At 39.8% G+C, this 72089-nt stretch overlaps 1 protein-coding gene across 1 annotated transcript; it reads left to right on the top strand.

Moving 5' to 3' along the window:
* The first annotated feature begins 35243 nt into the window (after positions 1-35243).
* Positions 35244-37185, top strand: LOC143655848 (uncharacterized). The gene is given in 2 exon segments (XM_077127340.1): positions 35244-37062; positions 37064-37185. Coding segments are annotated over 2 exon segments (1407 nt in total). The 5' UTR covers positions 35244-35713; the 3' UTR covers positions 37122-37185.
* The last annotated feature ends 34904 nt before the right edge of the window (positions 37186-72089 follow it).

The following is a 72089-nucleotide window of genomic DNA, read 5'->3' as shown; positions in this document are numbered from 1 at the left end:
CACTTGGTCATAATATATTAAGACTTTCATGTGCTGCTGGGTTTGATTTCCAAATATTTTGTTGAACATTTTTGCATCTATATTCATATAAGGGATTTGTATGTAGTTCTCTTTTCTTATAGTATCTTTACGTGGCTTTGGTATTAGGATGATAGTGGCTTCATAGAATGAGTTGGGCAGCTTTCCCTCCTCTTCATTTTTTTTGAAGAGTTTTACCATGATTTGTACTAATTTTCTTTTTTTTTAATATTTGGTAGAATTCACACATGAAGCCATCTGGTCCTGAACTTTTCTTTTTTGGGATGTTTCTGATAACTGATTCAATCTCTTGTGATAGGTTTGTTGGGGTCTTCTACTTCTTGATTCAGTGCTGATTGTTTATGCTTTTCTAGGAAATGCCCATTTCGTCTACATTGTCTAGTTTATTAGCTTATGGTTGTTCATAGTATCCTCTCATTATCTTATTTATTTCTTCAGGGCCTGTAGTTAAGTTCTCCCCACTCCCATTTCTGATTTTATTATTTGCACTCTCTTTCTTTTTTCTTTGTTATCCTAGCTAGGTGTCATGTCCATTGATTTTATTAATTTTCTCAAAGAACCAACTTCTTTTAATTTATTCTCTCCATTGTTTTTGTATTCTCAATTTCATTTGTTTCTGCTCTAATTTTTGTTATTTCTTTCCATGATTGTGATTGTGATTGTTCATGTGTCAGCTTGGCCATTTAATGTTCCCAGTTATCTGGTCAAGCAAGCACTGCCCTCTCTGTTACTGTGAGGACATTTCATGGACTTAAATCATAAGAACATTGGTTGTATCCATGGCTGATTACATCTGTAATCAGCTAAGGGGTGTGTCTTCTGCAATGAGTGATGTTTAATCTAATCACCCAAAGGCTTCTAGGAGAGTTGAGAAGAGAGTATCTTCTCTTTCCACTTCAGCCACCAAACTTCTCCTGGGGAGCTCACTGATGACCTTCATTGGTGCTGCCAGCTTGCAGCCTGCCTCACAGATTTTGGACTCTTGTGTCCCCATGGTTGGATGAGAGATTATATAAATCTCATATTTATAGATATCTCTAATTGTTTCTGTTTTTCTAGAGAACCCAACTAATACATTTTCCTTCTGTTTTCTTTGGGGTTAGTTTTCTGTTCTTTCTTTAGTTCCTCTAGGTGAAGTTAATTCCTCGATTTTTATGCTTTCATTCTTTTTTAATGTAGGTGTATTGAGCAATAAATTTCCCTCTCAACACTGCCTTTGCTGCATCCCATAAGTTTTGATATGTTGTCTTCACATTTTCATCTCCCTTGAGATTTTTACTGATTTCTCTTACAATTCTTCCTTAATCTTATAATTTATTTTAATGAAAACAGGACTTTTGAAATGCACTTTATGTGAAGAACTTAATTTGAAATAGATAAGAAGAAATGGAGTTTTGAATAAATAAGTGGGTAAGAACACTAGAACCTCGGTTTCCATTTTTGCTATTACTACTATCACTACTATTGCTAACACTGAGTGTTCAGTTTATGCCAGAAATCATTCCACGTGCCTCAGACTTGTGTTCATTCTATATATGGGTAAAGTATTTAGAAATGTGCTTGAACCATACTAAATGCTTATATCAACTACTATTAGTATGTACAATAAGATCGATGCTGTTTCAATTGTACAGAGGAGTAAATTGAGGCTTTGAAAGTTTAAGTAAACTTTCTCAAGGACATGCAAGTAATAAATGGCCTTTCCAAGATTTGTGTAATGTGGTCTTACTCCTGAGTCCATATTCTCGACATTAATTCTATACATTTTTTTCAGTAAAAGAAATCCAACTTCTAGTACTAGTGTCATCCAAATGGCTCCTATTAAATGGAACTTAAATTGAAAAAGGGAAGCAAAAACAGAGAAAAATCAGTTTAATTGCTCTATTGTGTCATGAAATTTCAAAGAAGTCACACAACTATCCACTCTAAACCTCAGAAGAAATTATTATTAATTTTTTTCACTCAGCATTTTCATTTATTTATTTTTTAAACTTTTTTATTGTATAGTATAATATATATACAAAGCAAATAATAAAAAAGCAATCGTTTTCAAACCGCTCTTCCAAAAGTGGTTACAGGTTAGATCCCAGGGTTTGTCATGGGCTACCATACGATCCTCTCATATTTTCCTTCTAGCTGTTTCAGAATATAGGAGGTTAGAGGGCTTAAATACTTTTTTTATTACCATAATCAACTTTTTTTCCTTTTTTTGTGAACAAGAACATATATACAAAAAAAAGCTATAAATTTCCAAGAACAGCACCACAATTAGTTGCAGAACATATTTCAGACTTTGACATGGGTTACAATTTCACAATTTTAGGTTTTTAACTTCTAACTGCTCTAAAATATTGGAGACTAAAAGAGATACCAATTTAATGATCCAGCATTCATATTCATTTGTTAAGTCCTATATTCCGTGTATAATTCCACCATCACCTTTGATTTTTCCAAACCACTCATTGGGGTTGTTTGGGCTATGACATTTCTAAATTTTTGATATTGGGTCTGTCACTGATATGGGGTAGGGAGATGGAACTCTCTGATATTCTGGAGAGGCTGGGCTAGGTGTCAGGACTTACCTGGATCAAGGACCCATCTGGAGGTTGTAGGTTTCTGGAAAGTTACTCTAGTGCATGGAACCCTTGTGGAATCTTATAAATTGCCCTAGATGTTCAGGAATGGTTCTGGTTGGGGGGTTGCAGGTTATGATAGGTAGCAAGGTCTACCTGAAGCTTGCATAAGAGCAACAACCAGAGTAGCCTCTCAACTCCATTAGAACTCTCTCTGCCTCTGATACTTTATTAATTACACTTCTTTCCCCTTTTTTGGTCAGGATGGAATCATTGATTCCACGGTGCCAGGTCTTGATTCATCCCTGGGAGTCCTCTCCCATGTTGCCAGGGAGATTTTCACCTCTGCATGTCATGTCCCATGTAGGGGGGAGGGCAATGATTTCACTTGCAGAGTCAGGCTTAGAGAGACTGAGGCTATATCTGAGCAACAACAGAGGTCCTCCAGAAGTAACTCTTAGGCATGCCTATAGGTAGTCTAAGCTTCTATTCTACCTACATAAACTTCACAAGAATAAGCCTCATGATCGAGGGCATGGCCTATTGATTTGGGTGTCCCTTAAGTTTGACAGAGTATCAGGGGATTCCCTGCTCATAAGGTTTAATAGTTCCATAGTCTTTTTCCCCTCCCTCAGGGGACATTGCTAATGCTTTTTGATTATCTGGTTAATATACTCCAAGATGTTTCTAGGCATTACAATAATCTATACAGGATTAAAGGACCTCTTCCCCATTCTGTGCTCTCTGTGTTTTAGTTGTTCAATTGAGTTAAATAAACAGGTTGAACTAGTTCATGTGCTACAAAAAATTTCAGTTCCACATCAAATAAACTTTTCTCCATTGATCTCAAAGAGTATGTGCAATTCTGAAAGATAGACAGTCTTCCTTACCTCTATGTTCTGAATTACTTGCATAATTCAGCTGTTCAGCTTCATTCTTATCTCTAAATATCAGGTTATATATGTAAAACAGCCTCTCAGAATCCAGAAATAATAATGACCACTCCAGACTTAATGTGTCTGCTCTAAAGCTTACAATCTAGGCCCCTGTTTTCTTATAAGCATTTTCCAAAGAGGACCATACCTTTGTTTTTTTATTTCTGGCTTTTTTTTCTTTCCAAATGTTCCACATGTTCATTCACATCATTGTATGCCTCATGACATTGTTTTTATTTTGTAGCTGCACAGCTTTCATTCATAATGTTCACCATTCTACTTCTCTGTGAGTGCATCCTTCAGCCACCTGCATTCATTGGGCATCATGTAGAGAGCCCAAAGTCCACAGTCCATCAACATTCTCAATTTTAGATAATTTCATTGTTCCCAAGACACAGAAAACCAATAAACACACCCTCACCAAATAGGAAATCTAAACCTCCTCTTAACTCTTGTCCCTCACCCCATTATTTACCTCTGCTTGTTACTGTGGTAGTGCTGATGGCTTCCTTTTGAACAAAGTTCATAGCATGCAAAAGCAGTTTTCCCCTTGTACCCTGGACTTAGACACTCTTTATACAAGAATCAAAAAATATGGAACACTTCATGCATTTACTGCATAAATATATTTAGCTATGTAATATATTATATCTCCACTCCATTTCCACTTCCCAATATGTGTAGAAATGTGTATATGCCCTGGCATGATCTATAGTAAACAGCAGAGGCTTGAGTTGACTTTGAATGAGTCCTTTGCAGGTGGGCTACACTGGAGCGAAGTCCTTTACCTCTTGGAGTCTCACTTTCCCTATCAAGGTGATTGTAAGAGCCAAAGAAAGTGAAAGTGAGAAGAACACTGTGGAAAATAAAACATTGTATAATTATTATATGCTGTATGACAAATATAACTTCCAAGAACATTTTAGGAAGTGACATAAAATAAAGGACTACTAATCTCAGATGGTTTGACAAGTTGTCAAATAGATGTTTTTTTTCATCGATATACCATGTGACTATAAAATTGTTCTTCCTTCAGGACTTTTAAGATTGTAACAGTATTTGCTTGGTTACTTTCTCCATCTATGGATGTGACATTTATTGATGAACAAGTATTAATAATTACAATAAAGAATAATGTATCAATACTTTCCATCTCCAAATATTTTTACTACACAATGGTTATTTTAGTCTTTTCAAAGCTAAGAATTTTCAAGTGTTCCTACTAACATGAACTATTTAACCATGTGAACAAAGATAGTAAATGAGAACCTTTTTTTTAACCTCCATTTTTAACTTAAAGCATATGTTGAGTATATTTTTCCATTGGTTCTTGGAACATGAACTCCAAGGTTTCTTTTTTTTAATTTAATTTATTTTGTATTATCAAACCAAACCAACATACAAACATGAACATTCTTAACATACAAACATTCTGTGCATGGCGTACAGTCAGTGGCTCACAGCATCACCACAAAGTAGTATACCCATCACCGTGATCATCTCTAAAACACTTGCATCACTCCAGAAAAAGAAATAAAAAGAAAAAATGCATGCAAACCATACCCCACACCCCTCCCTCTCACTGACCACCAGTATTTCCATCTACTCAATAGATTTTAACCCCTGTTCTCCCTATTTTTTTCTATACCCCTTATCAGTCCCTTTCATTGTTCATTGGTATTTCAATCTACTCAATTTATTCTGACATTTGTTTCCCCTTTTATTTATCCAGCTTTGATCCATATCTTTTACTCATCTGTCAATATCATAGATAAAAGGAGCATCAGACACAAGGCTTTCACTCTCTAGAAAGAGAATCAAATATATTAAGGATACAAGGAATGATAAACTCAAAACAATGTTATCAAGAGAGAAATTAATATTTAAGTTAAGTATTAGTAGGACATAGAGCAATGATATCAGTCAGGAAAATGGACTTATATTCACTCTCTCTGCCTCTGATACTTTATTAATTACACTTCTTTCCCCCTTTTTGGTCAGGATGGAATCATTGATCCCACGGTGCCAGGTCTGGATTCATCCCTGGGAGTCCTCTCCCATGTTTCCAGGGAGATTTTCACCTCTGCATGTCATGTCCCATGTAGGGGGGAGGGCAATGATTTCACTTGCAGAGTGGAGCTTAAAGAGACTGAGGCCACATCTGAGCAACAACAGAGGTCCTCCAGAAGTAACTCTTAGGCATGCCTATAGGTAGTTTAAGTTTCTATTCTACCTACATAAGCTTCACAAGAATAAGCCTTATGATCGAGGGCATGGCCTATTGATTTGGGTGTCCCTTAAGTTTGACAGAGTATCAGGAGATTCCCTGCTCATAAGGTTTAATAGTTCCATAGTCTTTTTCCCCTCCCTCAGGGGACTTTGCTAATGCTTTTTGATTATCTGGTTAATATACTTCAGGATGTTTCTAGGCATTACAATAATCTATACAGGATTAAAGGATCTCTTTCCCATTCTGTCCTCTCTGTGTTTCAGTTGTTCAATTGAGCTATACAAATAGGTTGAATTAGTTCCAGATCAAATAAGCTTTTCTTCCATTGATCTCAAAGAGTATGTGTGGTTCTAAAATATAGGTACTGTCTTCCTTATCTCTATGCTTTTCCTCTTGAGAGTTTCTTTCTGATCTGTAGAATGAAAAAATAAAAATGAAAAATATAATTTTCAGGGTGGCTTTCAAAATCAATAATGGTGGAATGTGTTAAACTTTAAATATTAGGCTAATTACATTTATTTTTTCTTTAGTGTACAAATAGTTCATCAAATATTCTCACACTTAATATTCAAAACATAGAATTTGCTGAAATATGTGGAGCTCATTCAAGCATCAGAAAAAATAATATTTCTCTATTTCTTTATCCTTTTATCCAAAACAGTTTAATTTCAATTTCACCTAAATGTTTTTGTTTTGATAAAAATATTTAGTGTTACTTCGTGAGATTTTCTGGTTGCCTTCCAGCACTAACTCATCGAAAATCCACATAGGTGCATCCCACCCTTATTTTCTATAGGACCTGAATTGTGTCTGTTTTGTTTAATTGTGGTGGATGTTCCTTTACTCTCCCCTGCCATGATCACCACAATGAGCCATTCCAAGTCACCTCAGTGCCTGCTTGAAGATGCAATAAGCTATATCCCATATCAGAACATTTTTTAGGTTCCAATCTAGTCTGACACTGGAAAACCTATCATGGCCCCAAATCCTTGCTTCTGTTTGAGCTGAAGACACTCCTTAAAATCCAGATGAACCTCAAGCCATCCCCAGTGAGCTCAAAAAAGCAGTCAGTCTTTATTTTGCAGCTTAGTCTACTGAGGTTTGTGTGCTGAAGGATTTACTTTAGGTTAACAGACTGCTACAATGCTAATGAAAACACATGCAAAATTGCACACACAGTCTCTTTTTCTCTTAAATAAGTGCCCATTAAAAATAGCTATGTGATAATTAATGAGGAAGGAAGGTAGTGCAGTGTAGATGGTTTGTCAATATTGTAGTTAGGTCATTCATCTGTGGAGCAGTGATATTCACCTACTTTCTCCTTTGTTTCAAAGCAGTATAGTTAATATTTCACTTCTCATTTTAAACACTCTCTCAAGCATTATTTTAAACAGGCAACACAGGGATCACTTCCAAGATGAAAAAAAGTCACCATTCTTTGATGATTAATTCATAATAAAGGGAATCCTCATTTCAAATGAACTTCTGTAAGGCATCATTCCCCTGAAACTAATGTTCCTAAGTATGTGGGGAGAACCAGTTAATGAATGTTAAATTAAGTTGTAACATACTTAGAGACATGGGTGATGTTTATATGACACTAGTTTACTTTAAAACACTTCCTATTGACCTTTACAAAAATAATATGATATCAATTTGAGGTGAATATTTACAGTAGGTGGAAATAGTTCTGAAGTGCTAATTCTCAAACCACTGTTTGCAAAATATCTCTGCTTCTTTGATCTACACTTTCATAGATATCTTCAGGCAGACGTGGGCAAGATTGCAAGTTCAACAAAATAATTTTTTATTTGAGAGCAATTTCTTATTTGTGCAGTCCTTAAATGGCACAAACCAAGGAGAACAGGTTGGTGAAGAATTCACTTTATTTGTGAACATCTTCATCCCCAAATTAGCTACATTTGCAGAAAGCCTGAAAATATATAAACTCAAAGGGACTATAACTTTCTAAGTGAAAAATCTCTAAATAATAACATTTGGCACTTTTAAATTTAAAAGTGCTATTTAAAAAATTAGTTATATTTCTTGATCAATATCACCAAAAATCATGTTTTTAGCTGCTATCACTCTATACAGGCCTTATATAGTTGCAAGTTGTGGCAAAAATATTTTAAATCCAAGCCATGAAGTAAGCATAGTTAGAGAGCTAACATGAGGATTTTTACTTCATTTACATTCATTACATATTATGAGTTTAATTATCTTCCTCAAATAACACTGGTATGATGGAAAGCTGCTGAAGAAGGCATACTTCTATGATGATTTTATTGATTGTGACTGATGGATAGCATCAACATTTCATAGGGGAGAATCATGGTTTTGTTACATTAGGAAAATTAAATTCAGAGAGTTATTTTTTTTTCCCAGTGATAGTGGCAGTTAGAATATTTCACCTGTAATGAGATGTGTGTGTTATGTGTCATCGTGAACCATGGCTCAGCCATTAAATATATGTAAATGAAGAGAAACACAAGAGAGCCCAGGCATTATAACATGCAGAACAGAGAAATGGATCCTGGAAAGTGATTAATTTATTTGATGATGCCTCAAGGGAGGAATTTTAGGTCACAAATGAAGTAACAGAATGACAAATTACCATTTCAAAGAATTTACTGGGCATCATTTCTGAACAATTGTCAGGTAGTTTATGGTGGCTGAGAAGATGGTATAAATATAGGTCTTTTCCTTATCTGAGATGAATTATTAATCACCTTTTTAAAAATATTTGTGAGTGATGGTTGGCTGTCTGATTGGAAATAATGTGTTCTACAATTTTAATGAAATTCTAATATGCTATGCAACAAAAGTCTTTACAATTAAGGTCTCAGCGGAGAGTGGTAGGGGAGGTTTACAGTCAATTGCAGTTTTTTTTTTTTTTTTTTTTGAGTGTGTTAGTTTTTAGTTTTATTCAACAAAAGGAAATAGAATTTCCCCCCAAAGTTTTTATTCTTAATACTATAACAAATATGTCATGCTGGATTAATAGTATTAAGACAATTACTGCTAAAAGCATGAGTAGAGATTATGAATTTATTTTATATTGAGTGCTATTTGAGGATATTCTTAGAATAGGAACATTTATCAGTTATTTGCTTATACAGTAAAATTTATTTTCATAATATAGCTCCCTTTCCTAAGATTAAAATATATTCTAAAACTGGGACATTGGAGCCCTGCTATAATGCTGGCTCTGGAATCAGTTTCTCCATGCCCCAACATAACTGCAGTAAAGTTATTTTTCTCATCCATTATATAAATCTAGCAGATTTCACTCCCTTTGCTGTAAAATGTTTCTTCAGTGCCAGTTAGTTGGATGCCTTTATGTGTCTTTTTTATAGTATTATGTCTTTCAAAGGTCATTATATTTTTGAAATCACAGTATCAGAACAATTTGTAATGACAGCTCTTTTGTTTTTATGTTTGGTTTTGCTTTGCTATGTTGTGTCCTTTAAGCACCATATGTAATCAGTAGTCAGCTATCCCTGCCATGAAGTTATGGCAAGATTTCGGCATCCTTTAATGTTTTTATGGTAGAAAATCTTGTATTTTTCATATTTCTAATAGCAACCTACATCTAGGTGTTTTTTTTTTTTTGTTTTTTTTTTTTATTAACGGAAAGAAAAAAAAGAAATTAACACAACATTTAGAAATCATACCATTCTACATATGCACTCAGTAATTCTTAACATCATCACATAGATGAATGATCATTGTTTCTTAGTACATTTGCATCAGTTTAGAGGAACTAGCAACACAACAGAAAAAGATATAAAATGTTAATATAAAGAAAAGAAATAAAAGTAGTAGTAATAGTAAAAAACAACAACAACAAACAAACCAACAAGCAAACAAAAACAAAAAAAAAACCCTATAGCTCAGATGCAGCTTCATTCAGTATTTTAACATGATTACTTTACAATTAGGTATTATTGTGCTGTCCATTTTTGAGTTTTTGTATCTAGTCCTGTTGCACAATCTGTATCCCTTCAGCTTCAATTACCCATTGTCTTACCCTGTTTCTAACTCCTGCTGAACTCTGTTACCAATGACATATTTCAAGTTTATTCTCGAATGTCCGTTCACAACAGTGGGACCATACAGTATTTGTCCTTTAGTTTTTGGCTGGATTCACTCAGCATAATATTCTCTAGGTCCATCCATGTTATTACATGGTTCACAAGTTTATCTTGTCTTAAAGCTGCATAATATTCCATCGTATGTATATACCACAGTTTGTTTAGCCACTCTTCTGTTGATGGAGATTTTGGCTGTTTCCATCTCTTTGCAATTGTAAATAACGCTGCTATAAACATTGGTGTGCAAATGTCCGTTTGTGTCTTTGCCCTTAAGTCCTTTGAGTAGATACCTAGCAATGGTATTGCTGGGTCGTATGGCAATTCTATATTCAGCTTTTTGAGGAACTGCCAAACTGCCTTCCACAGTGGTTGCACCCTTTGACATTCCCACCAACAGTGAATAAGTGTGCCTCTTTCTCCGCATCCTCTCCAGCACTTGTCATTTTCTGTTTTGTTGATAATGGCCATTCTGGTGGGTGTGAGATGATATCTCATTGTGGTTTTGATTTGCATTTCTCTAATGGCCAGGGACATTGAGCATCTCTTAATGTGCCTCTTGGCCATCCGTATTTCTTCTTCTGGTAGGTGTCTGTTTAAGTCTTTTTCCCATTTTGTAATTGGGTTGGCTGTCTTTTTGTTGTTGAGTTGAATAATCTCTTTATAAATTCTGGATACTAGACCCTTATCTGATATGTCATTTCCAAATATTGTCTCCCATTGTGTAGGCTGTCTTTCTACTTTCTTGATGAAGTTCTCTGATGCACAAAAGTGTTTAATTTTGAGAAGCTCCCATTTATTTATTTCCTTCTTCAGTGTTCTTGCTTTAGGTTTAAGGTCCATAAAACCACCTCCAGTTGTAAGATCCATAAGATATCTCCCAACATTTTCCTCTAACTGTTTTATGGTCTTAGACCTAATGTTTAGATCTTTGATCCATTTTGAGTTAACTTTTGTATAGGGTGTGAGAGATAGGTCTTCTTTCATTCTTTTGCATATGGATATCCAGTTCTCTAGGCACCATTTATTGAAGAGACTGTTCTGTCCCAGGTGAGTTGGCTTGACTGCCTTATCAAAGATCAAATGTCCATAGATGAGAGGGTCTATATCTGAGCACTCTATTCGATTCCATTGGTCGATATATCTATCTTTATGCCAATACCATGCTGTTTTGACCACTGTGGCTTCATAATATGCCTTAAAGTCAGGCAGCGCGAGACCTCCAGCTTCGTTTTTTTTCCTCAAGATGTTTTTAGCAATTCGGGGTACCCTGCCCTTCCAGATAAATTTGCTTATTGGTTTTTCTATTTCTGAAAAATATGTTGTTGGGATTTTGATTGGTATTGCATTGAATCTGTAAATCAATTTAGGTAGGATTGACATCTTAACTATATTTAGTCTTCCAATCCATGAACACGGTACGCCCTTCCATCTATTTAGGTCTTCTGTGATTTTTTTAACAGTTTTTTGTAGTTTTCTTTATATAGGTTTTTTGTCTCTTTGGTTAAATTTATTCCTAGGTATTTTATTCTTTTAGTTGCGATTGTAAATGGGATTCGTTTCTTGATTTCTACCTCAGCTTGTTCATTACTAGTGTATAGAAAAGCTACAGATTTTTGAATGTTGATCTTGTAGCCTGCTACTTTGCTGTACTCATTTATTAGCTCTAGTATTTTTGTTGTGGATTTTTCTGGGTTTTCTACATATAGTATCATATCGTCTGCAAACAGTGATAGTTTTACTTCTTCCTTTCCAATTTTGATGCCTTGTATTTCTTTTTCTTGCCTAATTGCTCTGGCTAGAACTTCCAACACAATGTTGAATAATAGTGGTGATAGTGGACATCCTTGTCTTGTTCCTGATCTTAGGGGGAAAGTTTTCAATTTTTCCCCATTGAGGATGATATTAGCTGTGGGTTTTTCATATATTCCCTCTATCATTTTAAGGAAGTTCCCTTGTATTCCTATCTTTTGAAGTGTTTTCAGCAGGAAAGGATGTTGAATCTTGTCAAATGCCTTCTCTGCATCAATTGAGATGATCATGTGATTTTTCTGCTTTGATTTGTTGATATGGTGTATTACATTAATTGATTTTCTTATGTTGAACCATCCTTGCATACCTGGGATGAATCTTACTTGGTCATGATGTATAATTCTTTTAATGTGTTGTTGGATACGATTTGCTAGAATTTTATTGAGGATTTTTGCATCTGTATTCATTAGAGAGATTGGTCTGTAGTTTTCTTTTTTTGTAATATCTTTGCCTGGTTTTGCAATGAGGGTGATGTTGGCTTCATAGAATGAATTAGGTAGTTTTCCCTCCACTTCGATTTTTTCGAAGAGTTTGAGGAGAGTTGGTACTAATTCTTTCTGGAATGTTTGATAGAATTCACATGTGAAGCCGTCTGGTCCTGGACTTTTCTTTTTAGGGAGGTTTTGAATAACTAATTCAATCTCTTTACTTGTGATTGGTTTGTTGAGGTCGTCTATTTCTTCTTGAGTCAAAGTTGGTTGTTCCTGTCTTTCCAGGAACCTGTCCATTTCTTCTAAATTGTTGTATTTATTAGCGTAAAGTTGTTCATAGTATCCTGTTATTACCTCCTTTATTTCTGTGAGGTCAGTAGCTATGTCTCCTCTTTCATTTCTAATCTTATTTATTTGCATCCTCTCTCTTCTTCTTTTTGTCAATCTTGCTAAGGGCCCATCAATCTTGTTGATTTTCTCATAGAACCAAATTCTGGTCTTATTGATTTTCTCTATTGTTTTCATGTTTTCAATTTCATTTATTTCTGCTCTAATCTTTGTTATTTCTTTCCTTTTGCTTGCTTTGGGATTAGTTTGCTGTTCTTTCTCCAGTTCTTCCAAGTGGACAGTTAATTCCTGCATTTTTGCCTTTTCTTCTTTTCTGATAAAGGCATTTAGGGCAATAAATTTCCCTCTTAGCACTGCCTTTGCTGCGTCCCATAAGTTTTGATATGTTGTGTCTTCATTTTCATTTGCCTCTAGGTATTTACTAATTTCTCTTGCAATTTCTTCTTTGACCCACTTGTTGTTTAAGAGTGTGTTGTTGAGCCTCCATGTATTTATGAATTTTCTGGCACTCCGCCTATTATTAATTTCCAACTTCATTCCTTTATGATCCGAGAAAGTGTTGTGTATGATTTCAATCTTTTTAAATTTGTTAAGACTTGCTTTGTGACCCAGCATATGGTCTATCTTTGAGAATGATCCATGAGCACTTGAAAAAAAGGTGTATCCTGCTGTTGTGGGATGTAATGTCCTATAAATGTCTGTTAAGTCAAGTTCATTTATAGTAATATTCAGGTTCTCTATTTCTTTATTGATCCTCTGTGTAGATGTTCTGTCCATTGATGAGAGTGGTGAATTGAAGTCTCCAACTATTATGGTATATGTGTCTATTTCCCTTTTCAGTGTTTGCAGTGTATTCCTCACGTATTTTGGGGCATTCTGGTTCGGTGCGTAAATATTTATGATTGTTATGTCTTCTTGTTTAATTGTTCCTTTTATTAGTATATAGTGTCCTTCTTTGTCTCTTTTAACTGTTTTACATTTGAAGTCTAATTTGTTGGATATTAGTATAGCCACTCCTGCTCTTTTCTGGTTGTTGTTTGCATGAAATATCTTTTCCCAACCTTTCACTTTCAACCTATATTTATCTTTGGGTCTAAGATGTGTTTCCTGTAGACAGCATATAGAGGGATCCTGTTTTTTAATCCATTCTGCCAGTCTATGTCTTTTAATTGGGGAATTCAGTCCATTGACATTTAGAGTTATTACTGTTTGGATAATATTTTCCTCTACCATTTTGCCTTTTGTATTATATATATCATATCTGTCTTTCCTTCTTTCTACACTTTTCTCCATGTCTCTCTCTTCTGTCTTTTTGTATCTGACTCTAGTGCTTCCTTTAGTATTTCTTGCAAAGCTGGTCTCTTGGTCACAAATTCTCTTAGTGACTTTTTGTCTGAGAATGTTTTAAATTCTCCCTCATTTTTGAAGGACAATTTTGCTGGATATAGGAGTCTTGGCTGGCAGTTTTTCTCTTTTAGTAACTTAAATATATCATCCCACTGTCTTCTAGCTTCCATGGTTTCTGCTGAGAAATCTACACATAGTCTTATTGGGTTTCCCTTGTATGTGACGGATTGTTTTTCTCTCGCTGCCTTCAAGATCCTCTCTTTCTCTTTGACCTCTGACATTCTAACTAGTAAGTGTCTTGGGGAACGCCTATTTGTGTCTAATCTCTTTGGGGTGCGCTGCACTTCTTGGATCTGTAATTTTAGGTCTTTCATAAGAGTTGGGAAATTTTCAGTGATAATTTCTTCCATTAGTTTTTCTCCTCCTTTTCCCTTCTCTTCTCCTTCTGGGATACCCACTACACGTATATTTGTACGGTTCACATTGTCCTTGAGTTCCCTGATACCTTGTTCAAATTTTTCCATTCTTTTCCGGATAGTTTCTGTTTCTTTTTGGAGTTCAGATGTTTCATCCTCCAAATCACTAATTCTATCTTCTGTTTCTTTAAATCTGTCATTGTAGGTATCCATTGTTTTTTCCATCTTTTCTACTTTATCTTTCACTTCCATAAGTTCTGTGATTTGTTTTTTCAGTTTTTCTATTTCTTCTTTATGTTCAGCCCATGTCTTCTTCATGTCCTCCCTCAATTTATCGATTTCGTTTTTGAAGAGGTTTTCCATTTCTGTTCGTATATTCAGCATTAGTTGTTTCAGCTCCTGTATCTCATTTGAACTATTGGTTTCTTCGTTTGACTGGGCCATATGTTCAATTTTCTGAGCGTGATCCGTTATCTTCTGCTGGCGTCTGGGCATTTAGTCAGATTTCCCCGGGTGTTCGACCCCACAGGTTGAAAGATTTTTCTGCGCAGTCTCTGGGTTCTGTTCTTCCTATCCTGCCCAGTAGGTGGCGCACGTGGCACACGCCTGTCTGTGGGTTCCACCAGCGAAAGTTGCTGTGGGTCCCTCAACTCTGGAAAACTCTCGCCGTAGGGGAGGTTCGGCAACCGAAGCGTCTTGGAAGAATGCCAGCCGGCCCGGGGTTCCAAACGCGGGGAGGGTCGCCGACTGTCGCAGCACAAGAGAGCGTCCGGCCAAATTAGCTAGTCGGCCCGGGGCACCAAGCGTGGCGGGAGGGCGCCAGCTGTCGCAGCCCGGGAGAGTGCCCTGCTCCCAGCCGACGGGGGAGTCACGTGTTTGGAAGGGATCCCCCGGTCACTGTTCTCCGCAGACTGGGGATTTCCGACCCAACTATCTCAGTTGTTCCGGGGGGCCTCGTGTGGTGGGGGCACCAGCCGCCGTGGCCTAAGGGGACCGCCTGTCCAATTCTACCAGCTGGCCTGGGAAGGTGGAAGGGAGGGACTCCGGTCGCTTGCTGTCCCTCCCAGGAAAGCCCGTGCCCCTTGGTGATCTCACCGGAGCTGGTTCTCCCAGATAGTCAGCCGTTCCAGGATGGGGTACGCTGTCCCTTTGATCTCCCTCGTGGCTCCGGGAGCTGCTCTGTATTATCTCCACTCCCCCAGTAGTTGTTCTGGAGGAGGAAAGGTGAGGGCGGCAAGGCTGTTGAGGCTGGTGGCGGAGGAGCACGGTGAAGGCGGGGGAAGAGGGCACCGTGTTGGTTGGAGAGCAGCCGGAGCAGGAGGGGGAGGAGGGGGGGTAGGGAGGTCGGTCGGCTCGGCTGCTGCGGGGCGCGTGCGCCGCGCGGCGGTCCGGCGGAGAAAGAGAGGGGGTAGGGAGGTCGGGCGGCTCGGCTGCTGCGGGGCGCGTGCGCCGCGCGGCGGTCCGGCGGAGAAAGAGAGGGGGTAGGGAGGTCGGGCGGCTCGGCTGCTGCGGGGCGCGTGCGCCGCGCGGCGGTCCGGCGGAGAAAGAGAGGGGGTAGGGAGGTCGGGCGGCTCGGCTGCTGCGGGGCGCGTGCGCCGCGCGGCGGTCCGGCGGAGAAAGAGAGGGGGTAGGGAGGTCGGGCGGCTCGGCTGCTGCGGGGCGCGTGCGCCGCGCGGCGGTCCGGCGGAGAAAGAGAGGGGGTAGGGAGGTCGGGCGGCTCGGCTGCTGCGGGGCGCGTGCGCCGCGCGGCGGTCCGGCGGAGAAAGAGAGGGGGTAGGGAGGTCGGGCGGCTCGGCTGCTGCGGGGCGCGTGCGCCGCGCGGCGGTCCGGCGGAGAAAGAGAGGGGGTAGGGAGGTCGGGCGGCTCGGCTGCTGCGGGGCGCGTGCGCCGCGCGGTGGTCCGGCGGAGAAAGAGAGGGGGTAGGGAGGTCGGGCGGCTCGGCTGCTGCGGGGTGCGTCTCAATTGCAGTTTTAATGTGATAGAAGAGGATGAACCCACTAGCATGTTTCAATAGATTTCCTTAGGTATATTATCCCTGCTGTGATGTTATTCAAATGTTTACAGTTTATTTTCATTTGAAAAATGACATTCAGATACTTAAATTGTTTCCCTTGGTTAGTTAATGAAAATTAAATTCTATTAATTGCTATAGTTTTGTAGCCTGCCACATTATTTAAAGTGAAGTGACTGGCTTTGTCAGCTGGATAGTAAATGTTGTCTTCCTGTGTTTTGTTCAATTTTTGTCTGCTCTATGTCATATCCCTTCTCTGTTTATGTCACTGAGTTTAATACCAGCAACTGGATTGTGAAAGAAAAAGTCAAAATTTGAAATAGAGACATTTTCTCAAATTCATTTTTACATTTTGATAACTAAAGCACAACACTAACAATGCTAAAGAGAAACAAAACAGTACACAACATGAGGTGCACTGAAAAATCTAAACATTTTTAAATGTCTGTATGTCTCAGGCTATTCAAGCCCGAGTTTATATGTCTAATCTTGTTTGATCAGGTAGAAACCACCTAGATCAAATGTACTTGCTATTACAAAGTTCCCTTTTTTTTTTTAAACAAAGAATAAGAATTAGAACCAGGGTGTGTTTTTAAAGTAGTATATGCTAGATATTAACAAAGTAGAAATGTCCAAAGAACTATTTTTAACCAGCTTGTTTCCAAAGCAAGCAAATACCAACTGCTGTTTGCTTTTTCAGATGGGAAAGTCTGAAACAACTGATCTATTGCCTAGAAGAAAGCTTGGGATCTTGTTCATTTTTCACTGTTATATTATTTCAATTTTGATTCATGCTGAGAGTACATGAAAAATTTCAATAAGTATTCCCTGTGTTACCCGCGGCATCTTACACTGCTGAGCCGACAAGAAATTTGAATTTTGAATGTATATAATATTTTTATTTTTTTTTTTGCCTCAATCTGGGTGATAAAACTTTACTGATCCTTTCAGTCATCAAAGAAAGAAGAAGAGAAATAATTACTTTGGCTTTTAAATTACTTTGGCTTTTATTTCAGGGTCTAGACTCCATACGGCATGCTGAGTTTAGGAGGCATCAAAACGGTGCTGCTTCTTGAGGTGTTGTCCTTTTTCATGAAGGACACTTAGGTTTTCCCTAGTGCCCATCACAGTGCTTTCAGGTCATTCCACTCCAGCATTTCTCCATTAGAGTCAACCCTCACCTTTCACTTTTCTTATTCTTGCTTACCACAGAAAATACAAACATACAAATGAATGAGGGCATGCCTTCTATGGAAAATTCAAGTCCTGCATGAGGTGTGATGGAAAGATTGGACCTGTTTAACCCAGCACAGTTGAGAGTGATCAAGAGCATCTCAGAAGAGAAGACGACTGCTCTGTGTGAACTGAGTCCTGCTGCCACACTTTAAATACTTTTCATTCCCATCAGGTTTGGACCAACTGTCAGGTGGAGTTGCAAAAATGAAATGAAGATACATTTAACTCCAAAGCATTGAGGGAGAGAGAGAGAAAAGATTCCTAAGGAGAATAGATATTAAATTTACATGCAAGCATGGGAAAGAAGATGTTCTAAGCATTTACAAGCTGGTATTTTTTTTTGGTCCTTTGTGTGATTCAGGTATATAATGGAGGAAGAGGAGGAACAGGTGATTACCTGCAGTGTCAATGGGTGTCACTATATGCCAAGCATATTGAAGTAAAAAACCATGTTTTACATGCCCTTCAGAGTCTTACAAACTGATGAGAAGTTGTGCCACATGAAATGTACAGGCTTGCCTTATATTATTGAAAAATGAGATTTATGAAGAATTTTATCAGACTATAATGACTTAAGTTTTTTCTCTTTATGTATAGTTTATAAGTTTCTTCTCATTATATCAGGGTTGGTTCATTCCAGGAGCAGCACTTTTTCTTTCCAAATCCTTACAGTGATATTCCTTCCATTAAAAGTCAATCTGGGGTGGGCCATGGTGGCTCAGCAGGCAGAGTTCTTACCTGCCATGTGGAAGACCTGGGTTCCATTCCTGGTGCCTGCCCATGCAAAAAAAAAAGTCAATCTGGCCATGTAACTCTGAACATTATCATCCCCCTGCCTATTTCCCCAATATTTTATTGTGAAAAATTTCAAACACATAGCTAGTGAACACCCAAGCAGACATTACCTAGATCACACTATTAATATTTTATAATACCCCAATTTTATCAGAAAACTAACCATTCATCCATCTTATAACTTTTAATGTATTTCCAAATAAATTGCAGACATCAATGTACTTTCCCTCAATAACATCAATCTGCCTATCATTAACTAGAGGTTAACTTTTTTTTCCTCTTGCAGTAATTTTTTTATAAAAAGAAATATATATTTGCTTTTTTGTTAAAATCATATATCTGCATAATTTAGACTCCTATTAAGAGTTATTAGAACATTAGTATCTCCCCAGAAAATTCACTCATCCCCTTCCTAATTTATATCCTACCTCTATGCCTGATGCAGGAAAAAACTGTTCTAACTTTTTTTCTAACATAAATTAGTTTTCGCTGTTTTATAATTTCATATAAAATGATATCATATGGTATGTTCTATTTTGTGTCTGGCTTCTTTCACTCAGCAAAACATATTTTGAGATCCATCCATGTTATTATATATATCAGTGATTTGTTTCTTTTCATTGCTGAGTAGTATCGCATTATTTGAACACACTGCACTTTGTGTGTACATTCTCCAATTGAAGGATGATTGGACTATTTCTAGTTTTGGGTATTATGAAAAAAGCTGCTAAGAACATTCTTTTTATGGCCATATGTTTTTATGTCTTAGGATAAATACCTATGAGTGGAACTGCTGTGCCATAGAGTAGGTGGGTGTATGGTGGTTGTTAGAAACTGAACTTTAAAAGAATCATTGTACCATTTTATATTCCCACCACCAACAAATAAAAATTCTGGTTATTTCATATCCATGACAAAATCTGGTGTTGTCAGTCTTTTTATTTTAGCCAGTTTTGCATTTTTTACTTTTTGGTTTTTCTCTTCCTTATCTTTCTGGGGTCACCAATCATTTCTTTCTCCAGGAAGCTTTTTTATCAGCTTTCAAATATGCTCTAGTGAGTTGCTCCTTGTGAAACAAAATGAGGTGTTTGATCAAATGTCCCCCTTCAGCTGCCAAACAATTTCTCTGCTCTCCTTAACAACTGTTTATCCACTTTGGTAACCAAGCTTCCTCCCCATTATTACTTCCAATTTACTGAATTCTAGATGTTGGTGTTCCTTAGACCTCTTGTGGTCTAATTCTTCACCCTGTCCCTGGGGAATCACTTTGAGTCCAATGACTTTCAAGTGCATCTTTATGCCAGCAGCTCTTGCATTTACATCTCTGGTCTGTAGTTCCCTCAGAGTTCCATCTGCCTACTTTACATTTTCACTTGTAGATCATTCCAGGTTACCATATCTGATTATGAAATCTCGTGCTCTTTCAAGTATGCTATCCCTTCCAAGTATACTGTTCTTAATCTCTACCAGGATTGTGCATTCCCTCTTCTTCCTGTCTAAAAAATATTCTAATGGTTTTCAAACCCAGTTAAACAATCTAAAACATAATTCAGAAAAACTAAAAATCTCAAAATAAGTGTCTAAAATACATAATGTCTAAAAAGAAATTACACAATAATTGCAATGAATGAAAAAATCTGTATATCAACACTTACAGGACTTAGCTAAAGTTGTTCACAGTGGAAAGAAAATTTTCAGCCTCTAGAATAATAAACAAAATGAGTTGAGTGGTCACATTCAGATAATAGAAAAGAAACAAATGAATATCCTCAGTAACTAGAAGGATGAAAGAAATGAAAATCAGAAATAATAAAATAGAAATTCGGTACAAAAGAAAATCACAACCAGGATCATCAAAAAAGCCAAAAATATGTTATTTTGATACACTAATAAAATCACCAAATCTCCAGCAAGACTGATGGAAATAAGCAGAAAGAAGACCCAAATAAACAAAATTTAGAATAAGAAAGTAGGAACAAATAAAGAGTAAGAAAATAATTAGAAAATATTAAGAGCACTATTTATGCCAATGTTAGAAATTTGAAAATTTAAGCTAATTTGTCAAAATCAAACAAAATGTCATCTGCTGAAAAACCCAAGAATAAATAGAAAATTGGAATAGTTCCCTCATTACTTAAATCAACTCATAAAGGAATAACAAAACTAGAATACATGAAAGGATGAGTCAACCAAATATTAAGTAAGCAAGCAATGCAAATTTAAACAATGTTTTCCAAAGACAATAAAAGAGAAGACAAATAAGCAAATAAAAATGTTTGCTTCTAGTTTAGTGTTGAAATCAAAATCAAACAAAAAGCATTATAAAGAAAATTACATCATAATCATAGATGCAGAAATCATAAAGTAAAATGAAATCCACCAATGTATAAAATATAACTAAGTATATATAAACTAAGCTGGGTTTATCCTTGGAATGCAAGTTGGAATTATTTATTTAATGCTCCTTTTTGTGGGGGGAAGTGCAGGGTCTGGAGATCTAACTCATGTCTCCCACATTGTGGGCTAGATTTCTACCATTGAGCTACCCTTGCACTACCTTTAATTCCACATTTTAACCATTTAAAGGAAATAAAATAGAAAACCACTAGAGAAGATACAGGAAAAACATTTGAAATAATGAACATAAGTTTATGATAAATAAATGAAAAAAGAAAACCAAACCACCTATTTAGGAAACTAAGCAAAGAAGAGAAATTCCTTAATCTAATAAGTGTATCTACCAATATCCTGTATCAATTGGCATACCAAAAGTGAAATGTTAAACTCATTCCCTTTAAAATCAGGAATGAGACAAAAAGGTTTTTTTTTCACCCATATCTAGTCTTTATATATTTTTTGCATTACAACATCAGCAGAGTAAATCACGAAAAAATAAATGGTATAATTTTATGTTGAAAAATATAAAGTTGTCAATATTTGTAGATAGCATTATCTATATAGACCACTGAAAACAATAGAATTATTAAAAATATGTAAGAGTTTCATAAGCATATATTGATATACACATCATATGTAAAAATATAGAGCTAAGTAGATATCACCACAACACACGAAATAAAACTACTTTGTAGTTATATTGATATTATTCCAAATAGACTCAGGTGAAAGTATTAGGCAGTATCTTTAAGAATCAGGAAAAGAAAACAACCAATCATAGAGGGAAAAGACATGAGCAGGCATTTCACAAAAGAAGAAGCATGAAAAGCTTATAAATGTATGAAAAATACATTCTAGCACGTATCCTAGAGAATTCTTGCACATTGCACTAGGACATATAAATAGAAGAATATTCACAGGAATATTGTTTACAACTGCAAAATGCAAATGTCCATCAACACTAGAATGCAGAAATAAATTGAAATATATTCAAATAGTAGAAGGATACCATACTGGTAGAGTCATGTGCCTCTTTATGGATGGCTTCTGCAAAGATAAGACTTGGTAAAAACAGCAGAACTCAGTAGATTGTATTCATAATGATTCCACTTGTATGGAGTTCAAAGCTATGCAAAAATAAACCATTTTTATTTGTGGATGAATGCATATGTGGTTAAAATATAAAGAAAGCAAGTGAATTGTTAACACTAAATTCAGACTAGTGATTACCTTAGTGAGAGGTAGCAGAGAAATGCACTTGATGAAGTATATACAGTGGTCTTCCAATATAATGTTAATGTTATGCTTCCCAAACCAGGTGGTTGTTACGTGAACTTTCAGTTAAATAACCTTCTTACATTTCATATAAACACTGTTTACATATTGTTGTGTGTGATTTATGCAGAGCAAAGATTTTTAAAAACAAAATAACCAAAAACACTTTTGAGTATGAATAAAGACCTTAATCTGAAGATGGGAAAAGTTGATATGATTCCATGAAAATCAATATAAACATACTCTACAAAGACATATCCTTTTAATATCATATATTTAAATAGAAAATTTATGTAATTTTTCATTGTGTTTATTTTGAAAGGAGAAAAAGGGAAACCTTAAAAAATTAGGATTCCATCAATCTTCTCCTTGGTAACTAAATTTATTTAGACAATAATATAAATGCCCTACTTGTGGGGAAATGTTTAGGATTTCTACATCTAATTAAGTTAATTATCATGGGTAAAAACATGAAAAGATATTATAAATTAAATGAAATCTTAGAAGCTAAAATCTTTTCTTTATTTCCTAGGGGAGCACACCTTAAATTACCACTGCTGAAAGTGTGGAATTTGCCCTGATGATCATGGAATTCTGTCTTGAATACTAGATGGACAATCTTAAATTCTATTTCACTTTATCTTATTTTCAGCTACACCAGGAGTCAAAGCTTTCCTTTATCTAGTTAGTCTTCTGTCTGGTTAGTCTTCTATCTTTCTTAGACCCTAATCTATGTTTTCAATTTCACTCTGGGTTACTAGGTACATATTAAAGAAATTTCTGATTTGAGAGCAAAGACTGTGGAATAAAATTTTATTAACCATCACTTCCATCCATTTGAATTCCTTACATTTAAATTCAACCTCACTGGGTTACTGTTCACCAATCTCTAGCTTCTGTGTACCTCTAGGTCCCCTATATTTTACTTTGTAAGCCTCTGAGTTTACCTTTGACAGAGTCATAACAGTGAAATCACACAATATCTGTCCTTTTGTGTCATTCAGCATTATGTCCTTGAGGTTCATCCTTGTTGTCATATGTTTCCAGTACCTCATTTCTTCTTGCTGCTGCATGATATTCCATTGAATGTATATACCACATTTTGCATACTCATTCATCTGCTGATGGGCACTTGGATTGTTTCCATCTCTTGGTCTGCCAATCCCCAACCAACATCATGCCTGTAACTCTAAAGAATACCTACAGCTCTGGGACACTACAAAAGTTTCATGGACTAAGTTTACTTTCCTGAAATCTATAACCTCAGAGGTTCCTAGACCAGATAAGTCCTGAAACCCAGAGGAGCTAGCTTCTCTAAGAATATCAACTAATTCCATCCCCTTATATTGTCAACACCCCTTTCACCATGAAAAAGTTTAAATGGGCATAGCCCAAAGAGACCTGTAGAGTGAGAGCAGGATCAAAGGAGAAAGAGGAGTTATAACAGAGATTTAACAAATGAGTGTGACTGCTGAATCATTATATTGATATTTCTTTTAGCCTCCAGTGTTTTGGAGCAGCTAAAAGGAAAAACCTAAAATTGTTTAATGGCAACCCATACCAGCCTTGAAATATCTTCTGTAACTGCTTGTTAAAATGTACCTTGAAAAATATTGCTTTTTACCTTTGTTTGTATAAATGTTATATTTCACAATAAAAACATTAAAATATGAAAACAAATGATTAACCAATAGATAAAGATGGTACAAGCTTATCACCAAGAGGGAAAACAGCTTTATTTAGCACCAAAATGTAAGCAAAATTGAAGGAAGCCAGGAAAGAAGCCCTAATATTAACTAATGAAAGTCAGTGTTTGGAATGTACTGGATTTACAAATTAAGTTGTTACCAGAGAATTACATTTACTCCTCTGAGTGACTCAGGGAATTTTAAGTAAATTAAAAATCATGATTCAGTTGAGCTTTATAAACAATGGGAAGTAAAGAAGAAATAGAGGGACCTACAACACATTGAATCTAAGGATTTGACTCTTTCAAATGTTTTGGAAACTTTTAACTGTTATCTTAAACTTTGTTCCTCTCCAACTTTCTCTGTATTTTCTCTATTATTGAAAACATATTGGATATCTGTTGTACATACTTTAGACCTTCTTTTTCTGATTCTTTGACAACTTTTCATCTATATTTTAATTGCTTTATTTATTTTTCTTTACGCTGGATAATTTACTCAGATATATCTTCCAGCTAATGAATTCTCTCCTCAGCAGTGTCAGATTCTAACTCATATAATGAATTTTTAATTTTCTATCCTTAATTTTTTTTTGGCATGGGCAGACTGCAAATTGAACCCAGGTCTCTGGCATGGCAAGTGGAAACACTGCCACTGAGCCACTGTTGCACTACCCTTTCTTTACATTTTTATTTCTAGAAATTCTAAGCAATGCTTACCAAAACACTTTTCTGCTCTTATATTAATGGGTTCTTCTTATTTCCACACAGGTTCTATACTTTTGTTTAGCTGTTTAATCATTGTAAATAGACTTTATTAATTTCACAATCTGTGCAAACTATGGATCAGGGCAGTGAGTCAAACAGAGTCCCATTCTTATGGATTATTCATTTCAGTGTACTATTTATTTCCATTATTTATTTCTCTGTTTTCTAAAATTGTGAAGAGAGGGTGATGTAATATAAAGGGAAATTTTGAGTTATATATATATATACACATATTATTGCAATACAAAGTTATAAAATTTTAAAGCTTCAAATAATCTTTAACATTTATTTTAAAATTTTTGGATATATTCTTGTGGACAATCTGTGCTTATTGTTCTTTGTATTTGCTCACTCTTTACTGAAATGTTTCCTTTTTTATGTTTTTTAACCAGGATTTAAAAAATTAGTCATGAGTTCATCTTAGATATTATCTCTGGCCCCCATTCCATCTCATATCATGTCCCAGCAAAACCTATATAGAGTTGTTTAATATTTGTATCCGGGAATTAACTTAAAGTGTCCTCTGACACTTATAGACAGAGATGCCATGGTAAAACTACTTAAGGAAATCTATACAGGATAACTGGAAAAATTACAGAAGTTGGTTCCAAAACTTTGTTAGGACCTTTGAGGATGAGAAGAGGAAAGATTGGTTAGGCATTAGAAATGCATTCCCAAAAGTTAAAATATACACACAAACAAACAATAGTTGATGCACTCTTATTGATGCTCCAAAAATTATCTTCACAAAAATCCATTGCAGATTGTCTACAAAGAAAACATCTATACACATACTAAGATAAAGATTAAGGATTATTTAAACTTTATAACTTTAAAACTTTTTATTGTAATAACATATTTGTAACTCAAAATTTTCATTTTTAACCCCCTTCAAGTGTTTGATTCAGTGTTATTAATTGCAGATGAAGGATTTTTGTCCTTATTATATTTTTAGGAGTTAATACACTGTACATTTTTAAATGAATACACAAACAATCAAATTTTTAAAAAATCTCATAAATAGCTACAGGATTAATGATGAAGCCTAAACTACAGCTATGAGTTATTTAGAAAACAATAGCAATGAGGTTATTCTAACCAATAATCATAACTAAACATTCTGCTAAAGATGTTAGGATGAAAAAAGCAACCATAAGAAAATAAAAATGAGTGAAGAAAATGCAAATGAAAACCACAATGAGATGCCATTTTACACCTACTAGAGTGGCTACCATTATTTTAAAAAATGGAAAACTAAATTTTTAGGGAGGAGCTGGAGAAATAGGAACACCCATTCATTGCTGGTGGGAATCTAAAATGATGCAGTCACTGTTAGAAAACAGTTTGGCAGTTCCTAAAAAGGTTTAGTATAGAGCTACCATATCACCCAGCAACCCCACATCTAGGTATACACCAATAGAATTGAAAGAAGGAATACAAACACATATTTGCACAATGATGTTTGTAGCAGCATTATTCACAACTGCCAAGAGGTGGAAGCAACCCATGTGCCCATCAATAGAAGAATTGGTAGCCAAAATAAGGTACATACCCACAATGAGCTGATATTCAACTGTAGAAATGAATAGCATTCTGATACGTGAGACAATACGGATGAACCTCGAAAACATCACATTGAAATAAGTCAGACACAAAAAGACAAATATTATGTGATCTCACTGATAGCAAATAATTAGAAAAGCAAATGCAAAGAGTCATAATTTAGAATATAGATTACCAGGGGATGGAGTGGAGCTAAGGAATAGAGTTAAGACTTAATAGGTACAGAGATTCTGTTTAGAATGATGGAAATGTTTTGGTGATGGACAATGGTGTGTAATTAATAGCACTGAAAAAAAAAGGTATTCTGATGAACAAGACACAAAGTCTTATGAAAGAAATTTTATGAAGAATGGGATTTAAAATGTGGAAAGTACCACAGATATCTCTGAATTAAAGAATAATGAAAGGCTAATTTCACAGTAAAGCAATAATTGTGATTACTGCAAGAAGGCATAAGAAACCTGAATACACAAGTTATGAAGGATTTATAAACACATATTGTTTCAGATCCATATATGTTTGAGGAAATTAAAAGAAAAAATAAAGGAGCATACACCTTCATGAGATAGGCAGAGCAATGGCTCCCCCTGTCTCCCCCTTCCCCAAAGGTGTCCTACTTCTAATCCTTGGAATAGGTTGCTTTACTTGACAAAAGATACTTTGCAGATGTGATTAATGTAATAGACTCTGAGAAATGAGGAGACTATTCTGGTTTATTTGGGTGGGCCCCATCTAGTCACATGAGTGCTTACAAGCAGAGAAACTTCCCAGCTGTAGTCACAGAAAGAGATGTGATGGAAGAAGGGTCAGAGACAGATGACATTGGTGGCATTGAAGATGGAGCAGGAAGTTCAAAGTCAAGGAATGGGGGTGGGCCCTAGAAGCTGGAAAAGTCCAGGAAACCTTCTTTCCTAGAGCCTCCATAAATAAATCATCCCTGCTGATGCCTTGATTATAGCCCATTGGAACCTTCTGCTTTGCAAAGTTATAGTATGATACATTTGTGTTTTTAAGCCACTAAGTTTGTGGTAATTTTATGCAGTGAAAGAAAACTAATACACCTCAATTCTACAATTTTTGATCAGGGAATGTGAAATACACATACACAAATGTAGTGTAAACATGTCAAAACTTGATGTTGCACAAAGTGAGGGAGCTGATAATTCACAGTATCCATATGCATATACACATGCAAGCACTACCAAGTGGGTTAAAGGAGTATTAGAAAATGCAATCAACCATTTTAATACATCTCACAAGAAAATAACAAATACATTAACACTTTCTATGTGCTTTATGTAACAAGTAATTTACATTTATTAAGAAGTTTATTTCTCTTAATGATCCTGTGAAGTGAGTAGGTTTTATGATTTATTTTGCAGATAAACAAACCAAGACTAAAAGAGGTAAAGCAACCCATTCAAGATCATATACCTGGCAAATGATGGAGCTGAAATTTAAACTCAGATACTCTAGCTCCGGAGAAGATGCACACATAGTGTATGTTAAAGAAGTTGAAACATTAATAGATATTGATGTATTTTAATCCCTTTAAATAACCTTGGTAAACCACAGTTAAAATGACAGTCTCTCATCAATAAATATATCCAATGCATTATTGTGTTTTATTAAATAATCTGCAAATAAAATATTACATGAGTGTGCCAATTTGAAAGGATTACACAAACTAGAAAAGCCATGTTTTAATCTTTTTCCATTTTGTGGAGGCAGCCATTTCTTTTAATCCCTATTCAGGACTGCAGGTTGATAACTTGATTAGATTATCTCCACAGAGATGTGACTCACCCAATTGTGGGTATTGACCTTTGTTTAGATGCGACTCCACCCATTCCAGGGTCTTGATTAGTTTACTGGAATCTTTTAAAAGAGCAGACATTTTGCAGAAAGCTAGAGAGCCAGTAGAGCCAAGAGAACCACAAGAGCTCATGCAGCCAGAGACCTTTGGAGATGAAGAAGGAAAATGCCCCTGGGGGAGCTTCATGAAACAAGAAGCCTGGAGAGAAAGCCAGCAAATGTTGCCATGTTCACCACATGCCTTTCCAGTACAGAGAGAAACTCTGAACTTCATCAGCCTTCCTTGAGTGAAGGTAACCTCTTGTTGGTGTCTTAATTTGGACATTTTTACAGACTTGCTTTAATTGGGACATTTTCACAAACTTGCAACTCATAAATTCCCCCTTTTAAAAGCCATTCTGTTTCTGATATATCGCATTCTGACAGCTAGCAAACTAGAATATCAAGTCATTAATATTATGCTAATAATGAAATTATGTAGCATTGCCATTGAAATCATATACTAAAGAGGGAAAACCTACTTTTGTTTTAACTTAAACTCTTATAAACTGTTTATTTTTCTAAAGCATGATTTTTTTTTTTGAATGCTGTATGACACACTCTTTTTCCATGTGAGTATCATATTATTGCAGCACCATTTGCTGAATTTTTGTTTGGTTGTTTTTCAGAAAGTTCATGTGTCAGGAATTGAACCCAGGTCTTCTGCACGGCAAGTGAGAATTATACCACTGAACTACCCTTGCACCCCAGCATGATGAATTTTTAAAAATATGAAAATATATTTATCTACCTACACAATTTTAGATGTTTAAAAGGAAACCCATTAAGATAAATAAGAATATTTCAAAAGATGTCCAAATATATAGTAAGTTTGAATTATCAATACATTAAATTCTATGCTATTTGTACTCAGAGTAGGTAAACAAGACAAACAAAATCTCAAATTTCCTGTATTCAGATGGAAGTACTCCCCTACTAAAAGATAGATGATTCAGAAAACTACATGTCAATTTCCCTTTGCAATAGATATAAAGTCCTAAATCAAATACTGGCCAATTTAGTATGACAGATTATATAAAATAATCCAAACTGATCAAATATGTTCATTTCAGGACCATGAGTAATGTTACAATAAGAAATCTATGAATTTGCTATATGAATTACTTACAGGTGATAAACCACATTATTCTCCCCAGAGGTGTCAGAGTGGCATTTTGGGTTTTTTTACCACATATTCCTAAATAAAACAAAAGAAAGCAAAACTCATGTGATCATGGAAACTTCTCCCTTCTCTAATCACATGCTAATATTTGTTAGAACACTGGTTTCTCTGCTATTGGATATTCTCTAAATTTTGACAAGATTATCGTCTCATAATTTTGGATAAAGGAGAGTTAAAACAATTTAAACAGTTTAATATTGATGTAATAATAAACAAAATACTGGTATTATGCATTAAATTTTTATATATGACCAGAGGTGTTTAAAATCAGTGAGAAGAGGAGATTTCCTAGCAGACATTATTGGAACAATTCATTTAGTAATCAGGAAAATCATATTATTAAGCTTTCATCCCACACTTTTTATTAAAATAAATCTAAGATATATTGAAATACATTAATAAAATAAAAATTAAATCATAGCATTATTCTGAAGAATTATGGATCAAAATAACAGTTATGTAAAGGTACAAACAATGTTTTTAAATAAATAAGCAGAGATAGAAAGCAGAAGTAAAAATATTAACAGATTTGATAGCATAAACATAAAAAAGGGTATGTGTTCAAACCTAAATTAATGGAACATCAATAATGTTAGGGGGCATTGCAGCATATCTTACACATAAACTATTAATAATCTTAATAGTTCATAAAGTTTTTATACAGCCACCAATAAAGAAAAATTTTCTATTTGCAGACAATTCATAAATGAATGAATACAGAGATACAGATGAATTATAAACATACAAAATGTATTCAAAGGAATACATTCCAAATTTGCATTTAAATGTGCTTTTTCACTTTAAATTACCTAAGTTTTAGAGAAAACCAAAAATTTCTAATAGCCAGGGAAGGTTGAGTAAATTAGGCAACCCATGCACTCTGGATGGAGTGTAAACTAATACAGCATTACTATGGCAGTAGAAAATTTAGCAATATATACTTCAGTCCTTAAAGTACCCCTTAACTCACTGACCAATCTTAATGAAGAAAAAATGCAACATATGCTACAATAATTTCAATTGTAAGAATTTATCCTTAAGGAAATGAACAAGATGTGTGAAAACATTCATGTATGAAAATGCTCACCATGGCATAATTTATGATAGTTAAAAATATATTTCTATGATCAAAAAATATATCAGTTAAATACATTCTGAAAAGTCTATATAATGGGAAATGATGCAAAAATTGAATGTAATCTAAGAAACATTTTTTTAAAACCTTGGGAAATGTCCACAATATATTGCTACCAGACCCAGAAAAATAATCCAGACTACATCCCTGAGTGAATAAGAATCAAGAAGATTTGCATGTATTGTCCACATACACACAAACTCCTGTATAGAAAATGTCCTTTGCCAATTACATTTTGAAGGATTTCTTATTGTTCTTCTCTTCCTTACCATGTTGCTTTGCTCTTGCCTGCCTCTTTCTCCCTCCATCCTTTCTCCCACTTTTCCTTCCTCATCTATATCCAAGCTACTAGATACAAACTCTTAATTCCTTTGGTATTTAATGCAGAACAATTCAGCTTTCCTCTTTTTCTTTTCTTCCTTCTCTTTCAAGAACTCTATCCTTTAACATACAATCTGCCAGGGAATTTTGTTCTCAAAAGCCAACTCTAAAACCAAACATATTTCTTATAAATTACAAGGATGAAAAGCAGGTACAGTGTCAGGTTTTTGTATTTAATAGTACACTTTTCTTATTGTTCTACACAGAAAACTATACTAAAGTAAAAGTCAGAAATGCAAAGTGTCCCTCAGGACATTCATCATTGTGTTTTCATATTTTTTAGAAATTAAGTAGTAGTATAAATATCCTGCATTGAACAATAGGTATGTTTTTATGCCTCATCTTAAAAAATATATATTTACATGACATATTATAATACATTGTTATATAATTACATAATATACTAGTGTACAATAAAATGTATGTTACTATTAGATGTATAATACATTATATGAATGCCTATGTTTCTGTCTGTCTGCATATATAGATATATGTATATGTATATATGCCATGTGTATGTATACACATACACACACTGATTGGCATGTTTTATTTCAAATAGATCCATTAAATGGCCTGGCATGGAGCCTGGGACTTTCTAAAGTTTCTATATTTAACATGCAATCCAGGTAATTCCTAAAATCAGTCAATTTTGGAAAACATGTATTAGTTTGACAAAATTAACTTACCTCTTATATATAACAGAGACCAATTATTTGGAGAGAATAAGTTTCCAGAACTGGAGGAAGAATGAGATAGGTAATTTTATATCACATGGGACAGAAGTGCAGAGTTGGAAAGCAATTTAAGGCCACTTGAACATACTCCATACTCGAGAACATGAAACAATGACATTTTGAAATGAAAAATATGCAGAATAGGCAATTTATATGTACAAAAAATTGTTTCACACATTTAAAAGTTTTTCTTAAAATGGCATCCAGGCAATTAAAGTTCTTTTATTTCCCTTTTGTCTTCTCTTGTTTGTAATATCCAGATTCCAAACCGGTATTATGATTTATGGTTTAGTCCCATTTTGCTTGAAATGACTTACTATGGATATCCTATATCTTACCCATAATTACACAATTATTCTATGTAAAGTACTTTCTAAAGTTTTGTAGAGTTCTCATCAACATTTGAAGCACAGCCAAGTTTTAAAGTTGATACCACCTATAACTTTACTCTTACCATACAATTGATTTTAAATGTCCTTTCTCCCTCTAATAATTTGAGAGTATGTATACTTTGCCAGTTCTTTAGCATTCAGTATATATATGCTCTTAATCACAAGTGTCATAAAATGACATGATGTGTAACAATATTTCCCTGTCATTTTCTCTGATAGGCAATGAAATTATTTGAGTTTAATGTCTCTTTAAATTTTACAATTCCCCAAGGGAGGTAGTAGCTGATGTAAGGCAAAATGACCAAATTAGAAACAGTGGACCAGAATGTTATAAAATCTAGTGAATATTTTCAAATTTGGGCTTCCCATATAAAAGCAAATTAAGTTCAAAAAGCTGAGTTTCCTTGCTCAGTATGATACTGTAATGGTGAATTCATGACATTTTGCAGTCATCAAAACCCCTAAGTTGATGGAAACCCAGGGACTGGAGCCATGTCCCTGACCTCCACCATTCCTGCATTCTGGTATAAGCCCATCTTTGGCTTTCTTCCCTCTTGCCTTTATCCTTTCTTCCCTCTCTCCTCTCTTTTCTTTCCTTCCCATTTCTCTCTTTCTGGCCCAGCCCCTCTCACTGCTGCCATCACCAGCACCATCACTTCAGCTAAGTGATGCACTTGGTAAAGGTGCTAAAGGTAGACAAGAGACACACAGAGACAAACCAATTGGCAGTTGGGCAGCTCCAAAAGAGAGATTCAGACACATGAAAACCATCCTGTCCCACACCCCCTTTCTCTCAAGAAAAACTTGTCATCACCCCCACAATGGTGCCAAGGACCATGGTGATAGTGGTGGTGAATCTGCACCCGTTCTCCCCCCCCTCCTCAAAAAAGCTGATCTTCTTTGACCTTGTTGACAACCTACATGAGCATAATTCTTCTTTGGAGAAGATGTAAAGTCAATTGTGTTTGATTTATACTTCCATACCATGCTTCTATTTTAAACAAGATAAAATAATGTTTTTGAACAAATATTTTTCCATGTTTTTGTAGCATATATTAAAATGATTAAAAGTGGTATTAAAATTAATTTGCTTATACTTTAACCAAGCTGTGCAATTCCTTATATTTCATTTAAGATAATAGATGTGCAGGCAAATATGATTTTGCAGATGTTGTCTGTCACATTGGTTATAAAAAAACAAATAGAAAATATCATGAATGCATGATAGATGATAGTTCATCTTTTCCAATAGCTTTCTATAGACCTCACCTGCATTTAGCGGCATAGGGTGAAATAATTCTATACACTATTTGTTTGTTCCTCAAATTGTAAGTAGTTCATACAACACAGTGATGATTCCAGTTCTAGGTCTTTGCTGATGTTTTAGTTGTGGCATGATATTCTTCTTCAAACACTAAGTAACCTCTTATTTCTTACCTCCTCTGTTACAGTGAATGTAGGAATAAAACTAGTGTCATCTATTTGCACTTAAGTGCCAATTAAATAGTTTTGAAAGGAAAACCATGATTTGTTTGATCACAAGTGTTTTTATAACTTACACTAGAAAATTGATTTCCTAAGTCTCTATTTGTAGCAAATAATTGCCTTTTAAAAATGAGTTTTCAGCACAATGTTTATGCTTCTTACTTACAAGTTTTTATAGCAAAAAGTCTTCAAAAGAATTTTATTGTCTCAGTAATCCATTCATGAGAATGATGAATTCTTTCTCTCCCTTTCAAGCATAAAATGCCTTTTGTGTTTTCATTTGTATCTTTCATTTACATTTTCAACTTCAGGCTTCTCGTTCATGTTCTTCAAAACAGTATCAATTAGCTCAAAATCACTAAGTTACTTTCTTCAACAGCTTAATATACTCAAATCTGTGATAATATCTGTTTCCAAAACATCCTTTGTTCTTAAATTAGATTGCTTGTATGGACACATCTTACATGATCTTTAAATTAGATTTTGAGTTAAAAATTCCCAAAAAGGAAACACTTAAGTTTATTCATAACTTCTTAATTTGATCTGCTTAATTTCTTTATTCCAATTCTTTAGCCTATCACATCCTTTTCCTCTCTTTTTATTTGTAATAATTGAAGGAATCAATAAATATTTCCTTGATTTTGAAATGAAATACCTTTTACTCTTTTTCATTCCATTCATAAATTTTTCTCATTTCCTCTTTGGTAGTCATAATCTCTTTCCAGTCTCTCTCATACACACACAAACACATCTATACTTCTCATAAGGAGTGTGCTAGTTTGAAAGGATTGTGTCCCCTAGTGAAGGCAGCAGTTTTTTTTAATTCCTATTCAGTATATTGGTTGGAAGCTTGATTAGATTATCTCCACAGAGGTGTCACTCCACCCATTTCAGGTGGGTCTTGATTTGTTACTGGAATACTTTAAAAGAGGAAATATTTTGGAGAAAGTGGAGAGAACAGCAGAGACTTGAGGAGCAGAGACAAGAGCCCATGCAGCCTGAGACCTATGGAGATGAAGAAGGAAAACATGCCAGGGAAGCTTCATGAAACTAGAAGCCTGGAGAGAAAGCTAGCAGCCATTGCCCTGTTCACTATGTGCCTTTTCAGTTGAGAGATAAGCCCTAAACGTCATTGGCCTTTCTGTAGTAAAGGTAACCTCTTGTTGGTACCTTAATTTGGACATTTCTATAGCCCTTGCTTTAATTTGGACATTTTCACAGTCTTAGAACTTTAAACTAGCTGCTCCAGTCCAGGGTCAAACTTACCCTATTCCTGTACAGGGTATCTCTCCCTTCCCTCACCATTGCTGTCTCATATGAGAAATGGTACCAATTTTTATGGTTGTTGTTATTGGTAAAGATAATTATTGAAAACCTTTGTAGCCAAAGATATTGGTAAGTACTTTTGGTGATATAAAAAGTAGAAGGACATGTTATTAGATGGAACTATAAATGGGTACTATTACCTACGGTGACTCATAAGAGAATATATAAATTTTTTTAGTTTTTTATTGTAAATGGGGAAGGAGTTTGAGGTGATGATGTAAATAAACTTTGCCACCATTTAATCTTTGCTGAAAAGTAGTAAAGAAATGCAAACAAATTTCCAGAGTTTCTCTTTACGTCAGCAAATATTTTATTCTGAAACATTACTTTGGTGAGAAAATTTCAAAAAGAAGATTAAAGGTTTTTAAAGCAGTAATTGAGGTTTCAAACTAAAAAGGATGGATCTGAAAACCCTTCCATGCAGATACATGGACAAGTAGGACAAAATATACATAAATACTTGAACTTGAATCCAAGGAGGGAAAATCCTAGGGTGACTAAAGAGAAGAGGGACCTTGAAGGAAAAGCTGTGAGCAATGTTAAAGCTGGAAAGCTCTTGGGAAGTTTTGCTTCTGAATGCCTTTGGGAGCCTGGGCTATAATGCTTGCACCAGGGCAGGAATCCAGTCCCCTTGGGTCAGTGTATGTGTGTGGAGCTACACTGAGTTGCTTGAATAAAGCTCGATATCAGAAATCAGAGTAAAACATGAATCCTCAGTTTCAGGATGTACTTTGTTCTGAGAAGAATAAATAAAAGTAAATACCACCTGAGCGTAAAAGGAGCCCAGCTTGCGGTGCCTAAGGTGGCTGCGATGGCCTGAAGTGGCGAAGACGAGCATAGCTTTAAGTTTATTGGAGTCCTATAAAAGAGGAAATACTTTGGAGAGTGAGAGATTCCAAGAGAGCAGAACGATGTAGCCACGAGATGCAGAGAGTCCACGAACCAGCAACCTTTGGAGATGAAGAAGGAAAACGCCTCCCAGGGAGCTTCGTGAAACAGGAAGCCAGGAGACAAAGCTAGCAGATGATGCCATGTTTGCCATGTGCCCTTCCAGCCAAGAGAGAAGCCCTGACTGTGTTCGCCATGTGTCTTCTCACTTGAGGGAGAAACTCTGAACTTCATCGGCCTTCTTGAACCAAGGGATATTCGTGATGAGAGTTGCATGATGGGAGTCATTGGTCCCTCCAAATTGATCAAGCTCTTGGCTTTGTTCATCTACTCCTTGTCTGATTTTGCATGAAGATCTAGAGAAAGACACTTGTCATGTCAGCTATTTACAATGCAACCACAGGAGTTACGACCTTCAAAGATATAGCTGTATACTTCACTCAGGAAGAGTGGGCATTGCTAGATGCATCCCAGAGAAAGCTTTTCAGAGAAGTGATGCTGGAGAATATCAGTCATCTCATCTCAGTGGGATGTCAGATTTGCAAATCAGATGTACTTTCCCAGTTGGTGCAAGGAAAGGAAGTGTGGAAAGAAGTAATGGGATTTCTCCAAAACCATAGTCCAGGCAGGAAAAGTGCCTGTAAATACCAAGAAATGATATTCATGCAACTCACCTGCAGGAAAGACAATTCTAACATCATGTCATTGCAATCTCACACTCAAAAGAATTCCTCTCAATGTAATTATTTGCAAGAAGAGTCCACTCTCAGATCCGCAGTGGCTCGACATGCATTAATTCTCATGAGAAAGAAACCATATTTTAACAAACCATTTCGAAAAGTCCTCAGTGACGAGTCATCTTTTATTCAACATAAGCCGATTCACTATAAAAGTAAGGTATATGAATGCCATCAAATTGCTAGTGACTTTATTGAGAGCTGTGGCCACAAACAATATAATGGAACTAAAACTGGAGATAAACCATATGAATGTCTTCTATGTGATAAAATTTTCACTAGATTTTCTCACTTTAGACAACATGAGAGAACTCACACTGGTGAGAAGCCCTATAAATGTCATCTGTGTGGAAAAACCTTTAGTCAGTCTTCTAATCTTCGACAACATGAGAGAACTCACACTGGAGAGAAAGCCTATGAATGTCATCTATGTGGGAAAACCTTCGTTTCTTGTTCTACCCTCAGAAGACATAAGAAAACTCACACAGGAGAGAAACCCCATGAATGTCATCTATGTGGAAAAGCCTTCAGTCTATATTCTGGTCTTCGACGACATGAGAGAACTCACACTGGAGAGAAACCCCATGAATGTCATGTATGTGAGAAAGCCTTCAGTGAATACTCTGGTCTCAGACGACATGAAAGAACACACACTAGAGAGAGACCCTATAAATGTCATGTATGTGGTAAAACCTACAGTCAGTATTCTCATCTTAGACAACATGAGAGAACACACACTGGAGAAAAACCCCATAAATGCCATCTCTGTGGGAAAGCCTTCACTCTGTGCTCTACTCTCAAACAGCATGAGAGAACTCACACTGGAGAGAAACCCCATGAATGCTATCTCTGTGGGAAAGCCTTCAGTCAGCATTCTGTTCTTAGACGACATGAGAGAACTCACACTGGAGAGAAACCCCATGAATGTCATCTATGTGGGAAGGCCTTCAGTAGGTATTTTCACCTCAGACGACATGAGAGAACTCACAGGAGAGAAACCCCATGAATGCAATCTATGTTGTAAATGCTGTGGTCAGTATTCTTAAACAACATAAGAGAACACACCAGAGAGAAACCCCTTAAATGGAGTTCTCATGTTGTTTCAGTGCTCTGCCCTCAAACAACATTAAAGAACTCACACTGGAGAGAAGCCTAAATATCATCCACATGGGAAAGCTTTCACTCCGAGTTCTCTCACTGTGAGAGAACTCACAGTGAACATAAGCCAAATGAATGTCATCTATATGGGAAAACCTTAATTTTTAGGAGACAATATGAAATTACTCAAACTCGAGAGATACCCTGTGAGTGTCATGAATTTGGGAAAGCTTTCAGTCAATATTCTGATCTTAGATGGAATGAGAGAGCTCACACTACACATATTTTGAATGTGGAAAAGACTTCAGACATTGCATTAATCTTTAATCACACCAGAGAACTCCCATACTGAAAAAACATTAATCAATATGCTTTTAATCACCTTTACTATTAAAGTTAATGTAAAGAAGTTCATACAGGAAAGAGCTTGTATGAATGTCATCTATGTAGCAAGGCCTGTAGTAGATGGTCTGATAATATAACATATGAGGGAATTCACAGTATGAATGTAATGGATGTGGAGGGTCTTCATCTATCACTCTAACTGATAAGCCAGAGAAATTGCACATGTATATACTTGTTGTAGGAATGCCTTAATTTGTAATTTATCCTTTAATCTTAAAGGATAAAATGAGTGATCAGCACAGGATAGAAACATTAGGTCTGTAATTACTGTATGCTCTCAGTGAAGCACAAGACTTGGTGTGCAAAAAGTATTCAATTTTGGGAAACCACAAAAACATGAAGTAGCAGGCAGAAGTCATGAAGTAAGAGGGAAAAGTCCTCATTAGGAGGATGAAAGCTCTTGGGGGAGATCCAGAAATTTCTTGATGGAGAATATATTCAGTGTAAAATCAAGGGAAATGATAAATGATTTATTCATAAATTGTGGAGGTTCTGGGCATGAGTTAATGTGTCTGTATTAAGGATAGTGTTTTGGGGGAGTGGGCAAATTATTGGATATTTAGTGGCCAAGTTATAGAGATAAGTGGGGAAATGGTATTGGTGTTGGAATAGGAGAATGTGAAATCTATGATTCAGGAGTCTTCTAGCATAAATGAATATGCTTCTGTGGTTACCTCTAACGGATCAGTGATGGACATTTCTTAGGTCTGTGATTAAATATCTGAATGGTAGGTACAGATGTTTGTCTTGTTTTTGATCTTAGAAGGAACAGTACTTCATCTCAGCAACTATAGTCTTTGTCAGGTGGGATGAGAGGGTCTTGAACACTATACTTCACTGAGTCAAGCAGAGGTCCAAATAGTTCCCATTTCCCCTCAGTAAAGGCCCATGTATCAGAACCTGCTGATAGATTCCAAAATTTACAATATTTATAGGTTAATAGATTCCAGAATTTACAGGGCCCATATGTAATGCCATTATGATGGCCCAGATATGTGAATCCAGTCTGTGACATTAATTTTGGAAAAATCACAATCCAGAGCATGCATATGTGAATATGGGATATAACAAAATGCTTTTCACACACAGTGAGGCTTCAGATCCTAGTGGGGGAGAGGCTGAGGATAATCCTTCCTGTAAGATGAAGATAATGGACTTAAGTTCAGTGACACCCATGAAATAGCTGAATTTCTGATGACCACTTCCACTGCTGGGTGTATCCACAACTACTGGACATGTAAATTCTGACTATGAAATTTGGGGCCCAGGAACACAGATCATTTTTCAGTTATCATAATTTTATGATTGTGAAATTCTTTCCTACTAGAATGGGGACACCAGAAGTATTTCTGTTCTCATTGCTATATCATATTTTATGAAATACTGAAAGACATTACTTTTCCCTAAATAGAGATCAAGAAAATGTTTTTTCTCTTAACACCCGTTGTGTATAGATATTAATGGTGGACATATGTAGTGAAATAAGTCAAAGAGTGGAAAGAAAACAGAAAACTGGGAGGTTAGGACAGGAAGAAACTTTGCTTGCAGATGACATATTTGTGTATATAGAAAACTATTAAAATTGCAAAAGAAAATTAGATGCTATATTAATTTTAGGAATGTCACAGGATCTGAAGTAAAAATAAAATTCAATTTCTGTAAAAAAAAAAAAAAGTAAATACCACCTAGTCACATCACACTGAACTGCAAAACATCAAAGATAAGGAGGTAATCATGAAAGAAATAGAAACAAGATAGCCTTTGTGGAAAGATAGACTATGGACAAATTTCTTACCAGAAAAAATAAGTCACAGAAATATTATCATTATATCCTGAGAATGCTGATAGTAAACACCTCAATCCAGAATTCTCTACTTATGTTTTATGGATAAGGAAAAAACAAAGGCCTTCTCAGAATTAGATGGAAAAAGTGTGATTCACATACTCCCACAAAGTAAATACTAACTAAATATATCATCAAAACAGGAAACAATCCAGAAAAAGGGAGTGGGATGAAACAAGCAATGATGTACAAAAAATTATCACAAAATTTTGCAAATTTAAACAGAGTCCCACCTGTGTTTTATCAGGGCATAGAGTAGGTATACAGATAGAGACCTAGACATCATATGTCTAAATATTTGTATTTATTAGGGAAGCAAGCTGTTAAGTAAAATCTGTCTTAACCTATTCCCTTGAAAAAGGTACCAGACTCTATCATTTTTGTGTGAATGAGACCACCTCAAGCTGGAAGTCCAAGCTCTATCCACCTACCCGAGCCCATGGCCACTTTTTAGCTACGCCTCATGCTGGGTGTTTCTGAACCAGTTATTGCATTATAACCATTAATTGTATTAATCATCAGTATATGAAAACCATAAATTAATTATATTAGTTAGTTGTTCATTAATTAAATATTAGTTAATGCCTTTATACATTTTGGATATAAGACCTTTGTTGGATGAACTTATTACAAATATTCTGCCCCATTCCGTGGCTTTCCTTTCACTGTCTTAATAGAGTCTTTTGATAAGTGAAAGTTCTAGTTTTGGTGTTGTCCAACCTATCCATATTTTGGTTTAGGGTTTGGGCTATTTGTGGCTGAAGTATCTTTGTCTACCTTACACTGGTAAATACATTCTTTTAATATTTATAGAGGCTTTATTATATTATCTTTTTTTGTTGTTGTTGTAAGCTGTATGGAGGGGTCACATTTCATTATTTTTCCATGTAAATATACATTTATTGCAGCACTATTTGTTGACTTTTGTTTTCTTTGTTTTGCTTGTTTGTTTTTTGGGGGGAGGGAAGTGCATGGACCAGGAATTCAATCCAGGTCTCCCGCATTGCAGGTGAGAATTTCACTACTGAGCTACCCTTGCACCCCCTATATTACCTTTTATATTTAGCTCTACATACTTCTTGCATTTTATTTTGTGGGTCAAGATTCATTGATTATTGCATGGATATCCAAGTAATCCTGCACCATTTATTGAAAAGACCATTCTTGCAGTAACATTTCTGTCATAAATTAATTTTCCAATATTTGGATCCATTTCTGGACACCGTCCTGTTCCACTGATGATTTTCTTGACATGAATATCAATGCCAAATGCTATTAATTACTGTAGTTTTCAAGAATATTTTAGTCAGTCTATATCAAAGGCCATATACACTTCACTTAATTCTAAATGTGTTTCTTTCTCTCCTCCTATATCTTCTTCATCAGACTTGCCAGATCAACAATATGTAATTGTTATTCTGAAAGAATTTCTCTATGTTTTTTTTTCTAATCCGTTGGTTTTATGTACAGCTTTTCTTTTTTTAAATTTTATTTGAATAATCTCAGTTTGTATCTTAACTTGGTCATTCATTTTTCCCCCCTGCTTTTTTTGAACTTTTTAAGCTTAATGTTTAATTATTTTTCCCTTGTGTCTTAATTTTCATTTTAAAAAGATCATGCTTCAGGCAGTACAATGGTGGCTCAATGGCAGAACTCTTTCCTGCCATGTCAGAGACCCAGGTTTGATTCCCAGAGCCTGCCCATACCCACACCCTCCAAAAAAATCATGCTTCTTAGTTATTTTTTTTTTACATGGGCAGACACAAGGAATTGAACCTGGGTTCTCTTAGTTATTAAATAATTTAAGGATATACATATTTTTCTTAGCAGCGCTTTGGTCACTCTCCACACATTAGTGCTTAAAAAGAGCAGGACCTACAAGAGTCAAGAGATAATTTTCACCTAAGTGAATAAAGCCAGCCACATGAAAGACAACTATTGTTATTTTAAACAAAATTCATTCGGAATGTTTTGGAGTTAGGGGGAGAAATTTAAAACATTCTCTTTTATTATACTCATTGATAGGTTTTATCCAATATCTGCTACTATACTTGGTCACTGATATCCTTAGTTTTATTTCTGCTATTGTATTCCATGTTCTTATTTTTATTTTCTTATTGTTTTATTTTTATTCCCTTATATTCTCCTGTTTTCCTGCCTGACTTTTTAAAAATGGTTGTTCTTTTACTTAAAATGGTTATATCAAAAATTAAACCTATATCACAATCAGTAAATATAGCTTTCCTTCAGTAAAGACAACACTTTCTTTTGAACTTGCCAATTGCCCATCTCTTCCTTTAAATCTTATGCAATTTTATTTACACATTGTTGATAAATGTTTTACCTTATACCACTTCTATTTTAGAAATCTATGCTTAAAATTATACAGCCATCATATTAACAATAAATTTTATTAATAAGTGTTCATCAATTTTCCTTGTATTCTACGGCTCATTGCTTTGATATTTCTTTTTCTTCTGTTGGCATACACTGGTGTAATTATTTTGTTCAGAATTGCTTTCTGAGTATATGTGGATGATATATTTTCTAGCCTGAATATTTGAAAAGTTTGTATCCACATTTGAAGATAGGCCTATTGATTATTAAAATATGGTTTTAAAATCCTTTCCTTCAGAAGTTCCTGGCCATTATTCTATTGATTCAGATGTGCAGATGGATGGAAATCTGAACCAGTTCATTTTGTAGGTTGTCTCTCTTTTATTTTCTGGAAGTATATAGGATTTTTCTTCTAAATTCTTGGCATTCTAAAATTTCATCAAAGTGTGTTTTGGAAGAGACACCACACTCAATCCCTATGTTTCTTCTTAAGTTTGTTTTTTTTTTTGTTTTCATGTTAGTTTTTTTGTTTCTTTTACTTGTCTTTGTTCAGAGAGATTTAATTCCTGTCTGGCCCATCTAGAAATGCTACTGTATTTTTCTATTTAGTCTCAGGTTCTGTAGGTTTGTACCATGCTTAGAGAATAGCTCCTCTTTGAATTTGGTTCACTAATGTACACAAGGCATTATGCAACTCCGTCCTATTTGACAACTGTGCCAGTGTAAAGGTATTATGTACTCCAGAATAGCCATGTTTCAATCCTGATCCAATCTTGTGGGAGCAGCCATTTCTTTCAATCCTAATCCAATACTGTAGCACAGAAACTTTTTGTTAGATTATCTCCATGAATATGTGACATGCCCAATATGAGTATAATGTTTTGATTAGATGGAAGTGTGACTCATCCATTCCAGGTTTTGATTCATTTACTACAGTCTTTAAAAGGAAAACATTGTGAAGAAACAATAGAAGCCTCAGAGCTGACAGAGAGAGCAGATGTAGATGCTTGGTGTCATGGTTAGGGACAGGTGTCAACTTGGCCAAGTTGTGGTACCTGTTCATCTGATTGGGCAAGTGCTGGCCTGTCTGTTGCAATGAGGACATTTCATAGGATTAGGTCATGATCACATCAGCTACATCCACAGCTGATTCCATTTGTAATCAGCCAAAGGGGGGTGTCTTCTGCAATTAGTGATGCTAAATGTAATCATGGGAAGCCTTTTAAGGAGGACTCAGAGGAGACAGATTCCATTCCTGCTTTGGCTGGTGAGCCTCTCCTGTGGAGTTCATCCAGGCCATTCATCGGAGTCATCAGCTTCGCAGCCTGCCCTGTGGATTTTGGACTCTGCGTTCTTACGGTCACATGAGACACTTTCATAAATTTTATATTTGCAAGTGTTCCCTGTTGATTCTGTTTCTCTAGAGAACCCTAACTAATACACTTGGAGAACAGTTGCTTCAGAGAACAGAGACAAGGATGTTTGGAGATGCTTAAAGTCCAACAGACATGGCCATGAGATATTAGGCAAGCTAGAACTTGGAGAAAGCCAAGGGAAGCCAAGAGATGAAAGTGAGCCCCAGAGCAGCAAAGTGAGGAGTCCCCACAGGAACAGAGGCTGAAGGCAATGGAGCCAAGGAGCAAGGGACCAGCAGATGCCAGCTACATGACTTCCCAGGTGACGGAGGTGTTCCTAACCATTCGGCCTTCCTTGAATTAAGGCATCTTTTCCTGGATGCCTTATTTTGGACAGTTTTCTAGACTTAGAACTTTGAACTCATACCTTATTAAATTCCCCCTTTAAAAAGCCATTCCAATTCTGGTATATCACATTCTGTAAGCTTACTAATAATATAACAATCATGCTTTTAATTTTCAGAAACTATTTGTAGTAATCTTTTCTTGTTTTATTAATACACTTTCTTTTTAAAGCTCTTCTCAGCTGCATAATAAAAAGTTATGTTTTTGTTTGTTTCCTTTATTAATTTAATGTCATTTGAGCTTTTTCTCCCATGCTTCTAATTTTTCAGTTTTTTACTTCTCAAATTTTGGTGATTGCCCACTGATGGATCTCATTTATAAATAATTTCCTGAAATTCTCAGGACTAGTAATAGAATGTGTTTCATGAGCACAGGTAATAATTTTTGCTCTCCTGAAAAGGAAATACAAGATCCCTAATTACATGATAGGTGGCTTCAGGTTTGCAGAGACACATGGACAAATGAGCTTCCCTTTCAGAGTATGGGTTGTTGCTATCTTGAATTTGTCTCATTCTCCTCTGAGTTTCACATGTTTTGATTCATATATAGTCATTTTTTGTCATGAAGAACATGAAATGTTGCTGGCCATATGTGATTTCCAGGGGTTATTCTTTCTGCTCCTTTTCCTTGGTTCTTTCCGTGGACTCAGAGAGTTCTCTTACATGGATGGTGATCAGTACTGAGTTGAAGATTGTGGAGGCCTGGTGGGTCAGTCGCACCTGTGCAAGCCGGCTGCCTGCTCCGCCGAGACCGGTTTGCCGTCCTGTGGAGCCATGTGCGGGTCGCGGCCGTTGGCGTCTGTAGTGTTTTGGCGGGCATTGGCGCTGGTTGCTACCCATCAGGGCATCGCGGCTGTCCAGTCAGCAGCGGGGCGGCCTGGCTTGGGGTCCCGGGCATTTGTGTGGGGCCGAGGACCGGAGCGGGAGCGACCGGGGTGGTGCGGGGCCCGCCCGTGGCCAGATGAGCAGGCAGCCGGGTGCGGGGCGCAGTAGGTGTGTTTCCTTTACGTGTCCCGCGTGCGCCCTAGGGCCGCTGGAACCCTCGGGAGGGGACTTCACTGCCGCCCGCGCCACCTGGCAACCGGGAGCTGGAGATCATCGAGATGCTGCAGGGATCACTTCCAGCTCTGCAAGGTGAGCCGGGGAGGGGGGTAGCGGGCGCGGGTGGGGTGGGGGAGCACCCAGCAGGGCTTAGCGCTGGACGGGCGGGGGCGGTTGCAGGGCATGGGGAGTAGCGCGCGCCAGTGGTGAGGCTCCGGGCCGGGGAGTGGGGCGCCGGGCGGGGGAGTGGGGCGGTGGGTGCAGGGAGTGGGGCGCCGGGCGTGGAAGTGGGATGGTGGGCGTGGGAGTGGGGCGGCGGAGTGGGGTCAGGGAGCCCGGAGCGGGGCTCTGGCCTGGGAAGAGGACTGCTGGCCAGGCCGCAGGGTTAGGGTCCTTGTTCACAGGGCTCTGACCCCACCGGCATGGCCTGGAAGCCTTCTGTGGGAGCGTTTTTAGCTTAACCCACTGACTTTAGTTACCTTTGTATGTTTGATCGTGGCTTTTCTCCTAAAATGTGCAATGAGTGGCTGAAAATATGAAATTGCATTATGTTCCATTAAGAAGTTAGTGCTGTGATTTTTGCCTGTTGAGGAGGTTGGTGCTATGGTGTGCAAAAGCCCCCTGTAGCAGTTGATTTTAGATATTTCTCCATGGGGGCTTGGGCCCCATCTGTCTGATGGGATCTTCTGAGTTCCTCCAAGCATCTGTTAAAGAGGAGGGGTTGCTGGCCTCACCTATTGTGGGCCCCTTTGCCTTCTTTTTATTTTTTATAATATTTTTTACTGTGAATATAACATTTATACAATGAGGAATATATTTTGAAGTACGTTGTAAGAAGTAGTTATCAAACAAGAGTTTGATATGGGTTGCAGTTCCACAATTTTGGGTTTTCTAACTGCTCCAAGACACTAGTGATGTAATAGAAATACCAATATAGTGGTTTAGCAGTCATGCTCATTTGTTAACATTCTAAATTCTCTGTTATAATGCCTCCTTCTCCTTTGATCCTTCTCCCAATCTTTAGGGATATTTGGACTCTGCCCATTCTAACTTTTTCATGTTGCAGAGGGGTATCTGCAATATAAGGTAGGGGGATGGAACTAGTTGATGTTCTTGGAGAGGCTGGTCCCTCTGCATTTCAGGACTTACTTGGCCTAGGAACCATCTGGAGTTCATAGGTTTCTAGAAGTAATCTTAGTATGTGAAGCTTGTGTAGAATCTCTGATAAAGCCGGGGGTGTTCTTTAGGGTTGACAGAAATGGTGTTGGTTGGAGTTGGCAGACCATGGTAATTAGCAGTATCTAGCTGAAGCTTGTGTAAGAGTACCCTCCAGAGCAGCCTCTTGACTCTTCTTGAACTCTCTTAGCCACTGATACTTTATTTTATTCATTTCTTTTTCCCCTTTTGATCCAGAAGGCATTGTGGATCCCCTGGTGCCCGGGCTAGACACATCTGTTGGAGTCATGTCCCATTTTCCCAGGGAGATTTTCACTGCTGGATGTCATGTCCTATGAAGAGGGAAAGGTAATGATTTTACTTGTTATGTTGGGCTTAGAGAGAGGGGGCCACATCTGAGCAAGAAAAGAGGTTTTCTTGGGGGTGACTCTTAGGCCTAATTTTAAGTAGGCTTGACCTATCCTTTGTGGGGGTAAGTTTCATATGAACAAACTCCCAAACTAGTGGCTCAGCCTATAGCTTTTGTTGTCCAGACTGCTTGTGAGAATATCAAGAATTCAACTTGGGGAAGTTGAATCTTCCCCCGTTCTCACCATTCCCTGAAGTGGACTTTCCAAATACTTTTTTATTCACTGTTCAAATGACTCTGGGATTTATTGGGGCATCTCTCTGGACAAACCAACAAAATCTCCTGTCCTTCTCAAGGTTCCATGTTCTTATGGTGTTCAATTAAGCTGTCTACATAAGTTATATTAGGAAATGCAATAGTCAAAGTATAAATTTTGTACCAAATAAACATTTTTTGCTTTAGTCTCACACATAATTTGAAATTTTTAAATATTAATTACCATCTATTTTCAGCACCCCACATTAATGACATTCCTTTGTTCTTCCTCATGCAGAAACATTTAAAAATTTTGTACATGTAGTCACTATCATTATACACTCTAGACATTCCTAGATTGTACCACCTCAATCTTTATTGTCTATCTTTCTTTCTCATTTCATTTGTGCCCCCAGCTCTCCTCCCTCTATTATTCCCACATTCAGCTTCATTCAGTGTTTTAATATAATTATATTACACTTAAGTAGTATTGTACTGTCCATTTCTGAGTTTTTACATTCAGTCCTGTTGCACAGTCTGTGTCCCTTCAGCTCCAATTACCCAATGTCTTACCCTATTTCTGTCTCCTGATGGTCTCTGTTACCAACAAAATTCTCCAAGTTTATTCAGTAATGTCAGTTCATATCAGTGAGACCATACAACATTTGTCTTTTTGGTTCTGGCTAATCTCACTCAGCATAATATCCTTAAGGTCCATCCATGTTGTTACATACTTCATAACTTTATTGTGTCTTACAGCTCCATAATGTTCCATTGTATGTATATACCACAGTTTAGCCACTTTCCAGTTGATAGACATTTTGGCTGTGTTTCCATCTCTTGACAATTGTAAATAATGCTGCTATAAACATTGGCGTGCAAATGTCTGTATGTGTCCTTGCCCTCATGTCCTCTGAGTAGATACCTAGCAATGGTATTTCTGGGTCATATGGCAATTCTGTATTTAGCTTTTTGAGGAAACAACCAACTGCCTTCCACAGCAGTTGTACCATTTGACATTCCCACCAACAGTAGATAAGTGTGCCTCTTTCTCCATATCCTCTCCAGCACTTGTCATTTTCTATTTTATTGATAATGGCCATTCTGGTGGGTGTGAGATGATATCTCACTGTGGTTTTGATTTGCATTTCTCTAACAGCCATGGAAGTTGAGCATGTCTTCATGTGCCTTTTGGCCATTTGTCTTTCCTCTTCTGAGAAGTGTCTGATCACATCTTTTGCCCATTTTGTAATTGAGTTGGCTGTCTTTTTGTTGTTGAGTTGAACAATCTCTTTATAAATTCTGGATACTAGACCTTTATCTGATATGTCATTTTCAAATATTGTCTCCCATTGGGCAGGCTGTCTTTTTACTTTCTTGATGAAGTTCTTTGATGTGCAAAAGTGTTTACTTTTAAGGAGTTCCCATCTTTCTTTCTTTCTTCAATGCTCTTGTTTTGGGTGTAAGGTCTAGAAACCCAGCTCCAGTATAAGATTTATAAGATATTTCCGTACATTTTCTTCTAACAGTTTTATGGTCTTAGATCTAATGTTTAGGTCTTTGATCCATTTTGAGTTAACTTTTGTATAGGGTGAGATTTGGGTTCTCTTTCATTCTTTTGCATATGGATATCCAGTTCTCTAGGCACCATTTATTGAAGAGACTCTTCTGTCCCAGGTGAGTTGGCTTGACTGCCTTATCAAAGATCAATTGTCCATAAGTAAAAGGGTCTATATCTCAATACTCTATTCAATTCCATTGGTCAATATATCTATCTTTATGCCAATACCATGCTGTTTTGATCACTGTAGCTTCATAATATGCCTTAAAGTCAAGTAGCGTGAGACCTCCAACTTCATTTTTTTCTCAGGATACTTTTAGCTATTCGGTGCACGCTGCCTTTCCTGATAAATTTGGTTATTGGTTTTCCTCTTTCTGAAAAGCAAGTTTTTTTGGATTTTAATTGGTATTGCTTTGAATCCATAAATCAATTTAGGTTGAATTGACATCTTAACTATACTTAGTCTTCCAATCCATGAACACGGTATGCCCTTCCATCTATTTAGGTCTTCTGTGATTTCTTTTAACAATTTCTTATAGTTTTCTTTGTATAGGCCTTATGTCTCTTTAGTTAAATTTATTCCTAAATATTTTATTCTTTTGGTTGCTGTTGCAAATGGAACTCTTTTCTTGATTTCTCCCTAAGATTGTTCATTACTAGTGTATAGAAATACTACAGATTTTTTAGTATTAATCTTGTAAACTGCCACTTTGCTGTACTCATTTATTAGCTCCAGTAGTTTTGCTGTGGATTTTCAAGGGTTTTTGACAAAAAGTATCTTATCATTTGCAAACAATGAGAATTTGACTTCTTCCTTTCCAATTTTGATGCCTTGTGTTTCTTTCTTTTGTCTAATTGCTCTGGCTAGAACTTCCAACACAGTGTTGAATAACAGTGGTGAAAGTGAACATCCTTGTCTTGTTCCTAATCTTAGGGGGAAAGTTTTCAGTTTTTCCCCATTGGGGATGTTGTTAGCTGTAGGTATTTCATATACTGCCTTTATCATTTTGAGGAAATTCCATTCTATTCCTATCTTTTGAAGTGTTTTCAGCAGAAAAGGATGTTGAATTTTGTCAAATGCCTTTTCTGCATCAATCCAGATGATCATGTGGTTTTTCTGCTTTGATTTGTTGATATGGTTTTCTTATGTTGAACCCTCCTTGCATACCTGGGATGAATCCTACTTGGTCATGATGTATAATTCTTCTAATGTGTTGCTGGATTTGATTTGCTAAAATTTTGGTGAGGATTTTTGCATCTATATTCATTAGAGAGATTGGTCTGCAGTTTTCTTTTTTTGTAATATCTTTGTCTGGCTTTGGTGTGAGGGTGATGTTGGCTTTGTAGAAAGATTCTGGAATGTTTGGTAAAATTCACATGTGAAGCTGTCTGGTCCTGGACTTTTCTTTTTGGGGAGCTTCTTAATGACTGATTCGATTTCTTTACTTGTGATTGTTTTGTTGGGGTTGTCTATTTCTTCTCGAGTCAATGTTGGTTGTTCATGCCTTTCTAGAAAATTGTCCATTTCATCTACATTGTTGTATTTATTAGCATAAAGTTGTTTGTAGTATCCTGTCATTACTTCCTTTCTTTCTGTGGGGTCAGTGGTTATGTCTCCTCTTCTATTTCTGATCTGATTTATTTGTATCCTCTCTCTTCTTTTTGTCAGTCTTGCCAAGGGTCCATCAATCTTATTGATTTTCCTCATAGAACCAGTTTCTGGTTGTGCTGATTTTCGCAATTGTTTTCACATTCTCAATTTCTTTTATTTCTCTCTGATCTTCATTATTTCATTCTTTTTGCTTGCTTTGGGGTTGGTTTGATGTTCTTTCTCTACTTCTTCCAAGTGGACAATTAGTTCCTTGATTTTTGCCCATTCTTCTTTTTTGATATAAGCATTCAGGGTAATAAATTTCCCTCTTAGCACTCACTGCCTTTGCTGCCTCCCATAAGTTTTAATATGCTGTGTTTTCATTTTCATTTGCATTGAGATAGTCACTGATTTCTCTTATAATTTCTTTCTTGACCCACTGGTTGTTTAAGAGTGTGTTGTTGAGCCTACACATATTTGTGAATTTTCTGACACTGTGCCTATTATTGATTCCCAACTTCATTCCTTTATGATCTGAGGAAGTGTTTTGTATGATTTCAATCTTTTTAAATTTGTTGAGACTTGCCTTGTGACACAGCATATGGTCTATCCTTGAGAATGATCCATGAGCACTTGAGAAAAAGGTGTATCCTGCTGTTGTGGGGTGTAATGGTTATAAATATCTGTTAAGTCTTGCTCATTTATTGTATTGTTCAAATTCACTGTTTCTTTATTAATCCTCTGTCTAGATGTTCTCTCCATTGATCAGAGTGGTGAATTGAAGTCTCCAACTATTATGGTTGATGTGTCTATTTCTCTTTTCATTGTTTGCCTCATGTGTTTTGGTGCATTCTGGATCGGTGCATAAATATTTATGATTGTTATGTCTTCTTGCTGAATTGTTCCTTTTATTAATACATAGTCTCCTTCTTTGACTCTTTTAACTGTTTTACATTTGAAGTCTAATTGGTTGGATATTAGAATAGCTACTGCTGCTCTTTTTTTTGAACATCAGTAACTCATAAAATAAAGTTAATTATTGAGGACATACAGCAGAACAATAAATAAATGTTAGAACAGTTGTCACAAGTCAGCTGTACTTATGTTACCTGGGAAATTTTTTGTGATGAATTCTTTGAATTCTTCCATTTTATCTTCATAATTACCAACCTTAAGCTTGGCTGTCAAACTGTGTATATTACCAAACTTTTTCTTGAGGTGCTGAGGGCTGCCTAGGCACTTAAACTTCCCCCTTGTCATGATGGCCAGCCTGGTACAGAGGGCCTCGCATTCCTCCACACTAGGGAGACAAGGGAAATATGGCTGGAGAGTCTCATTTTTTATTTTTAATTTTTTTAATTTTATTATTTAAAAAAATTACAAGAACCAACATTCCCAACACATACACTCAGCAATTCACAATATCATCACATAGTTGCATATTCATCATCATGATCATTTCCCAGAACATTAGCATCAATTCAGAAAAAGAAATAAAAAGACAACATAAAAATATAACAAACAGAAAAAAACATTTTTACAGGCCATACCCCTTACAGATCCCTTTCATTGATCAGTAGTATTTCAAACTAAATCTACTTTAACATTTGTTCCCCCTATTATTTATTTTTATTCAGTATGTTCCTCTCATCTTTTGACAAGGTAGATAAAAGGAGCATCAGACACAAGGTTTTCACAATCACACAGTCACATTGTGAAAGCTATATCATTATACAATCATCATCAAGAAACATGGCTACTGGAACACAGCTCTACATTTTCAGGCAGTTCCCTCCAGCCTCTCCATTACATCTTGGATAACAAGGTGATATCTACTTAATGCATGAGAATAACCTCCAGGTAACCCCTCGACTCTGTTTGGAATCTCTCAGCCACTGACACTTTGTCTCATTTCACTCTTCTCCCTTTCATTTGAGAAGGTTTTCTCAATCCCTTGATGCTGGGTCTCAGCTCATTCTAGAGTTTTTCTCCATCCTTTGATGCTAAGTCTTAGCTCATTCTGGGATCTCTGTCCCACACTGCCAGGAAGATCCACACCCCTGGTAGTCATGTCCCACATAGACAGGGGGAGGGTGGTGATTCTGCTTGCTGTGTTGGCTGGAGAGAGAGAAGCTACATCTGAGCAACAAAAGAGGTTCTCTTGGGGGTGACTCTTAGGCTTAATTTTAAGTAGGCTTGACCTATGCCCTGTGGGGTTAAGTTTCATATGAACAAACCCTAAGTCTGGGGGCTCAGCCTATAGCTTTGGTTGTCCACACTGCTTGTGAGAATATCAAGAGTTCAACTTGGGGAAGTTGAGTTTTCCCCCATTCTCACCATTCCCCGAAGGGGACTTTGGAAATACTTTTCCACTCACCGATCAAATCACTATGGGTTTCATCAGGGCATCACCTGGACAAACCAACAAAATCTCATGTCCTATACAAAGTTCCATATACTTGAGGTGTCCAGTCAACTATCTACATAAGTTATATTAGGAGATGCACTAGTAAAAGTATAGATTTGTACCAAATAAACATTTTTTGCTTTAGTCTCACACATTAGTTGAAATTTTAAAATATTAAGTACCATCTACTTTCAGCACACTGCAGTAATGACATTCTTTTGTTCTTCCTCATGCGAAAACATTTTTTTAATTTGTACATTTAGTCACTATCATTATACACTCTAGGAATTCCTAGATTACACCATCTCAATCTTTATTGTCTATCTTTCTTTGTGATTTCATTTATGCCCCAGCCCTCCTCCTTCTATCATTCTCATATGTAGCTTCATTCAGTGTTTTAACATAATTGTATTACAGTTAGGTAATATTGTGCTGTCCATTTCTGAGTTTTTATATTCAGTTCTGTTGCAAAATCTGTATCCCTTCAGCTCCAATTACCCAATATCTTACCCTATTTCTATCTCCTGGTGGTTGCTGTTACCAAGGAAATATTCCAAGTTTATTCACTAATGTCAGTTCATATCAGTGAGACCATACAGTATTTGTCCTTTTGTTTCTGGCTAATCACACTCAGCATAATGTCCTTAAGGTCCATTAATGTTGTTACATACTTTATAACTTTATTCTGTCTTACAGCTGCATGATATTCCATCTTATGTAAAAGTCACAGTTTGTTGAGCCAACTGTCTGTTGATGGACATTTTGACTGTTTCCATCTCTTGGAATTGTTAATAATGCTGTTATAAACATTGGTGTGTAAATGTCCATTTGTGTCCTTGGCCTCTTGTCCTTTGAGTAGAGACAGCATTTTTTTTTTAATCCATTCTGCCAGACTACGCCTTTTGATTAGAGAGTTTAATCCATTAACATTCAGTGTTATTACTGCATGGGTAGTACTTTCTTCTATTTTGCTTTCTGGATTTTATATGTCATATCTAATTTTCCTTCTTTTTACTTTTACTCATAGTCTTCCTTTCTACACTCTTCTCAACACCGCTCTTTTCTGTCTTTGTATCTGTCTCTAGTGTTCCCTTTAGCATTTCTTACAGAGCTGGTCTCTTGGTCACAAATTCTCTCAGTGATTTTTTGTCTGAAAATATTTTAATTTCTCCCTCATTTTTGAAGGACAATTTTGCTGGTTATAGAATTCTTGGTTGGCAGTTTTTCTCTTTTAATAATTTAAATATATTACCCCACTGTCTTCTCACCTCCATGGTTTCTGCTGAGAGATCTGCACATAGTCTTATTGGGTTTCCCTTGTATGTGATGGATTGCTTTTGTCTTGCTGCTTTCAAGATCCTCCCTTTCTCTTTGACCTCTGACATTCTTATTATTAAATGTGTTAGAGTATGTCTATTTGGATCTATTCTCTTTGGGGTATGCTGCACTTCTTGGATCTGTAATTTTAAGTCTTTCATAAGAGTTGGGAAATTTTCAGTGATAATTTCCTCCATTAGTTTTTCCCATCATTTTTCCCTTCTCTTCTTCTTCTGGGACACCCACAACATGTATATTCATGTGCTTAATATTGTCTTTCAATTCCCTGAGTCCCTGCTCATATTTTTCCATTTTTTTCCTATAGTTCTGTTTCTCGTTGGATTTCAGATATTCTGTCCTCCAGCTCAGAAATCCTATGTTCTGTCTCTTGAAATCTACCATTGTAGGTTTCCATTGTTTTTTCATCTCTTCTACTGTGTCTTTCATTCCCATAAGTTTAATGCTCCACTGGAGACTTGGAGCATGGGGCACCTAGTACAAGTTCTGCAGGGCCTGGCCTGTTTCTCAGGTTGCCACGAGCACTTGCCCTCTGGGATCTCTGGCCTTACCCCCTAACCGCTGTGCACTCAGTGTCCTGTTTCTCTCTCATGGTTCCCACCTGTCCTGCAGGAGCTCTGCACCTGGGAGGAGGAGCTGACATGGGCTGCACTCCAGCAGAAGAACCTGGAAGAGCTGCTGTGGCACAAGGAACAGGAGCTGGCTGAGTGGGAAATCAACATCCTGGATTGGGAGCTTAACATAATCCTCCACCAGCTGTGCCAGGAGAAGCCCCGACTGAAAAAACACATGGGCAAGTTCAGGAAAAGCTGGCTGAAGCTCAAGAATGGAAACTGCATCAACCTTCCCTCTGGTCAGTGACCAGGAGCCTGCTGGAAGTGAGAACAGAGAGCCTGGTTGTGGGGTGGGGCAAGGGCTTGATGTGGGCAAGGATCCCTACCTACTCTGTCCCAATAGTGGGGACTGAGCTTTTGGAAACACAAGACCTAGGGTTTTCAAAATGGACCTTTGTTGAAATCGGCCATTCTGTTCAGTAGAAAGATGCTGGCCTGCTGAAAATCTCACCCACTTTAGGGGCATTAGTGACTGTAACTGAATACAGAAAATGAGCTGATAGGTGAGTGTGGTCCAGGCTGCTAGAAGCATGGCTGCTCACATAGGCACCTTTCCTTTTAGGCAGACTTGGAGAAGGAAGCATGTGATTGGGGTGGGGTGGGAGGGCAGTTTGGTGATTTCAAGGTGTATATGTGTGAGACAGGAGAAATCTTGCCTTTGCAGAATAGCTCATGTCAAGGTTTATTTAAATGACTAGTTCTCTGAATGCACTTGAGTTTATGTTTAACTCACAGGACTTTGATTTACACATAAACTTTAGAAACACATTGGCTAAAAATATATACATTTTTGACTTGTACAGACTCAGAAAAATGCAAAGAAATATGAAGCCATGAATTAGAATCTTTGTGGTGTATAATACACCCATTGAAGAAGGTGAGTGTTCAAGTGTATGTTTGTGTAGATAAAAATGTTCACTTGTGTTCTAACACATAAGGCCCAAGGAAGCAAGCCTATTAGAAGTATAAGGAACTAAGGAAAAATAGCATGATAGGAACAGCAGTGGTTGGCTTTCAATGGTAGCTTAAGTATGGACAAGGAAATTAATTCACTGAAATTCAGTGAATGCATTCATGGGATGTGTTTACTGATCTCCTTGTTGCATATCTTTTTCTTTTCAGACAACCTTGAGTCTTTGAGCATGTCTTCAGCATCTAACATGTATTGAGCATATTGCCACATGCTGGGAATACAACTTGGTGGGGAGACCCAGGTGCAGACAAACAGCTGTTGTTATTCCTCTTTGACAGATGAGGAAAGTGAAACTCAGAAATTCAGAGCTAAACACAAACCCTGGTTTACTGTCCTTAAGTTCTACATTCTTTCTACTGTACCATAACTGCCCTTGGAAGATATTAGAGTTTGGACCATCTTCTTCATTTCCTTAGGTTGTTCTCACCAAAGGCTAGTTCTTAATACCCACCTCTGCCTCCCCTTAGTAAAAAGCATCAGTTCCCCTCCTTTGTTCCCTGAGAAAAGGGGGCAAGTACTAATAGATCATATGAAATAGAGAATTTTAAGTTAAATTTCCTAGAGTAATATACAAGGTCTCATTGTCTAAAAAGCTGTTCTAGATATATAATCATACATAACCTGTAAGTCTGTATTATATAGACAGTTATCTGAAGACTGTCTAATGAAAGATCACTCAGAAAATGAATTTTCCTTCTTTCCATATCTCCACCTTCCATGTCCCTTTGGGAAAAAGAGAGGATTCTGAAAGAGAACATTTTCCAGGTGAACAACGAGCTTTTCAGGCCTGTCAGTTTTCTTACATGAATGTCATTATGGGAAAATTCAAATGCACATGCTATCTGTCTGTCTTTCCTCAAGCAGATTTCCAGCAGAAGTTCACAATGCAGGCATCTCCATCCATGGACAAAAGGAAAAGTCTGATCAGCAGCCACTCTAGTCCTCCTGCAAGCCCCACCATCATTCCTCACCTTCACACCATCCAGTGTGAGACTATTTCCTAAATTAGTTGGGGTCAGAACACACCAGGTGTCTTCTCTGTACAGCCACCAATGGGTCCAGGCTTGCTCCATCCATAACTTCTGCCACCTGTCCTCGACAGCATGTATGTATATGTACATACATATGCATACCCGTAGCCTTTCCCTTTGTATCTGTCTATTAACTTTACTATGGTCTCCTCTACCTTTTATCCTTAGTCAAATACCAGCAAAGGGTTTTAGGGGTATCAGTGGTAGCTCAATTGATTTACAAAGTGATTTGCAATCCAGTGTCTTGTGTCGATACAGGTTGGTACCCTGGCCTGGGGCCCAAGCATGCCCTCTGCCATATTTGGGGCATCATTGTTTTCCTTTTGTCCATCCTTCCCAGGGAAAGGCTTTTGCAAAGTCCGAGTCCTGAAGAAACTTGCTAAATACTTTTTATGGTCAGCTGGATCTGGACCAATTTTGCTTTTATTGCAGTGTGAAAAAATAAATAAAAGAAATTAAAGAAATAATTTTCCTAATTTAAAGATTGATATAGAGATTTCACCAAAACAAAGGGGAAAAAATTAAATTAAAAAAAAACAGGGACAGGCCACGATGGCTCAACAGGTAGAGTTCTTGCCTGCCATGCCAGAGACCCAAGTTCAGTTCCTGGTGCCTTCTCGTGCAAAAAAAAAAAAAAAAAAAAAAAACTAAAACTAAAAAACAGGGTTTATGACTTTTATTGAAAGATCAAATCTCAAATCACTGGGGTCTTTTACATGTGTCCACAGTTGGCTGGAACTGATGGGCGCTTTCATATGCTCTAAATTTTGCCTCAGTCCCCTCAACTTCCTGTTTGATAGTAACTGCCTCCCTTCACCCAGTTTAGATAGAAGCCTGGTCCCCGAGGGTTTGACTGTTGCTCTGAGGTATCCATGTCAGAAGAATGCTCCTTTTCTCTTACATTTTGTATTTCTCTAGGCCTGTTCTTTTCCCATCACTGCCTACTCTTGACTTTCTTCTCCTTAAGCTTGAACTCCTCATTTTCTTTGCTTCCAGATCTTTCTTCTTTTGCACTTTTTGTCTTCCTTAACCCCTTCTCTTCTTCTCTCCCACCTCTCTTCTCATCACCCACCCTTGCCTCCCCATCCCACCCAACAGAGTAAGTTGCTTAAGTCAGATCTGTTTGGAACTCTGATGTCTGGTTGGTCTGAGCTTCAGCTTTGCATTGGACTTAGGGGGATTTAGGAAATTTTTCTGTGTGCTTTGAGAAAGATAAATGATTGGTGGCTGAGACCTTCATTACTTTCCTGGCTCTACTTGGGTACAGAGGTTTTTTTATGAAGTTGAACTTTTTCCCTGCAGCTCCAAATGTGGACATTGATCTGGCAGAGTAGAGGTTAATCTGGGAAGGGCTCTGTGTGTCTTTTTCCAGATCCCATCCATCCTTTGTAATTCACAGTGACACCAGGTGAAAGCAGCAAAACCTGGGGGCACAGCTCAGTCATTCCTAAGGAGGAAGGTGAGGAGGAGGAGAAGAGGGCCCCAGTGAACAAGGAATGGACATGGGGGCCAGTACTCTTGGACAGAAGGAACTTGCCTCGGGAGATGAAGGGTAACAGCCAGATAATGTGAAATTCTTTCTCACTGAAAAATGGATGCACTATTTAAAAATACCTTTTTCTGTTTTGGGTGTTTCAGTGGTTTCTGAGAAATCACCTGATCTTTACAACAGAATTTTCAAGTCTCTTTGTTCTCTGGAATTTCCTAGGGCAGAGATCAGTAAACTTTTCTCTGATGGGCCAGATGGTGAATAATATTTTAGGCTTTTCAGGCCATAGGGTCTCTTTCACAACTAATCAGCTCTATTGTTGTAATGCAAAAGCAGCCATGGACCATGGACAGTATGTAAATGAGTGAGCTTGTCCAGTAAAACTTCATTCATAGAAACAGGCAGTGGGCAGGTTTGGGCCATGGATTGTAGTTGCCAGCCCCTATAGGTGTCCCACTGAAAGTGGTGAGCAGCCCAGGAATTAACCAGATATAGGTATTCTGGCTGAGTATGCTACTTATACCTGGCTCTTCCTTCCTTTTTAAAGGTTTGTTCAAGAGAGGGATCATTAGCATGATTCCAGATAAGATTTGCAAGGTGGCTATAAATTCCAATAGGTTCAGTGGTTCCACTTCATTTAAAGGTATTTCCGGCTTTGGTATTAAAGTTAATTTTATTTTGCAGTAGAAAACATTAACTTTTGGCATTTTCTTTCCCCATATGCAAATTCGCCCTTGTAAACTTTTGAAACATGTCAAAATATATGATGTAACTTTCCTGATTCTCAATTCTTATTGACATAAAATGTGAAGTAAAGACCTCTTTAATGCCAGAGGTTTTTGAGAACCTCAGGAAGATAATGTTTATATTTTAGTATCTGTCAACAGAATAAAATATGTAATGACAAAATGTATCTTGAATTCAGTAATGTTAACTGAATCTGTGTTTTGTGAATCTTAGCATCATAGCCCTTTTTTAAAATAGTACATATTGAGGAGGAGCCAGCTTAGCAAGGTGTGGGATCTAGTTCATCCTCCAGAATGCTACTAAATAACCAGAACAGTACAGAATATCTCCTGGGACCACATCAGTGACTGGACACACAGCGTACCCCAGTCTGGACCAGCTGGACCGGCTGCAAGCCCCCCCCAGAACTGCGAGTTCCCCAAGCCAAGGCAGTAGGCACCCATCCCCAACAGGCTGCTTCCCAGAGGGGAAAGGAAAGGGACTTTACCAGCAGCAGGAGCTGAGCACAACTTAGCTTCAAGTGTGGAATTAATTCACAAATTCTGACTATTAAAAATAGGCCCCCAGCTGAGGTGAACCTGGTCAGGGCAGAGGTGGCTCATTTTTGCCTTGGTGCTAATGGGGCAGGGCAGACAGAAAAAGAAAAAAAAAGAAACAGGTTTTTGTGGCTGTGTTTCTGTGGAGGCTTGGCTGCCTTTGAATACAGTGGCAGGACTTCTGAGGCTACAACTGCCCCAAGCATAGGCAGAAACATGCTTCTTTGAGAGCTTGTCTGGAGCCAGTGCCTTTCCCAAGAGAGAGGTGAGGCCCAAACTCAGTTGAAATCCCTCCCTCAAGGAATTCAGACACCAGGGCTTGGTAATTTGAAGCTGTTAAAACCAGCTTACAACCTCTCTTCTTTCTCCACAGCACCCCCAGCAAGGAGAGTCTACCAAAGTTAAAGGTACCACATGATCTTATACTGGTGTGTCCTACAGGCTGACAAGAACCACATAGTGGGCAGGACAGGAAAAACAGTGTCCAGAGACTTCACAGGAAAGTCTTTCAACCTGCTGGGTCTCACCTTCAGAGAAAACTGATGCAGGTGACTCTTTCCTCCTAAAGGAGGCCAATTTGGTCTGGAAAAATCCAGGTGGGGTTTATAATACCTAAGTAGACTGTCTTAAGTGGGGGGGGGGGGGAAGGAACCATACAGGCAGGGCAAGAAACAAGAAAACAAGAATTGAAAATTTCTCCTCTGTTAAACAAAACCTAAGCTGAAGTTCCAGAAAAAAGGTGAACTGAAGGTTAAAGAAGAGATAGAAAACAAATTCATCCAGCAAGAAGACCCTAGGTAAAAGAAGTGAAAACAATCTCCAGAATAAACTGTTTAAGGTAATTAAATGCTTAGACATTAGCAAAAAATAAATCACACTAGGAATATTGAAGATATGGCCCAGTCAGAGGAACAAACCAACAATTCAAATGAGATACAGTAGTTGAAATGATTAATTCAGAACATATGAACAGACAATGAAAACCTCATCAAAAACCAAATCAATGAATTGAGGGAGGATATAAAGAAGGCAAGGGATGAACAAAAAGAAGAAATCAAAAGTCTGAAAAAATATATCACAGAACTTATTGGAATGAAAGGCACAGTAGAGGAGATGAAAAAAACAATGGAAACCTACAATGGTAGATTTCGAGAGGCAGAACATAGGATTAGTGAACTGGAGGGTGGAACATCTGAAATCCAACAAGAAAAAGAAAATATAGGGAAAAAAGGCAAATTTAATTCCCAGAGACTCAGGAATTGAATGACAATATGAAGCACATGAATATACATGTTGTGGGTGTCCCAGAAGGAGAAGAGAAGGGAAAAGGAGGAGAAAAACTAATGGAGGAAATTATCACTGAAAATTTCCCAACTCTTATGAAAGACTTAAAATTATAGATCCAAGATGTGCAGCATAGCCAAAAGAGATCCAAATAGATGTACTCCAAGACACTTACTAATCAGAATCTGAGAGGTCAAAGAGAAAGAGAGAATCTTGAAAGCAGCAAGAGAAAAGCAGTCCATCACATACAAGGGAAGCCCAATGAGACTATGTATAGGTTTCTCAGCAGAAACCATGGAGGCAAGAAGACCTTGTTCACTGCCCTCCCTCAAGGCCCCAGGACTGTGAGTGTGAAAGTGTGAATGTGACTCCTGCTGCTGGAGCTCGGGTGTCCACTTGGAGCGCACACATGCACCGTGAGGCCCTGGCATGTTCCCCCATCTCGGGGCTGTGGGGTGGCCGGGGTCCCTGTGCCCGGTGCCTGAGGAAATGCCCCGGCTGCACCCCTGGCAGGGTCTTCCATCTGGAGGGCTGTGGGGTGACTGGGGGGCTCTGCACCCAGCATCTGAACCTACACAGGCTTGCTGGCTCCTGTCCCAGCTGTCAACATCCTTCACGCATCCTTTCCTCTGCCCCGTGGTTGTCAGGGTGTGAAAGTGTTGGAGCCAGCACCCTTGTGCCCACAGAACAGTGAGGTGCCTGGGTGGGTTTACATTAAAGTCACCTTTTCTCTTCCAGAGAGCTCCCGTCCAGTGATGTGATGATGGAGTTCAGCACAGCTTGCATCTACCTGCATGAGACTACGAGTCCCAGTAGCAGTTCATGGTAAGCCCTCATCGGCCTGGGACCCCATGGTGAGGCCATGGGTTGCTGGAAGCGTGTGCTTTCCCTGGTGAAGTCCATCGCCTTGGTCTGAAAGGTCTCTGTCCCTCTCAGAATGCGATGGTGCTTTAGGTGAAGACCCAGCCGCATCTCTGCAGCCCTTAAATGGTGGGGTGGAGCCTGCAGTGGGAGGAGCCTGCTGCATAGAAGGAGTCTGTCATATGTGGTGGAGCCTTCTGTGTGGGTGGAATCTGTCATATGGGGTAGAGCCTGCTGTGTGGGTGGAGTCTGTCATATGGGGTTAAGTCTGCTGTGTAGAAGGAGCCTGTCATATGGGGTGAAGTCTGCTGTGTAGGGCAGAGCCTACCATGTGGGGTGGAAGGTGGAAAGGCCAGAGGGACAGAGTGCTGCACGCAGGTGGCTCTGGGACTTCAGAGGAGTGTGTCACCTTCTGCAAGGCTGTGTGTGGCCACTTGCAATGGGTAGAGTCTGGTGGGGGCCAGCTACAGACAGGCCAGACCCTCTGCTCAGGATAGGTGGAGGCACTTCTGAGCAGGAACCGCTTAAGCAGGATTTTGGAAGGTGGTTGCTGGGTGGGAGCATGATCGTCTCAACACCCCACCTGTAGGGAAACCCCAGCTTCCCTCACAGTGGACCGTTTCCTCACCTGTCCTCCCTGCCTCCCCACCCTTGCAGTGTGTGCAGCACCCATGTGGGAACTGTTTTCCCCATGAGGCCTGGTCTGTGTCATCGGCTCCTCCTCGAGCCCAGCAGAGGGCTTAGCACTGGCAGGAGCATGGCCCCACCTGGGGCTGGATGCAGTGATGGGTGAGAGTGCCTAGGCCAGTGTGAGGAAAAGTGTGCCATTGGAGGATGCACAGCGACAGAGGTGCCACCTTGGGTGCAGGGGCAGCGGGGAGTGGGCCAGGGTTTATAGTGTTAAATTGGGACATCTGTGCCGGCGATAGCAAGGAGCTGTCCTCACCCTTCCTGGCCCCCAATCCCAGCCTCACTCAGCCTCTCTGCCTCGTACGGCCTCACCCCTGCCAGTGCTCAAGCACCCCCCAGTGCCCTGTCCTCAGGCAGAGTGCACCCGGCACACGAGTTGGGGTGCATGGACGGAGCAGTGCCCAGCGATGCTCCACCTCTTCATCTGGAGCTCATCCAAGAGTCCGCCCCTCTGCCTGTTCCCTGCTGGGGTGATGGCACCAGGCCAGCCCACTGGCTCCCTGCTCTGCCACGCAGCCCTCTCCCACCAGCCCGGTGCTGTCTCCCTCGTGCTGGACGTGGTGAAGTGGATCCTGCACTCCAAGTCCCCCGGGAGGGCTGGGCTGCACTGGCCCTGGTAGTCATCCTCCCCGCCCCAGCCCCCTGGCCTCTGGCTGTCAGAGGAGGGAAATAGAATTTTTATAAGACTAATAGTGGTGGGGCAATGTTTTTTTAGCTGAGTCTGATTAAAAAAATAGGCCATTATTTGAGAGAGGAAATTGAAATGCATTTGTCTTGTATGTAAATGCTGTCACAAATATGAATGGAGTCAGAGTCCTGGCCTGTTCCCAGAATGAAGTTGACCCTTCCGAGGCAGCATGTGGGGTGGGAGCCCTCACCTGGGGGTGCTATTTCTCACCTGAGCCCCCCAAGGCCAGGCCCTGCATGCTATTGGACCCCACTTTGCCAGGAGGTTGCACCAAAGCTGTGCTCTGGCCCTGAGGCCCGGTCATCTCACCTTAAGTGACCAGGCAAGTCTTGTTGCCGCACGGGTACCTGCCCAGGGCTCCCACTCAGCTCCCTGGCCTGCAAACTTGCCAGGCCCCCATGGCCTGCATGTCCCTGGGAAGCCTGGCACTTGGGGGTTCAGGGGACTTCTGCAACTGTCCAGACAGTACACCAAGGCCTAGTTGAGACCATGTGGTTAGATGGGGGCCTAGGATGCCCAACCCTGGGCAGGGGTCAGGGGTTCCTGATGGGGAGGGGAGCAGGCCCATCAGCCCTGGCCCCTGAGAGCACCCGCAGCCACCCTGTGGTGGGGAATGAGGCAGCACTCACAGGCTGGTGTGGAGGGAGGTTTCCCCTCCAGGGCTCCATGCTGAATGGCCAGCTCAGCCTCAGGAAGATGAGGCTGGGAGGCCCAGTTTAGGAGAATGGAAGATCTTCTGGGGGTGTTGAGGAGGGAAGGGGTGGGGAGGTGGGGTGTGGCAGGGTGCCCTTTGTGGCTGGGTCTGCGGAGCTGAGCATGTCCTCCTGGGGCCGCCAACCCCTCTGGAATGGGTCTCGGGCCCAGTCCAGCCTCCAGGTACTCACTGGGACCTTCCCTTGTGTGGCTTCTCATCAGATCATGGAGGGCACCCAAGCCTCAGGGTGAGACCCTGAGCTCAGCGCTGTGACTGTGCTTTGTCAGCCACAGCTTGGGTGGGCTTAGGTAAGGCCGTGCATGTGGTGGGCCTGCCCGGGACAGTGCCAGGTGTTTGCAGTGCCAGGTGTGGACAGCACCAGGTGTGGACAGGACCAAGTGTTATAACAGTGCTGAGTGCTCAGGAAAGTGTGCTTTGTGGACAGCATTGGGTGCTCAGGACAGCATGGGGTATGGACAGTGCAGGGTGCTCAGAACACCACAGGGTTTGGACAGTGCTGGGTGCTCAGGACTGTGCTGGCTACTTAGGACAGCACCGGGTGTGGACAGCACTGCATGTGGACAGTACTTACATGTGACAGTACTTAAATGTTAGCTGCTGCTGCTCCCTGCCTTCCCCTCCAGGCAGCCTGTGTTTGCTGAACCCAGGCCTGTGCAGCCCAAGGAGTCAGTCCATCCAGTTCTTATCTGTTACAAGGAGCACTAGAGAGAGATCTGTGTCACTTCACTTGCTTTCTGCCAGTGCCTCCAGTGGGCTTCACTGCTGGCCCACAGGGAGGACGATGGTGAAAGTGAGGAGTGGTGGGCAGCAGGGTCTGTGTCTGAAGTAGAGCTTCAGGGATCAGCTGAGGTTTAGGGGCAGTTGGAGCAGAGGACTCGGCACCCTTGTGGCAGGGTCACCGAGATGGCACTGCACACAGCCTTTCACCCCCATGCTGGCCCTCTTGTTCCCCACCTGGCAGCAGTTAGCTCCAACATGCCCTATGCTCCCCAGCTCAGAGTCTCTTGTGGCTCTCATTTCGCTGAGAAAACGGCCACAGCATAATACCTTCAGGGTTTTCCCAGCCTAAGTCCCCTCCCCCAGAGCATCTCTGGTCCCACCTTGGTCCTGAGTCCCAGCCACACTGCTGGCTGCTGTGCAGTTCTTGGAATAACCGACATGTTCCTACCCCAGGGCCGATGCTTCTGCCATCCCTGGGACACTTCCTCACTGGAAGTGCATGGACACCCCCCCCCACCTCCACGTGGCCTCTGCCATGGTGTCCTGTGGTCAGGGAGGTTGCTGGGTGAAGGATCTGGAGCAGCCCTTTTAACCCCTCCATCCTTCTGGGGCATTGTGCTCAGTGAATGTGTTTGGGTTGATGGCTGAGTCCCAGGGGCTGAGCAGTGCTGGGGGTGGGAGGGCCCATGAAGTCCATCTGTAGATTAAATGTGAGTGCCTGTTACCTCCAGCTGGGAGGCAGGGGTCCACGTGTGTAGAGCTAAAAGGTGAGTAGGTTGAGGAGCTAAATGGGGGCCCTGGGAGTGTAGCTGTCTCAAGTCACGGTCTGGTGAGCTCCCCAGGTGCCGAGCTTGGTATTGGCCTGTCCAGGGAGGGAGGCATCCTGGAAGGCTTGTGGAGCTGAGGAGGACTTGCGGAGGAGGGCAGGCTTTGTGTCCCGGTTGGGGATTGCTCTCTGCCCGGCGGCCAGCCTCCCAAGGCCCTGATTCCTTCCTGTGGCTGCCCGAGAGGATGACTCTGTCCCACAGGGTCCTGGAGGAGAGCCAGAGACCACAACCCATCAGGAAGGCCATGGCCTCTGAGTGGGTGGGCCGAGGGCCAGGGGCTGCACCGTTTGGTTTCTGTGTTACAACCTTAAACGTGTTGGGTCTCCTGCAAACTTTGGTGAATCGGCACCCCAAGTACATTTCTGTATGGATTCCATATTGAAGCACCAGCGAGTTTTTAAGTTTCCAATTCTGTCCTCTGACCATTGAGAATAGAACATTAGCTTTGTTTCCAGAAGAGAGTCAAAGAGAGGAAATTGCTGTGCCCTGGAGGGCTCCTGAGAACCTGCCATGCCACACACCAAGCCCTAACCAACCTCGTGGGTCATTCGAAGACTCTCCATGGGGCAAGCTGAGCCTGGGGATCCCCGTGGTCAGGGAGGAGTGCTCCCCAGAGACACCCATCTTGAAACCTGGGTCCACACCTCCCACAGAGATGGCAACCTACCTGACCTGGAGTACTGGGTCTGGCATCAGTGCAGCTCCAGCAGGGGTCAGGCTTTCTGAGGGTCACCACACCCCTGGTCTCAGCATGTACCTCCCTTGGAGGACCTTTCCTGCTGTTGCCCTTCAGATGGGTGCACCTCCGTGGATATGATTCAGTTGAGTCCTTCCCTGGCCTCTGGCACTGAGCGAGTGCTTTGTGGGGTTTGTCACCTTCCAAGGGGATCACCTGGCCCCTTCCAAGACACACAACCATGCGGCCCACAGAGGAGCATAAAAGACTCATCCTTCCTTCCCGAAGCCAGGACGTCAATAGAAGGACGCCATGGCAGTGACTTCCCTGGTCCCTGGCTTCCAAGTGGCTGAATGAGGTAGAAATGGCAAGTTTATTTTCGTATGATTTCTTGTCAATTTCTCTGGCTGCAACAGCATGGCATCACCCCAGGAAGCATCTTAAGTGTTCTCTCCTCATTGTCTGACCTAGGATTGTCGAGAGAATGGGAGAAGGGGGCCGTGGGGCCATTGCCAGTGTCGACATTGGTCAGTCGTGACCCTGAAGCCAGGCTGTCTGTGGGTCCTCTCTTCCAGGCCTTGCTCGGGACAGGGCCCAACGGCTGCAGAGAGACCCTCAGATCCCATAGCTGGAAGTAGGGTTTGTGCTGAACTGAGGCACAGAGCCCAGGGCGTTTGTGCTGAGCCAAGGCAGGCTCGAACCTGTAGGATGGCAGCTCCTTCCATTGTCCAGGCTGCACCGTCCCTACTGTGGCTTCCTCCAGGGGTGTTGCTGGTGGCTTGGCCTGGGACAGCCAGTGCCCTGGCCCTGCTGACCTGCAGGTGGGCATGTCCTTTCCTGCTGCCATTGGCACCACCAAGAAGCCTCCTTCCCTGGAGGGCCTGATGTCTTTTGAGGGCAGGCTGATCCCAGAAGACTTCCCCACTCCCTGCAGACAGCTGGGAAGGAACTGTGGGCCCTGTAAATCTGCTCGTGTGCCAGAGCCTCCTGGGCAGCCTGGTGGACCTGAGTTGTGGGTGCTTGTGGTAGTTCAGGACCTTGTAGCAGCATGATGGGATGCCAGTCAGTCTTGTTTGTCTTGAGATGCTTTTCATTACTAACGTGCCCTGAGTTTGGGGCTGAACCCCCAGTGCACCATGAAGCTCCACGCAGCCTGGAGTGGGAGAGTGCAGGTACTGAGGACAGAGGGAAGGAATGCAGGGTGCAGGTGCTGGCCTTCTTTCCAGGCCTCGTAGTGGTTCCAGCAGGTTTCCCTGGGGTGATTCCTCTCTGTATCTCCAAAGGCCTGGGCTGAGCTGTGAGTGCTGTGATGAGGTATGCTGAGCTGCTTGGATTGAGTGCTCTCATTTAAGCTTCCAGCCAATTAAATGAAACATCATTCATTGCAGCAGACACGTCTCCTAGCAGACTGCAGATATAATCAACAACAGATGAGCTTCACATGCCATTGGCTCATGTCCACAGCAACAAAGCTAGGCATCTTCACCTGGCCAAGTTGACACCTGGACCTAACTACCACGGCCAGTAACATTCAGGGTTTCTCCCTCAGGTGGAAAGGCACATGGCCAACATGGCAGCATCTGCTGGTTTTCTCTCCAGGCCTCTTGCTTACTGAAGCTTCCCAGGAGATGTTTTCCTTCTTCACCACCAAAGGTCACCAGCTGGTGGACTCTGTGGTTCTCTCATCCTTCTGTTGTGCTTCTTTGGCTCTCTCATTCTCAAAAGGAACTCTCTCCAAAATGTCTCTTCTTTATAGATTAATCAAGTCCCACATAGAATAGGTGGAGACACATCTGCATCTAATGAAATTTAAAACCCAGAATTGAGTGAGTCATATATCTGGACATAACCTAATCAGTTTTCCAAATGATAGTACTGAACAGCGACTAGAAGAAATGGTTGCTTCCACAAGATTGATTAGGATTGAAACATGGCTTTTCTAGAGAATGTAAACCCTTTCAAACCGGCACATGCCCCTACACAAGTTCTCAAGCAGAGGTGTGAGCTACAAGAGAGCTCTCCAGATGTCTGCCACAGATTGGCAGTGGGTGGGCTGCCCAAGGGGGTGGGTAGGGTGCCAAGTGTGGGAGTGGGGTCTGCACACTCCTGGCTGTGAGCTCCCACACTGCCATGTCCACACCTTGGATGGGCTCTCCCCACGTGGATCTAGAGATTCAGGGCAAAACCGTTCAAAGTCTGACTGAGTTCCTTGTGAAAATTTGTGGAAACTGAGAAACTGGTTCTGAAATTTATAAGGAAATATCAACACCCTAGAATAGCCCAAACAACTTTGTGAAAGTACAAAACTGGAGGCCTCCATTACCCAACTACGATGTGCCACAGAGCTCAGCTGAGTGAGACAGTGCCAGGCCAGTGCAGGCCAGGTGAGTGGTCAGAGAACAGCGCTGAGAGCTGGGAGCAAACCTATAAACAGATGGACTTTTGAGAAACTCACCAGAGCAGGTTCACTGGGGAGGGGACAAAGTTCTCAACAAATGCTGCTGTAGCAGCTCCATGGCTATAGGCAGAAACAGAACCTCAGCCAGCCCTGACAGCAAAACATGTTTAAAAAAAATGAACTCAGGTTGACCAGAGGCCTAAATGTAAGCTAAAACTAAAAAACTTCAAGAAAACAGTACACTCATTACATCATTACATCCTGAAAACATGGGTTTGACAAAGATTACTTAAATGTTACACTTGAAGCACCAACTAGTGTAAAATTCAAGATCAAATTCTATTAGAGTTCATCAAAATGGAGCCCATTTGCTCTTCAAAAGACATTTGTAAAAATAAGTAAGCAATTCAAAACCTGGGAAGAAAAATTTGCAAACATGTTGAAGAAAAGACTTGTACCTAAACACTGTATAAGTAATGAACTGCCAGAACCCAGTAAGACAAACACCCAGTTAAAGAAAGTTAAAAGTCTGAATGGGCCCTGTTCTAGTTTGCCAGCTGCTGAATGCAACACACCAGAGATGGATTGACTTTTAATAAAAGGGGATTTATTTTGTTAGTTCTCCTGAGGAAAGGCAGCTAACTTTCAATGGAGGTTCTTTCTTACATGGGAAGACACAGGGCGATCTCTGCTGGCCTTCTCTCCAGGCCTCTGGGTTCCAATGACTGTCCTCAGGTATTTCCTTTCTGTATCTCCAAAGGTCTGGGCTGAGCTGCAAGTGCTGAGATAAGGTATGCTGAGGTGCTTGGGCTGTGCTATGTTGAACTCTCTCATTTAAGCACCAGCCAATTAAATCAGACATTGATTACAGCAGGCATGCCTCCTATACGACTGCAGATGTAATCAGGAACAGGTGAGGTTCACATGCCATTGCCTCATGTCCACAGCAGTATAACTAGGGATCTTCACCTGGCCAAGTTGACACCTGAATTTATCTCCCACAGACCCCTCACCCAGGATTCAGAGTGGCAAACTGTGTGTGCAAGATGCTTGGCCTCCCTTGTCATGTGGGAAGTGCAGTCAAGGCTGCAATTTCCCCCTAAACACCACTGAGTTTCCAACATTTGCTAAAATAAAAAAGACTGATCATGCCAAGTGTGGGCAAAAATATAAGGGAACTGGCACTCTCACAAGCTACAGGTGGAAATGGACAGTGGAACCCCACCCAGAGAAGCATCTAGCAGCCTCTTGGAACGTTAAAATACTCCTCTCCCATGACCCAGCTATTCCACTCCCAGGTATTTCCCTAAGAGACATGGAGGCCCACATGCACGAAACTGTTCATCGTTCATTGTTTGGCTTCATTCATAATCACTAAACATGGCAAACTACACAGATCATACTCAGCAGCGAATGGTACATATATGTGGTACAATATGTGCAGTGGGACATGCTCAGCAATACACAGGAAAGAGCACCCATACTACCTGGGCATGGATGGATGTCAAGTGTGTTGCGCTGCATGGAAGGAGCCAGGGAAAAACAATGTGTCCTTTGGACTCCATGTCATAGTCACGAAAAGGCAGGCTGCTCCCTAGCAACAGAAAGCAGATTGGTGGTTTCTGGGGAGGGTGTAAGGTGGCAGGGTGAGGGTCACAAAGGGGCCAAGGAGACTTCCGGGTGGCAGACTCACCAGGATGAGGCCTCAGTGGGTGGGCTCTCAGGGGGTGGGTCTTCAGGGGCAGTTCCTTGAGGGTGGGTCCCCAGGGAGTGGGTCCTCGTGATCGGGTCCTTGGGGGTGGGTCCTCTGAGGATGGGTCCTTGGGGGCAGGTCCTCAGAGGCGGGTACTCAGGGGTGGTGGCTGCCCAGACCAGCAGCACTTGGGACCTTGCTGGGCCTGTGGATTCCCGGGCCCCACCTGTTCCTATTGACTCATAACCTGGGGTAGGCCCTCCAGGGACTCCAATGGAATTTGAGCCAGAGTTATGACCCTCCAACTGCCTCTGCCCCTTGGACAGGTATGGGCTGCAGCCACTGTGGGGTCAGTCCTCCCAGACCACCTACCTCCCCTTAGTTAGATTAAGAACAGTTAATGAGTACATCTGGGTTCCTTCCATTTAGTGTATTTTGTATGTTAGCCTCTTTGTTTTTTGTGATTAAGAATTGTTCAGAACTAGGGTGTGTTTAGAAAAATCTTGATGTATAGAGCGGGTCAGTGCCCACAGGTTGCTGGTGCCTGCTCAGCAGATGTGAGCCAGGGACGTGTCTCTTTCCAAGGAGGCATGTAGATGGCTTCGCTATTCCAGGTCTGCTTAAACCATCAAAACTTGCTGTTCCTGGGCGGGCCACGGTGGCTCAGCAGGCAAGAATGCTTGCCTGCCATGCCCGAGGACCCGGATTCGATTCCCGGTGCCTGCCCATGTAGAAAAAAAAAAAAAAACTTGCTGTTCCTAAATTCTGACGTTTATTCGTTTGTCCAGCAGATCTTTCCTGCCACCTTGCTGTGCAGTCACTGACCTTCCCTGTCCTCACAGGGTAATGGGGGTCCCATTAGGGGCCGCGGTCCTGGGGGCCATGCCTGGCAGGACACTGAGGTTCGCATCTTCATGGCACCCCATGTCCCATGCCCTGGGTGCTCTGTCCAATGCCAGGCACCCATTAGTGTCCTGGAGATCACAGACCTGCACCACCCTGGAAACCGGATGCCTCAGGAAGCCTTGGGTGCATGGTTGTGGCCAGTGAAGGCTGTCCCGTGCCCCCCAGGAGGCCCTTCCCCACAGAATCAGCACAGGTCACACTTATGATGCACACGGATAGGCGTGCCTTCTTCCGTGCGGCCCTGTGATGGCAGTGCACAGGTCAGATTTGGCAGCGTGTGGGCTGTAACTAAAATGTACAGAAATTAAACATGATACTCCTGCTCTGCCTGAGAGGATGCAGCACCCCTCGATGGGTGTCCACCTGGGCTCTGGGTGCCGCCTGCTGCTGCACTCCCATGGGTGTCCTTTATGCCTTGAGTGCTGGCAACTGGCAGCTGGGGTGCTCAGTTGTGCTCGGGTGACAGGGAGTGACAGCAGTGCCAGGCTCACCATCTTCCCCCCGGCCCATCCTCTTGCTCACCTGCTTTCCGGTCCTGCCTGACAGTTCCTGTTCTGGATGCAATTTGGGGAGATGGTGGCTACCTTTTCAAACCAGTTGCCAGTTGCTGACATGTGCATACTAAGCCCAGGCCATGCCTGTCAGGAGACAGGCCCCATAAATCAGGGCTGGATCCTAGGAAGAAATGGGCAGCTGGGATGTGGCAGGGAGGGCAGCACCCCAGGATAGGAGGTCAGCAGGGACAGGGGAGGGTGGTGTCCTGGGGGAGGGGTCAACAGGGACAGGGGGTAGTGGTCCCCCGGGGGAGGGTGTCAGCAAGGGTCAGGGAGGGTGGTGGTGTCCGAGGAAGAAGACCAACAGTCATAGGGGAAGGATAGCAGGGAGGGAGGGAGATTACCCAGGTCCTTAGGGTTTCATTTTAAATTGGGGCCTGGTGGGTGGCCTCCTGTCCGGACCTCAGCCAGGCCACACTTGGCTGGGGCAGCCTACTCCCAAACTACAGCCTCTCTGCAGTTGGTGGGGCCCCCTCCCCTGTCTGAGCTCCTGCCCCAGACCGTTTTGTTCTGGAGCCTGCAGGTCAGGGATGCTGGAGGGTCGGTCCTTTGGACGCATTCACCACACAATATCTTGTTTGCTTGGTTTTTAAGAATCTTGGGTGAGAACACAACAGATTTTTTAGCTTGTCTTTTATTTCTTAATTACCTGTTGTATTAACACACTGCTCTAATTGTTTAATTTCTCTGTAGGCCTGTGACACTGAACACAAGTAAATCATAGTATTATATATTTAATTATAATGACAATTTTGAGTTGTAAATTTAAGGGATTTTTCTTCCAGGCAGTTCAGGTCACTTTATAAACATTAGCCAGTGTTTCCAACTGTATTCCTTTGTGTAAAAATAATGATTCCATTTTATCAAAATGGAATACTAAAAGTTTCTGGAGTTTTTTCCCTCAAATGTCTCGGGACTTGTTCCAGGAGCTGGAGGTTTTGATCTACTCCTAATTGAGAATCTGCTTGATGTTCACTAATCTTAATGCCTTTTTCTGTATCTTTTAGCAGTTCATCATTGATTTTGAATTACTCCCTCTGTGCCTTAGGGTCACCTAAGCCTGTGGGTGGTGGGCATGGAGCGGATCCTGGGGCTGTGCTGAGCAGCTGTCCTGGGGGTGCCGGCTTTTGCCCGCACTGAGCTTCAGAACCTGAGGCTGTGCCTCGGAAGATGCATGTGCTGGGAGGGCCTGTTCCTCCCACCAGCCTGGGGCTAAACATGCTGGCCAGGGAGACTGGGCAGTGTCCACATGAAGGCCATTGAGGAGGCCCAGGCCAAAGGAAAAGCATGGACGGTGCAGGATGCAGTGAGATGCCTGGACAGCATGCTCCAAGGAAGAGCCAGGGCTCTCTTTTACAACATTCCATGGAGTCCTCCCTGGTGTGACAGGAACATGGTACTGCATGCCCTCACTGCTGTGTTATCCCTATGTTCATCTTTTCAGGGCTGGGGCAC

This window comes from Tamandua tetradactyla, chromosome 14 (assembly GCF_023851605.1).
Source record: "Tamandua tetradactyla isolate mTamTet1 chromosome 14, mTamTet1.pri, whole genome shotgun sequence".
In the NCBI taxonomy this organism is placed as follows: domain Eukaryota; kingdom Metazoa; phylum Chordata; class Mammalia; order Pilosa; family Myrmecophagidae; genus Tamandua; species Tamandua tetradactyla.
Note: the sequence above shows the minus strand (reverse complement) of the source record. Positions and strands in the feature narration are given on the sequence as shown.